Here is a 72,089-nt window from a genome sequence, read left to right as displayed (position 1 = left end):
TGAAAATTACGAGAAAAAAAATGTATGTTTACATGCAATTACTTGAAAATATTGTACTGGACTGCTCACTGGTAACCTTTCAGTCTAAATTACTTTAATTTTGGTCTATGCATAGTTATACAATGTCCATTGCCCTCTAGTGGGCTATATACCATTATTACATGGCATAACAATCAAACATGAACCATCCATACCTGGGTGGTGTTTCTATAACAGAGTTGATTCATCCCATTAGTACCATACCGTTGTTAATTTCTTTAAATTAGAACATTTCTTTTCATCAATGAAGCCAATTCACTCATAACCCTGAATAAGTATTTTAGTTCTATATTGCAAAAGCTGTTCCATGGCAGCTCTGTTCTAAGGTCTGTAGTGAAGGAAAGTAGTGAATAAGTGTGAAGAGACATATAGCCAGTGATGTCATCCAAGGCTGGGCTCCTCCCAGGCTGGTGTTGTTAGAGTAAACAGCTGTGGCCATTTAGCCAAGTCCAGCGACAACACCTGTTCAGGGCGGTTACAAGTCTAGTCTTGGTCTAGACAGGTGTGTCAACCAAACCTACACAGCTGTGTCTTAGCAGACAAGGTACAAGTGATTTCGGCAAGCGTTGTTATTTTTCTTTCAGTCTTGTCAAAATGTGTCAAGAAAACATAGATTGACTGGCCCACCTGAAAGAACATACTCACACATTATTTTGAGTTGTTATTGGTGAGTGTCTTTACGAGGCAAAAGGCATGACATTGTACAGTATGTCGACTTATTTTGAGGTAATGAGGTCAGTGTTGGAAAGTGTAAACATACAGCGAGTGGTGGGTAGATAGACACCATACTTGAGAAAGTGCAGTGCTGGTGGGAGGGCAATGAGTTGATCCACAATATGCTGTATGTACTATAAGGAGAACTTTGCAAATGGTGCACTGAGACTGGATCAACCTTCGAAAAGGCTTTCTCCCACTGTGAAGTGTTCTTTACTTACATAAGTCAGAGCGCCAAGAAACATCTGGAAATCAACTACTTCAAGATTGGGACGGTGCCAGTAGTTTGAGATGCAGCTGCTTCTCTGTGAACAGGCAGGCCCCACAAATAGCCCCAAACACATTGTTCTGTGCAATTCCCAACCCTTCAAAATCCAACCAAATCCAATCAAATAAATATACAACAGAGATGACAGAAAGAAGAATGTATCGATTTGTTATGTGGGACATGCCCACCATGCTGGAAATGTCATGTGCAAGAGATTTGTCTTTGTTTCTGGATGTCCTGATTTCAACTCAGGTTGGGGATTCTAAGGAATGTATTTTGAAGCCTGGCAGAGCAGAATAAAACTGTTTTACCATTGCAAAAACAAGCTCATGCGTGTGGCCATTCCAGTAATCAATCATTTGAGGGAAGAATACCAGAGCCTTTATTGTGACAGATCACACATGGTCATTACTGTACTGTATTAAAACATATTCATGATTAAGTTAAGATTTATATACCCTGTTAAGGGAATATCTACTTAATCAGTTTAATGGAAATTCTGACAGTAGTAAAGCTACAAATTCAATGCTTAATACAATCAGAGGAACAGAGGAGTGAAACAACGGGTTTAATGTTATTTTCAATGGCATCACACTGCCTATGTTATTGGCTAATTAATAAAGTTGTAGACATACAAAAAGCTACCATTTACTGTGCATTTGGAAAGTATTCAGACCTCGTTGACTTTTTCCACATTTTGTTACTGTCACAAAGCTTACTAATTCTGTGACTAGGGTGGGCATTCTAGTTTCTTTATTTCTATGTTTTCTATTTCTTTGTGTTTGGCCGGGTGTGGTTCTCAATCAGAGGCAGCTGTCTATCGTTGTCTCTGATTGAGAATCATACTTAGGCAGCTTTTTCCCCACCTGTGTTTTGTGGGTAGTTGTTTTCTGTTGTGTGTCTGCACCAGACAGAACTGTTTCGTTTTGTTCCATTTTGTTATTTTCTCTCAGTGTTCAATTTAATTAAATTATCATGAACACGTACCACGCTACACTTTGGTCCACTCCTTCTTCATGCAACGACGAGCGTTACAGTTACATTATAGCTTTATTCTAAAATGAATTAAATAGTTTTTCCCTCTCATCAATCTATACCAAATACCCCATAACGTCAAAGCAAAAATAGGTTTTTATAAAAAAAAAATATATATATATATATATATATATTACATTTACGTAAGTATTCAGACCATTTTCACAGTACTTTGTTGAAGCACCTTTGGCAGCGATTACAGCCTCAAGTCTTCTTGGGTATGACGCTACAAGGTTGGCACACCGTTATTTGGGGAGTTTCTCCCATTCTGCTCTGTTGATCCTCTCAAGCTCTGTCAGGTTAGATGGGGAGCGTCGCTGCACAGATATTTTCAGGTCTCTCCGGGGATGTTGGATCGGGTTCAAGTCCGGGCTCTGGCCGGGCCACTCAAGAACATTCAGAGATTTGTCCCGATTTGTCCCGAAGCTCTTGTTTTTAATGGTCTAAGAGTCCTTTAAGTGCCGTTTGGGAAACTCCAAGTGGGCTGTCATGTTCCTTTTACTGAGGATTGGCTTCTGTCTGGCCACTCTACCATAAAGGCCTGATTGGTGGAGTGCTACAGAGATGGTTGTCTCAGAGGATACAGAGGAACTCTTGAGCTCTGTCAGAATGACCATCAAGTTCTAGGTCACCTCCCTGACCAAGGCCCTTCTCCCCTGATTGCTCAGTTTGGCCTGGCGGCGAGCTCCAGGAAGAGTATTGGTGCTCCAAACTTCTTCCATTTAAGAATGATGGAAGCCACTGTGTTCTTGGGGACCTTCAATGATGCCACATTTTTTTGGTACCCTTCCCCAGATCTGTGTCTTGACACAATCCTGCTTTGGAGCTCTACAGTCAATTCCTTCATCCTCATGGCTTGGATTTTGCTCTGACATGCACTGTCAACTGTGGGACCTTATATAGACAGGTTTGTGCCTTTGCAAATCATCTCCAATCAATTAAATTTACCACAGGTGGATTTCAATCAAGTTGTAGAACATCTCAAGGCTGATCAATGGAAACAGGATGCACCTGAGCTCAAGTTCGAGTCTCATATCAAAGGGTCTGAATACTTATGTAAATAAGGTATTTCTGTTTTTTATTTTTTAAGACATTTCCAAAAAATGTGATAAAAGCTTTTTCCACTTTATCATTATTGGGTATTGTGTGTAGACTGAGAAGGATTTTATTTTCTTCTTCATTTAAGAATAAGTCTATGAAGTAATAAAATGTGGAAAAAGCGAAGGGGTCTGAATACCTGAATGCACTGTATAATGTCACCAAACAAAAGCCAGATAGGCCTACATGGACTCCAGTTCTGAGGGATTTTTTTTCTTTCAACATTTCAGTTGGTCTTTAAAGCTATTGTATGGACAAAGAAGTATAGAGAAAAGGAAAACAGGATAATAACCTGATAGGAAATGCCCATGAACCGTCTGTGCTTTTTCCACCTCTTATTACTATAAAGAATCTATACAGTATGTGGAGGATATGTCTTGCCTGTTCAGAGCCCATCAAACGGTGGCCACTAGGTGGCTAGAATGGATTAATTCACCCATAGGTCTTTCACGCAATTATCCATCTTGAATCATCACAATTGTGAATGAATGCATGAAGAAGACTTCAAAGGGCCTTTGGTGGAATAATACCATCAAATTAATGGGAATCCAACCTGTCACATTAAATGTTCCTCATACAGGGGGTTGATGGAGAACTGGAAGTAAGGATCCCTGAAATAAACTTAGAACATCTTTACTGACATAAAAGATAACTAGGTTTTGTATTACAGTAAATCTAGTTGATTATAGTTACTTCTTACTAACGTATCATGTTTAAAGTTACACTTTAAGTTATCACGCCTCTCCATAACCTACATCTCTAAGCTTGACTGACGTGGGCAACTCAAGCTATTACCTCAACTTGACCAAATAGGCTTTTACCCCCTCTGTGAACTGAAGGCAAGTTCATGCCTGATTTGATCATGATCATGACTTTGAGGGGGGATTCGGGCTAAGCGCATGTAGACACCCCACCCTAATCCACTAATTAGACCAGCCCTGGAGGAGCCTGGGTGCTATGGCCTTGAAGGACCAGGACCAGGGGTAGCTGGAGGGCCTGCTGGCTGCTGTGGGTGGCTGACATTCCCACAGTGTGGGCCAAGCTGGCTGGTGTTGGTGTTGGTGTGGTGGTTCCCACGTCTGTCACGTTGACAGCTTATGTGAAAAGGAGACTGGGGCCGCAAGGATCCCTCTCTTTGTCAGGAATCAGGTGGGGGGTTCTGTCTTTTGGATACAGGGGGTTGGAGTAATGACCTAGAGACAATTCTTAAGAATAACATGGAAAACAGATGCAAAATAAATGTCTCTAGCTTTTCTTCCATGTAATGAACATGGTATTTTTCAGTGATAAACTTACTGTTTTAATTTATAACAACAACTACAAATGGTGTGTTTCAGTGGTAAGAAACGCCCCCAGCACATCTCTGATTCAGAGGGGTGGGGTTAAATGCGAAAGACGCACTTCAGTTGAATGCATTCAGTTGTGCAACTGACAAGATAGTCCCTTTCCTTTCCCTTTCCCATATCACAATGATGTATTTACTTTTAGCTAGCGGGTTCATTGAGCAGCCTGAGTTTATGTCTATAGGGCCTGAGTGAATGAGTTCTGAGCTGAGGGAGATGGCCCCATAGCCCAGTTAATATAGGGAGCAGCGGGATGTGACCTCTGGTTACCCATAGTTCCTCTCTCTAATTACCAGTGCCGACAGCCTTCATTCACGGCTGCCACGTATAGAAGAACAGCCTCATCAAAGGCATCTTTGTCCATGACTGACACCCTGTTCTCAGAAGAGATGATTGAAGGTTCCTATGCCGCCTCTCCTGGAACTCGTTGTGCCCCTGTGACACTATAGCCGCAGGTCATACAAAGACAGAGAGAGATCCCTGCTAAACAGGATTAATTTAAGTGGCCTGATTCTTATCTCCACAGAGGAATAAAGCAGAGATTGTTCATAAAGTCCTGAGGAGTTGTACTGGGTTCCCTTTCCTTCATTTGTTTCTGTGTCTTTTGCCAAGTGTTGGCTACTGAGTCTGTGTAACGTTATCGCATACTGTTCAGAGGACACTAAGACTGAATTCAAATGGCTCCTACCCCGTTCTTCATTGACTTCTTTAGTGTGTGTGTGTGTGTGGTCATGAGTGTGGTGTGTGTGTTTGGGGGGGGGCGCTCTTTCCACCAACCACAGAGCCCTCACTTAAACTGGAAGAATTGAATAGGGAAAGTGGACATGGAAGGAAATGTGTGCCCAATTTTCAAATTTGTTCGAGACATCGGGAGCTTTCTACTCGGACAATCACCTTATTGTCTTGGAGGTGCTTGGTTTCCATGGTGCTCCGTCCCGCCAGAATCTTAATAACCCAAGGAGAAGTGTCTACTGCCAAGGCAATCTTTTTTTTCTCTTCTACAATTAAACAACCCAACCGTTTTGTCCTCCATTGAGAGATGAAAGCTACACTGTAAAAAATGATTTAGGTGGTTAGTAAATTATACTTGAAAATATAATTATTTTGACGTAAAAAAAATGTGTTGTGATCTTTACTTAAGAATATAATTAGTACTCTACTTCACTTGTTCAACCAATACAAAAATAAATAAACATAAGATGAATGCATAATCTAAACAAGCATTTGTGTGTAAAAACAACGACAAGGAAGATTGTGGTTAACTTGCTCAGTTTTCATAAGATTTTCTTTCAACTTAAAAATTTTAAGTTCTTCCAACAACTTGCCATGTGGCTCTGTTTTCAGAGGATTGTGGGTAATTGTGTTTGTTTTAACTTTGCAATATTTTTACTCAATGTTGTATACATGTTTGAAGAACGCCATGCACATTTGTTTATTAGAATCAAACAGTTTGTTACGCTATGAGTTGCAATGGATCATTATGAACGGATGTCAAAACTGTCGGGCAAATTGACGTTCAATGATGAGACCACCCATTCTTGACCGCTCGTAAGATCACGCCGCGACACTCTTGACAGGGTCAAATACATCAAGCAACAATGCTTGCAGCTTTACCTCCACAGTTAGTGCTAGTAGAGTGAGCACTGTGCTCAACAATTCCTTCTACAATTTATAAAATGTCAAGTGTAAAGCCAAAGACACAATCAATGATATTAATTAAACAGAAAGATTAAGTAGATCTAATATACAATAACATTTTGGGATGATTTGATCAAATTAAGTTGGATCTTAGCCATGTTTTCATACTGGACTTAATATGTTAGTGTTTGTGAAACACTAAAAGTTAAGTACAGTATACTTAAATACATAATGTTGGAAATACTCAAAAATCTGATGCAAATAGTTGCCTAATTTTGGAAAAGTGGAACTAGAACAACATTTATTACAGTCAATGAGTGGCACTATACCTGGAATTGATAGCCTTTACCTATCAGTTGTATTCACAGAAGTCAATCCATTGACGTGTTGGGCCGCTACATTCATCAGGTCGACCAACTAGATAATGATTGTTGTCATTTCATATGTGTACAATTTTTGTCAAATTGTGCTATGTAAAACAAATCTGTCATTTCTGTACGGTAGTTTCCATTATTAAATGTAACAGTATGATTAATAGAATTAGTAAGCTTTGATTAAGAACCTAATCATTATCTTGTCAAATGTCTTTGCAGCTATGTTGTGTATTAATATTACCTGTATATTATTTTATACTTTCTTTGTACTGTATTTGTCTAAAAGTCATCTGCATGTATTTATGACTTTCTACTGCAATGAAAATGAATTGGCCCAGGGTAACACAGCTACTCTACTCCAACGTTATGTTGCAATATACTTGAATTGTTGCTCATGCAGCACATCACATTGATAAACATCTAGACTTCCCTGTTCAGCATAATACATCATACGGACCTCCTCAAGAATCTAAAGTATTCACTCAAGTGTGACCGAGCAATATAACCCAGAATATTTTTAAAAAACTAGTTATTTGACTGAGAGTCATTTGCGAAATACCAATCTTTACAAGGTGGAATTTCTGAGAAGAATCCCTATCTGTACATGACCACAGACTACAATTCCACTACAGAGCTCCCCAGAATACATAATACTTAGCCTGCTGGAAAATTCCACTACATGATGCCAAAAGAATGTCCTGTGATAAGAGATGTCTTATTTTTGATGACAACTGAGAAAAAAATAACTGTTTATAATATAATTTGAAAGTCACGAACAATGACAAGCACAACCATTGAATATCAAAGTTTTCATTTGAAGAAATAGGCCTATCATTCATTCACAATTACACACCTCTCTACCGAGTTAACCCTAACACATTATAAATGTTATGGGCAAACATTCCAAGGCACCTGCTTTGAGTTTGGCCTTGGAACATTAGCCAATGGAGACAAGCAAAAAGTCTGTCAGAGAAAGAGAGAGAGTCCGACATGTTCAGAGTCAGACTCAGCATCCATCCAATATGGCACCATATTCCTTATACTGTATATATACTGTTGACCAGAACTCAGGCTCTATATAGGGAATAGCGTGCCATTTGGGAGGCAGCTTCAGTCAGTTCCGAGTCTGACGATGAACTTGGGCCAAGGTATCTCCTCGTCCTCGCATCCAGGCCTTACGTAACAGTGGAGTTGGGGGAGTATGTCAAGCTTTTTGCCAGAGGAGCATCTCTCCCCCTCTATAAGCTGATGAGAGGAGAGAGTGGAATGTGGACAGGCTGTTCCCTGTTGACAAGAGGGGGAAACAGGGAAAACATGGAGGATCAGAGCCACGGCATGGCATAATGAATTATTCAACAGCATCATTAATGGAGCTGTCACTGAAGACTGAAGGGAACCAGGGGATGGAGGGAAAGCATTCTCCTCTCTCTTTCTCTTTCTCTCTTCCTCTTTTTCTTTCTTTCTTTCTTTCTTTCTTTCTTTCTTTTTCTTTCTTTCTTTCTTTCTTTCTTTCTTTCTTTCTTTCTTTTTCTTTCTTTCTCTGTTTCCTGTCTCAATAGGGAACTCGTCGGAACCTTCAATAATCTCTTCTGAGAACAGGGTGTCAGTCAGGGACAAAGATTTTTCTCTTATCGTTTGAGTGTAAAAGACTCAAGATTGAATTTGTCAATACAGTGGCTGAGTAGACTTTTACTGCCCTCTGGTGTTTCCCCAAAGAACAATGACCAACTGGCATATCTGTACTGTATTATAAATAAACTTACTTGCATGTCACAATTTACAGCTGTCTATCACATCAATGCAGACCCAATCTATCTGATTTAAAGATTATATTGCCGAAATCAGAGGAGGCTGGTGGGGGGAGCTATAGGAGGATTGGCTCATTGTAATGGCTGGAATGGAATAGATTTTACAGTATCAAACAAATCAAACATTTGGAAACCACATGTTTGATTCTGTTCCATTTATTAAATTCCAGCCATTACAACGAGCCTGTCCTCCTATAGCTCATCACACCATCCTCCTCTGGCAGAAATCCACTTTGAGGAGCTGGACCTTTCCAGGTGTAATGTCCAAAGGCTTCCACTGGAGGTCAGATTAGACAATCTTCACACTTTAGTAGACACACCATACAACAATGTGACTCAAGAGACAAATGTTACACTTCTTTATTTGCGCACATAAGGTGAAAATATGATATGTATACAAATAATAAGAAGACCAAGTAATAAAACAATATTGGTTGCTATTGGCTGCTTCAGATTTCCTGTGCTTCTTGAGCGTGTAAAAAAAAAAAAAATGTGTACAGGAAGGAGAGGCTGGATTTGTGTTACTTTGGGTTTGCTTTAATACCCCAGAGCCCAGTAGAGTGTGAGTCAGCCAGTACTTATTCCTGGCAGGAATTCCACATCCCTTCCTGTTGCCTATTAGGTGTCGGGTGTTCAAGGAAGAGCCGTGCGCTAGGCCACCGGCTTATCTCTCTGGAAGCAATGAGTCACTGATAACGCCACACAACTGTCAACTAGCATAACATCATCCCAACACAGCAAGACCAGCTGAGCTAACACAGGCTCACCATAGCCATGTGATGGTACATAGTATTATCTCGTTATAGACAGACTGGTTAACAAGACTGTACAATATCTACCTATCACCCAGAGTGGTTTTTCCTGCTAAGGTCACATGGTCTTAAAAGACGCCAGGACCGAGCCATAGCCTATCATCACTTCACTGTAGTCCAACAGTGTAACAGACCCTCACACAGGTAACAGGTATCTAGGCTTACAGTAATTAAGTAATATGCTAATTGTGATGTAAAGCTTTAATGAAATACTTCATCTTCATTATTAGGACTTCTGAATCCATTCAGTGACAGAATGTCCACAATATGCTTTTTCACATCTCTATAAGAATATGTTCCAGTTTCCACCTACAGGGTGGAGGTGCCTCTATTCTGTGAATTATGGTAGCCATGTGATTGTGATTGTGAAGTGTGAGCTAATTGGTCCGTTTGAATTAATTTCTGTGACTATGGGCAAAGATTATATATTATATTGACAAGATAGCCAAGTCACTGCTCTAACAATGGAAATACATGTCCTCAACGATTGAAGACAGGCGGGATCAAGTGGGACCATTCTAGCCAATGAGAGGGCAGATGTGTGTATACGTGTGTGTGTGTGTGTGTGTGTGTGTGTGTGTGTGTGTGTGTGTGTGTGTGTGTGTGTGTGTGTGAACAACATGCACAACTAAGTCGTTTTTTTCTCAAAGTTGCCAGAATGCCACGTGCATCCACACACACACACAGATCAGGGCGGATCTCACTCACACAGATTTTGGGCAGAGTAATCCTCTCGCTTCGCCTCTTCCTCTCTGCTATAGGGAATGCACTTCCATCTATTTCCTTCCAGATGGTGGTACATGGTGGTTCATCTTCTAGCCAGACAGAGGTTAATACAGCGACAGAGCTGCTGATTTCCCACACCACACCTAGCAGTCAAACCAATGTTCATTCACAGTTGACAAATTCTTTAACCAGTCTCTATATTGTGCCAAAGTGTAAGTTTAACTTTTTAGTTGTTGGCTGTGTGGATTTGGAGACAGCCAGCAAGGTAGTTAAATGCTAAGTTTTATTTTTCACAACCAAATCTCTTTTTTTCATGTAAACATAGACAGGTGCAGACACCTTTTTTTGTGATTTCACTTATTTGGATTAACTTACCCCAAGTAGCGAATCACTTCCTCATCCTCATTGTGCAGTATGGGGGACCTGAAAAAAAGGCTCCAAAAACAACCTACTGAGAGCTTTGCCGTTTCAAAAAATATGTATTTTGGTGTCAGAGGAGGCTGGTGGGAAGCGTTATAGGAGTACATGCTCATTGTAATGGCTGAAAAGGAATACATGGAACAGAGTCAAACATGTGGTTTCCAAATGTTTGATTTGTTTGATACCGTAAAAATAATTAAATTCCAGCCATTTCAATGAGCCCGTCCTCCTATAGCTCCTCCCACCAGCCTCCTCTGACACCAAAATACATATTTTTCAAAACGGCAAAGCTCTCAGTATAGTGATGCAGGTCTTTAGATGTTGTAGGGCTACACATGAAATTGTGTAATTCTGAACTTCATCCACAACGTTATATTCCATTTTTGTGCAACTCAACTTGTTTCCCCTACGCAGCTATGCAGGCCTTGTGTCCATAGAGTATAGCATAGAACCGCCTGGAGTTTGATAAACGCCATTGGCACTTGGATTGGAACCGGTCCTGTTGTCAGATGAAAATAGAGCTCTTTGGCCACACAAGCGGTGGTGGGTTTGGTGTTGAAAAACAGAATCATATGCAGAAAAGTACTTTTCCTGTACTTTGATGTTATTAGCTTGTATTAATCCTGGAGGCCCTTGTTCAGGTCAACAGCATCATTGACTTTATCATGTACCAGGAAATTTTAGCCAAAAACCTAGTTGCCTCTGCCAGGAGGCTGACACTTGGACGCAAGTGGATCTTCCAGCAAGAAAATAATGCCAAGCACTAATCAAAATCAACAAAGAAATGGTTAATTGACCACACAATCCAAATTTTGCAATGGCCATCTCAGTCTCCAGACTTAAACCCCATTGAAAACGTGTGGTTTGAATTGAAGAGGGCAGTCCATACGCCGAGACCAAAGGATATCAAGGATCTGGAAAGATTCTGTATCGAGGAATGGTCTAAGATCCCTCCCAATGTGTTCTCCAATCTCATCAAACATTAGAAAAAAAGGCTGTCGTTATCCTTGTAAGGGGAGAGTGCTAGAGTATTGAAAACAGGGACGCAAATCTGAGCAATTGTATAAAATAATATAATTTACAATTTTTTGGGGTCGCATGCAATATAACTCATTATTTGTATAATTTTTTTATGATCATCTATATCGAGGGTGCCAATAATTATGGACCATGTGGAGGATATGCAACCTCCTGAATGTAGCGTGTTATGCTGATCATGCAGCTTGTGCAGACATCTACAATGGCGCCGCCGGAGATGGTCGCCTTGCTTCAGGTCCTTAGGAATCTATGCTGTTATTTGTTTATTTATTTATTATTTATTACATTGTTAGCCAATAAAATCTCAAGTGTTATTACATACAGCCCGGAAGAACTACTGGATATAAAAGCGACGTCACCTTACCAACATTACGACCAGGAAAACAACTTTCCTGAAGCGGATCCTTTGTTCGGACTTCCACCCTGGACAGAGGATCTTATCCCAGAGGCCGACCCAATACAACGCGGTCGCCGCAGGAGAGGCAGACGGAGCGGCCTACTGGTAAGGCTCAGAAGGCAGGCACACCATCCATCACTTCCAAGCATATTACTCGCCAATGTCCAATCTCTAGACAACAAGGTGGACGAAATTAGGGCACGAGTTGCCTTCCAGAGAGACATCAGAGATTGTAACATTCTCTGTTTCACGGAAACATGGCTTCATCAGAATATGTTGTCAGAGTCAGTACAGCGACCCAGTTTCTTCACGCATCGCGCCGACAGAAACAAACATCTCTCTGGTAAGAAGAAAGGTGAGGGTGTATGCCTTATGATTAACGACTCATGGTGTAATCATAACAACATACAGGAACTCAAGTCCTATTGTTTACCTGACCTAAAAAAATGTACAATCGAATGCCGACTGCATTATCTACCAAGAGAATTCTCTTTTATTATAGTCACAGCCATGTATACCAACCCCCCCCCCCCCCCCCAAGCAGACACCTCGACGGCCCTGGAAGAACTTCACTGGACTCTATGTAAACTGGAAACCATACATCCTGAGGCTGCATTTATTGTAGAAGGGGATTTTAACAAAGCTAATCTGAGAACAAGGCTTCCTAAATTCTATCAGCATATCGAATGTGCGACACAAGCTGGTAGCATTCTGGACCATTGCTACTCTAACTGACTATTAAAACCTTCCATAACCAGAAACAGTGGATTGATGGCAGCATTCGCGCAAAACTGAAAGCGCAAACCACCGCTTTTAATCATGGCAAGTGTAACGAGTGTGCTGAGAGTCGGGAAGCAAGTTCAGGGAGTGAGTGTTTTAATAAATAAAAGAAACAACACAAAACACAAACAACGCATCGACATGAAAACAAAGTCAATAACACCCGAGGAAAGAACCAAGGTGAGTGACAGATATAGGGAAGATAATCAAGGAGGTGATTGAGTCCAGGTGAGTGTCATGAGGCGCAGGTGCGCAAGATGATGGTGACAGGTATGCAGGATAATCAGCAGCCTGATGACCTAGAGGCCGGAGAGGGAGTATATGTGACAGCAAGGCGACTGGAAACATGACCGAATATAAACAGCGTAGCTATTCCCTCCGCAAGGCAATCAAACAAGCAAAGCGTAAGGATAGGGACAAAGTAGAGTCGCAATTCAACAACTCAAACATGAGACGTATGTGACAGGGTCTACAGTCAATCACAGATTACAAAAAGAAAACCAGCCCTGTCGCGGACATTGACGTCTTGCTCCCAGACAACTTAAACAACTTCTTTGCTCGCTTTGAGGACAATACAGTGCCCCTGACACGGCCCGCTACTAAAGCCTGTGGGCTCTCCTTCAACATGGCCAACATGAGTAAAACATTTCAACATGTTAACCCTCGCAAGGCTGCCGGCCCAGACGGCATCTCTAGCCACATCCTCAGAGCATGCGCAGACCAGCTGGCCGGTGTGTTTTCGGACATATTCAATCAATCCCTATCCCAGTCTGCTGTGCCCACATGCTTCAAGATGTCCACCACTGTTCCTGTTTCCAAGAAAGCTAATGTAACTAAACTAAATGACTATCGCCCCATAGCACTCACTTCTGTCATCATGAAGTGCTTTGAGAGACTAGTCAAGGATCTTATCACCTCCACCCTACCTGATACCCTAGACCCACTCCAATTTGCTTACATCACAATAGGTCCAAAGACGACGCAATCACCATCACACTGCACACTGCCCTAACCCATCTGGACAAGAGGAATAGCTATGTAAGAATGCTGTTCATTGACTACAACTCAGCATTCAACACCATAGTACCCTCCAAACTCGTCATAAAGCTTGAGACCCTAGGTCTCAACCCGCCATGTGTAACTGGGTCCTGGACTTTCTGGCAGGCTGCCCCCAGGTGGTGAAGGTAGGAAACAACATATACACCCCGCTGATCCTCAACACTGGGGCCCCACAAGGGTGCGTTCTCACCCCTCTCCTGCACTCCTTGCTCACCCATGACTGCGTGGCCATGCACACCTCCAACTCAATCATGAAGTTTGCAGACGACACTACAATGGTAGGCTTGATTACAAACAACGAAGAGACAGCCTACAGGGAGGAGGTGAGGACCCTCGGAGTGTGGTGTCAGGATAATAACCTCTCACTCAACGTCAACAAAACAAAAGGAGATAATCGTGGACTTCAGGAAACTGAAGAGGGTGCAGCCCCCCATCCACATCATTGGGACAGTAGTGGAGAAGGTGGAAAGTTTTAAGTTCTTCGGCATACACATCACAGACAAACTGAAATGGTCCACCCATACAGACAGCATGGTGAAGAAGGCACAACAGCGCCTCTTCAACCTCAGAAGGCTGAAAAAATGTGGCATGTCACCTAAACACTCACAAACTTTGTCTTTGTATCACCGTTTTGGTAAAGCAACTGCTCCGCCCACAACCGCAAGGCTCTGCAGAGGGTAGTGAGTTCTGCACATCGCGTCACCGGGGACAAACTACCTGCCCTCCAGGACACCTACAGCACCTGATGTCGCAGGAAGGCCAAAAAGATAATCAAGGACAACAACCACCGAGCCACTGCCTGTTCACCCTGCTATCATCCAGAAGGCGAGGTCAGTACAGGTGCATCAAAGCTGGGACCAAAAGACTGAAAAACAGCTTCTATCTCAAGACCATCAGACTGTTAAACAGCAATCACTAACATAAAGAGGCTGCTGCCAACATACAGACTCAAATCTCTGGACACTTAAATACATTTAATAAAGGTATTTAATAAAGGTATCACTAGTCACTAAATAACGCCATTTCAATAATGTCTACATATCCTACATTACTCATGTCATATATATATATACTGTACTCTATACCATCTACTGCATCTTGCCTATGCCGCACAGCCATCGCTCATCCATGTATTTGTATGTACATATTCTAATTAATCCCTTTACATTTGTGAAATTGTTAGATTACTTGTTAGATATTACTGCACTGTCGGAACTAGAAGCACAAGCATTTCGCTACACTTATATGAATTAACATCTGCCAACTATGTGTATGTGAACAGTAAAACTTGATTTGATTTGACATTGTTTCTCCTCTGACTTTCTAGGTGATACCATCCTGCAAGTACAGACAAACCTGTAACACTTGACTTAAAGCTGACAGATATAATGTATTATTATGACACTTTATAAAGGCTCAAACATGCTCAGAACAAACTAGGCTACTAAAGCATTACACCTGTTGCCTTTACTTAGTGCGACTGAAACTGTTTCGATATATAATTTCAAGCTTTTACATTGATAGATTGAGGGGACATTTGACAGTGTAAAAAAATACTTGGAGCCCAAATGGGCCTAAAGACTTATGAAAACATGTTTCAATGTAACAAAATAGAATGCCTTCCGATGAGTCTCTTAGATGCTTGTGCTCTCATCTAATCTGGACTGTAGATGCAAATAGTTTAGAAACGTCCTACTAATCATTTGCATGGAAAAAGGTCATTTGGAAAGCTCCGTACACTCTCCATCAGTGGAGTGTGTGAAGGACTCCATAAACGTTTCCAGAGGTGGAAAAGGCTTGTCTTTAGTAGGATTTTGATCATAGGTACATCTACACTTTCACTGGAATAGAGGACCGGCTTCGTCAGTCGTTGTAGTACCAGACCTGAAACTGCAGCATCATGGAAACCGGTAAGGCTAAATGCAACCATAACACTGATTCATAATCATTTATGAGATACTTCCATAGTATAAGGTTTTGTCAAAACTATCATCATCCATAAAAAGCGAATGCCATTGTCCTTAAAGGGGTGATAATGACATATTTAACTAGCATAACAATCTGATTTATGCCATTGTCATTTTCGGAAATTACTAGTATCCTTCAATATTAAAAAGTTTATGAATTCAATTACCTGTAAAGTTAACATTGTGCTTTGTAAAGTATTGGATTGGTGTACTGGATTGTATGTTTCATACTAAAACTGAAAGTATAGTACTGTAGAGTATTGCATTGGGAAATATGGTAACAGTTTGTCATTTGAACATACATATGATTGTTCATTAATTATATCTAAAGATGTCAATACTTAGCTGCGACTAGTGCAGAGCATAAAGGACATGATGATGCTGAATAGTATGCAGATATTGTTTTGGTATTGGGTGTCCGGTATCCAGCCCTCTTTTCAATTAATAAATCATTAGCTTGGATATCAAATATGGCAACACCTAGAAAACGATGTCATTATGATCTGATTCCAACATCATTTTCTGAATTTCAAAACTGTTTGGCCGTATGATGATCAACGTGGCTATAGTAAAATAGGAACGTATCTTACAACTCCATTCATAAAGCTTAGATCTTTTACATACTGTACTGTTTTTTTTGCATGTGATTTCTTTTGCACGTTAAAGTGCAAATATAGTCTATAGTATGCTCACTAGGAATATGTTCAGGGGGGGGGGGTTACCTACAGATCAGGCTGGAGACATATTTACTGTTGAGATTCATGGCGTATATAAGAATACATATTGATACTTTTGATACTTCTATCACTTGGCCTATTTCAACTACTTAAAATGTGTGGGGGGCTATCCAGTGTATGACAATACCATCACTGTTAGACAATGGTGCATGTTTGTACAACATTACTTTTTTGAACAGGAAATTTGCAATGACCAAACCCAAAGACAATTTCCATTCCATTTACACATGTATGCCAAAACGCAATTCAGCTATGCATAAAACTGTGAAAATTCAAATGAATACATGTTTGAAGGAATGAATGAGGACTGGCACTAAGCAGGAGCAGCAGAGTATCTGTAAAATACATAACCAGCAATATATTGTACTTGTTATATTTGTATTTTACTTTCAGTAGGTACAATTTGAAAATACTTACTTCAAGGTAATTTCTAAAATACTTACAATATAAGTGAGCAAAAACAGAATACAATAAGCGCATAGTATGTTTAATGTAGGCCTCCTGAAAATAATAGTTTTACATATACAGTTGAAGTCGGACGTTTACATACACATAGGTTGGAGTCATTAAAACTTGTTTTTCAACCACTCCACAAATGTCTTGTTAATCAACTATAGTTTTAGCAAGTCGGTTAGGAGATCTACTTTGTGCATGACACAAGTCATTCTTCCAACAATTGTTTACAGACAGATTATTTAACTTGTAATTCACTGTATCACAAGGACCTTGTGAAGATGCTGGAGGAAACAGGTACAAAAGTATCTATATCCACAGTAAAACGAGTCCTATATCGACATAACCTGAAAGGCCGCTCAGCAAGGAAGAAGCCACTGCTCCAAAACCGCCAATAAAAAGCCAGACTACGGTTTGCAACTGCACATGGGGACAAAGATCGTACTTTTTGGAGAAATGTCCTCTGGTCTGATGAAACAAAAATAGAACTGTTTGGCCATAATGACCATTGTTATGTTTGGAGGAAAAAGGGGGAGGCCTGCAAGCCGAAGAACACCATCCCAACCGTGAAGCACAGGGGTGGCAGCATCATGTCGTGGGGGTGCTTTGCTGCAGGAGGGACTGGTGCACTTCACAAAATAGATAGCATCATGAGGTTGGAAAATTATGTGGATATATTGAAGCAACATCTCAAGACATCAGTCAGGAAATTAAAGCTTGGTCACAAATGGGTCTTCCAAATGGACAATGACCCCAAGCATACTTCCAGAGTTGTGGCAAAATGGCTTAAGGACAGCAAAGTCAAGGTATTGGACTGGCCATCACAAAGCCCTGACCTCAATCTTATAGAACATTTGTGGGTAGAACTGAAAAAGCCTGTGTGGGTAAGGAGACCTACAAACCTGCCTCAGTTACACCAGCTCTGTCAAAAGGAATGGACCAAAATTCACCCAATTTATTGTGGGATGCTTGTGGAATGCTACCCGAAATGTTTGACCCAATGCTACCAAATACTAATTTAGTTTATGTAAGCTACTGATCCACTGGGAATGTGATGAAAGAAACAAAAGCTGAAATAAATAATTATCTCTACTATTATTCTGACATTTCACAGTCTTAAAATAAAGTGGTGATCCAAACTGACCTAAAACAGGGAATTGTTACTTGGATTAAATGTCAGGAATTGTGAAAAACTGAGTTTAAATGTATTTGCTAAGGTGTATGTAAACTTCCAATTTCAACTGTACTTCAAGAGGTTCATAGAATTTGTTCTAGCAATGCACTTGAAGCATACAAAATGTTAAACCTTTGTATCAATATAACTACAATTTTAGGCTATCCTTGTGTTAGGAGTGTATGGAGATCTTTTTAATGATCTCATAATTTGTAATAATCCCCGCAGAGTAATGAGTGTAGAATAATGTATTAAATTGTATTACTTCACACTCGAAATAATGAGTAAATTATATCTGTGTGTGTGTGTATGTGTGCAAAACATTTCTCTCTTTTTCTCCTCCAGAGTATTCTAAAAGGGCCTATCAAGGGGTTAGGGTCAAGCACACAGTGAAAGATTTACTGGCAGAGAAACGACAAAGACAAACAAATGGACCAAGATATAGTGTGAGTACTCAAAGTAAATCTTGTATGACTCGCTTTTGCATGATTTTTTTTATTTTGTATTATTTATTTATTTATTTTCATGACCATAATGCCAACCTATAAGTCCCTCGGTATTGTGCCTTTATTTTTCCACTTCTCAGCCATGAGTGAAAGATAAGCCTATGGGTAAATAACAGAACATAGGGTTAAGAGAGAAAAACAAAGCCAAGCAGACGCATGAGAACCCCACCATGAGCAGGACAACAATAATACACAATGGCTAATGGTCATGACCTCTAGAAGTTGTGAGGAGGATAGCTAACACAAACCCTTTTTTGGTCTGCCAGGTTGGTCTATGCAAAGTCAGATTCTCGCACACCTGCCAACCGATAATGTTCTCCATGCAGGCCACAGACAAGCCAGTCATTGTTTCCTCAGACATAGCACAATCGGCCTATGAGACATCTGCTTGAGCAAACAGGATAAGCTTTTCATCTCCCAAGCTACCTGTCAATGCCCTTTACAGGACTCCATTTGTTTTCTGTTACCATTGGCATGTCCACTCGCTAGACACTAACTACACTCTTCACGGAGAGAACCTGATGAGGCATAAACAAACTGTGAGGTAGATGCCATTAGTTTCAACATCGTAAACCATAAGACATGCTTTCACACTCTGTGACCAACCTCTCATGCCTGGACTGTATGGTACTTTTGAAACATCAATATCTATGCAGAAATAACAAACTGTTAAATTCATGTTGAATCTCCACAGACTACAATTTGTTTTGAATATCAAGAAACAACCTTTGTGACAGAACAAAACTAAATGTGATGTTGAATCGGAAGATTGGGTTATAAGTGATATTTCATTTGTGCCCAAAAAACACTGGTAAATTCATAATAATGTTATGCAAAAATGTCAGAGATTTGCCAAATGACTTCTCTTAGAGGTCAATGGGTCCAAAAAAACAGCAGCAAAGATCACAACACCAGGAAGTACTGCTCTTATTGCTTAATAATGATTTGAGTCACTATTTTCCTAAACAAAACTAGATTGATGTTGTCAACGCCAACACCGAAACCTCTACTTGAAAGCGAAAATGTAATAGACTTGGGTTCTGTCATACTTAATTAACAGTATTAAGGGAATACTATTAACTCAGAGTTACAGATATCATCTTGTGGATGGATTGGTAAGACCCCAGTTTTACCAAGCCATCAACAGTTTTTGACGCTAAATTAGATTGGATTATATTATACTCAATATCCAATGATACTGTGTGTTTATGTTTTATTCTAGTAGATTCTCTGTCTTCCTTTGTAAACATGGGAGGTGTGTACCCAGGTTCATGGGTTGAACAATACATACACATACAGATAACAGGGTGATGGGCCACACTATCTAAAGTTTGCCTAGACTTTCTCTGATGCTCTCTCTCTCTCTCTCTCATTCTAGTTTGCAGTCTTTTATCCTAGGGAGAAAGGCCATTGATAGACGTTGGCAAACTTTAGCCACAAAGTGATTCAATTCAAGTTGCAACATGGACCCATAGAAATCAAAGGGAAATATATTTGACAACAGTCATGCTGCCTCAATGACAGGACATAGACCCTCTTACATAATCTCAAGTAATAATGAATGTTAAAGAGATATAACCATATATACACTGCTCTATTCATTTGTGCATTATGAGACTTGTGACACAAGTAAAGACCTCTGACTTTCAGCATCAAGGAATGCTGAGAGAGAAATGGCATTAGCCAGCTCTTCCTTACTCAATTACAGTAGCCAATACTATATGCAGAACTGACTGAGGTTCGGACCTTATTAGGGCCAGCTGGCCATTCAGTGTGTCTTCACTGTTGTGTTATTGTGGAGGAAAGAGTACTTTTCAAGGGTCTGTTTTTGTTTTATTTGTAAACACTTGGGTATCCACACATACTTCATATAATGAATCAGAGTAAATAGTCATGTAGAACTAAAATATGTGCACACTAGTATGCTCCCAAATGCTCGGTCTTATATGGACAACATTTTGACTGGTAACTGGTTTTCCTTTAGGACAGCCTTTTCACCAAATACGTTCAGCATCCTTTTCACCAAATACGTTCAGCATCCTTTTCACCAAATATGTTCAGCATCCTTTTCACCAAATAGGTTCAGCATCCTTTTCACCAAATATGTTCAGCATCCTTTTCACCAAATACGTTCAGCATCCTTTTCACCAAATAGGTTCAGCATCCTTTTCACCAAATATGTTCAGCATCCTTTTCACCAAATACGTTCAGCATCCTTTTCACCAAATACGTTCAGCATCCTTTTCACCAAATATGTTCAGCATCCTTGTAGGGACCATCAACGTTTCTTTAGCAACTGTCATACAACACATTGCAGCCCAACATTCTTCACAGATCAGGTCTTCATGAAGACCTGTGGCTGGTGATGTTGGTTGGTAGTTGTGGTTCCGTTTCAAGGCATTAGCGACACCCCAACTGTATTTTTTGGTAGTGCATCAGCAGTTTTCCTCTTATGTGGTGTCCTGCAGCAAAATCTCGCTTAGAGCCCCCAAAATGCTGTTGTTAGGTAGTTGTTAGCCTCCCCATGCGGGATTATTGTGTCTCTCCATCAGGTGCTTTGCTGTGAACTGGACAACCATGACGCTTTAACAACACGATTTCCATACACAGCCTTCAGAGAAGCACTGAGGCATAGCCCTGGTCCACATAGGGAAGTCTTGGTATGGGAAAATTGCATTCAAATCCAACCCTCAAAATTTGCTTGCCTTCCAGCCAACACAGCTTAAATGCAAACAAAAGAGAGCTTGTCCTCCTTTTTAACCCTCGCTGTGTGTGTGTGTGTGTGTGTGTGTGTGTGTGTGTGTGTGTGTGTGTGTGTGTGTGTGTGTGTGTGTATGTGTGTGTGTGTGTGTGTGTGCCTCTCTCTTTTTTTTATCCCTGTAAGTGTACAGTATATCTCCCTTTCTAACCCACATACAAACATTTTTACTATACATTCTAATAAGCTTGCTATAAATGTAATGCAAAATGTGTCTTCAATAACCATAGACAGGATGGAGACTTGTCCTTCTATATTTGACTTCAGACTCCACGGCACCCAAGAGGATAATAAAGCCATTAAGAAGTGTATTAAACCCCATAATGAATCATTTAACTGACTTCTGCATTATAAGCTCTTCGTAATGCTATCATAAACGTGACACAATGCCTGCTATAAAAGTGCATGGCGGTTAATGTTTTTCAGTCTGTAATGATAATGATCATGACTTGATCTGTTTTTTTTATTTCACAGAATGTCACTGTATACATTGTTACTGTCCATGTTATGTGTTCACATCAAACATGAAAAAGGCCAGCACTCACTTGGGTCACACTTTTTTTTAGATAGTCCATCTGTAGCTGCTCTACACATTGTAATACTATCAACACACTATATACTGATAAGCAACTGTGTGCTAAGGTTGCAGTTAGGTTTAGGTGTAAGGTTTAGAATAAGGCTAAGGGTTAAGGTTATAGTTAGGGTAAGGGTTACCGTTAGGGTTAGGTTAAGGGTAAGGTTTAAAATTAGGGTCAGGGTAAGGGTTAGGGTTAGGGTTAGAGTTAGGTTAAGGGTAAGGGTTACGGTTAGGGTTGGGGTTAGGTTAAGGGTAAGGGTAAGGTTTAAAATAATGGTTAGGGTTAGGGTTAGGTTTAGGGTTAGGGTTAGGATAAGGGTTAGGTTTAGTAGATTTTAAAAAAAATGTTACTGATAGTCTGTACACTCTTAGAAAAAAGGGTTCCGAAAGTTTTTTTTTGCAGAGGGATAGGGTACTACCAAGAACAATTTTCATCTGAAGAATCCTTTTTGGAAGACAAGTGGTTCTTTATAAGGCAAAGGGTTGTACCTAGAACCTTTTTCATGCTAATAACCATTTAAAAGATAATGTTATTTGATGATTCTTTAGAAGGAAAGAATGATTTTTTTCCACATAGAACCATTCTGAATTATTTTTTCGTTCTTTAAAATAGTGACTGAGCGTTAATCTTTACCTCAATGTTTAAACTTGAACATCATTGTGATGTATTGGAGGAATGGGCCAAAATACCAGCAACAGTGTGTGAAAACCTTGTGAAGACTTACAGAAAATGTTTGACCTCTGTCATTGCCAACAAAGGGTATATAACAAAGTATTGAGATAAACTTTTGTTATTGACCAAATACTTATTTTCCACCATAATTTGAAATTCATTAAAAATCCTACAATGTGATTTTCTGGATTTTTTTTCTCATTTTGTCTGTCATATTTTAAGTGTACCTATGATGAAAATTACAGGCCTCTCTCATCTTTTTAAGTGGGAGAACTTGCACAATTGGTGGCTGACTAAATATACTTTTTTGCCCCACTGTATCTGGGGTACTGCAGATCCTCCAGAACCCTTCACACGGCTATCATTCTATAAGGAAATAAATGATGAAGTGCAACACGAGAGATCAGCGTTGCAGGCTCATTCATGTCTATCAGAGCAGAGAGGGAGAGATATCATAGAAAGTAAATCTCGTTCCAGTTCTGTGAGAGACACAGTCATGCGTTGGTCTCAAACATAGGTTACAATGTTGCGTAAACCATTAACCCTGGCCGGCCCAACCAGTAGGATAACTAACAAAGAATCAACTCGAGGTAGCTTTTATTCAAGTTTTTACATTGCAAAAAGTGCCATGAGAGGTGCCGGATCTGGCCAAATAGGTCCCAGAACAAAACAGTCTAAAAATTAGAGGTGCCGGATCCTGTTCCGGCAGGATCCAGCACAAATTAAGCACTGATTTGACTGAGTTACAGTTCATATAAGGAAATCAGTAAATTGAAATAAATAAATTAGGCCTTAATCTATGGATTTCACATGACTGGGAATACAGATATCAATCTGTTGGTCACAGATACCCTTAAGAAAAAGTAGGGGCATGGATAATTAAAACAATCACTATCTGGTGTGACCACCATTTGCCTCATGCAGCGTGATACATCTCCTTTGAGTTGATCAGGCTGTTGACTGTGGCCTGTGGAATGTTGTCCCACTCCTCTTCAATGGCTGTGTGAAGTTGCTGGATATTGGCGGGAACACGCTTTCGTACATGTCTATCCAGAGCATCCCAAACATGTTCAATGGGTGACATGTCTTGTGAGTATGCAGGACATGGAAGAACTGCGACATTTTCAGCTTCCAGGAATTGTGTACAGATCCTTGCGACCTGGGGCTGTGCATTATCATTCTGAAACATGAGGTGATGGTGGCGGATGAATGGCACGACAATGATCTCGTCATGGTATCTCTGTGTATTCTAATTGCCATCGATACAATTCAATTCTATTTGTTGTCCATAGGTTATGCCTGCCAATACCATAACCCCATGGGACATAATTCCAAATTCTCTAAAATGACGTTGGAGGCAGCTTATGGTAGAGAAATTAACATAATATCTTCTGGCAACAGCTCTGGTGGACTTCCTGTAGTCAGCATACCCATACATAGTCTATGAGGACAAACCAAAGAACCCTATATAGTTCTACTTAGCACATTTTTTCATAAGTGTAGGTAGTCTGGAGTGCATCTACAGATGAACTATCCATATAAATTGTTACCCTCACTTGGATGTGCGTAGCATTTCTTGAAGCTTTGTTTGAATTTTCTTTATATATCGGCTTGTGCCTTCCTCAGCGCGTGTGTGGTGGCATGTTATGTGTTACCAGAATCAGACCTGTTTTTATAATGCCATGGATCCAGGCTTTAATGTTTGTCTGTTCTTTCATTTATAGGGAGGAACATCCAGTCAATCGTCATTTGTCCAAATGCCAGGTGAGAAAAATATCTGGGTAAATTATGTAATTATTGATGAGTCCCACTGACCTATCAACTCTGCCAATAGTGTTTGAGGTAAGGGAAGGACAGTATTATAGACAAAAACTTTCAAATGTCACATTCAGTAGCAAAGTTCTGAAAAAGCAGAATAAAACTCAAGGCACAAGATTTTCAAATAGCCACCAGAGCTTTGAATGTGTACCCCACACTTATACTGTATGCTTTGTTCTGATAGCTACTGCCCACTGGAAATGTTTTCCTGTAGGTATAAGGCTTTATTACTTATTAGTTCTAAGCATTTATGAGCCTTCATAAGATTTATAATATGTTATGTCTCTCAATGTAGGACATGTTTTACTGGCTCAAAAATGTTGTTATTTAGTCAGGATATTATGAGATTATAAAATCACAATATAAGGGCGTCATATATATATTTAGGATAAATCTTACAATGTTTAAAAACACCATAATGCATTGTACCTGGGCGGCTGGTCGCCTAGATGGGGCGGCGGGTCGCCTAGATGGGCCGGAGGTTTGCCTAGATGGGCCGGAGGGTTGCCTAGATGGGGCGGCGGGTCGCCTAGATGGGCGGAGGTTTGCCTAGATGGGCCGGAGGGTCGCCTAGATGGGGCGGCGGGTCGCCTAGATGGGCCGGAGGTTTGCCTAGATGGGCCGGAGGGTCGCCTAGATGGGCCGGAGGTTTGCCTAAATGGGCTGGAGGGTCGCCTAGATGGGGCGGTGGGTTGCCTAGATGGGCCGGAGGTTTTCCTAGATGGGCCGGAGGGTTGCCTAGATGGGGCGGTGGGTCGCCTAGATGGGCCGGAGGTTTGCCTAGATGGGCCGGAGGGGCGCCTCGATGGGGCGGTGGGTCGCCTAGATGGGGCGGCGGGTCGCCTAGATGGGGCGGCGGGTCGACCTAGATGGGGCGGCGGGTCGCCTAGATGGGCCGGAGGTTTGCCTAGATGGGACCTGCTACATATGACAGCAGGTCGCCTAGCAGTTAGAGCGTTGGGACAATAACTGAAAGGTTGCTTGTTCTAATCCCCGACCTGGCAAGGTGAAAAAAATCTGATGTTCTGCCCTTGAGCAAGGCAGTTAACCCCCACAAGTGTTCCCCTGGGGCTGAACATTTTAATTAAGTCAGCCCCCAGCACCTCTCTGATACTGAGGGGTTGGGCTAAATGCAGAAGACACATTTCCATTGAATGCATTCAGTTGAGCAACTGAGTAGGTATCCTTCTACCTGCAGGCTGTAAGTAAAGTGTACAAACCATTCATATACACTACTTGTCAAAAGATTTAGAACACCTACTCATTCAAGGGTTTTTCTTTATTTTCACTATAATAGTGAAGAAATCAAAACTATGAAATACCACATATGGAATCATGTAGTAACCAAAAAAGTGTTAAACTATATTTTATATTTGAGATTCTTCAAATAGCCACCCTTTGCATTGATGACAGCTTTGCACACTGTTGTCATTCTCTCAACTAGCTTCATGAGGTAGTCACCTGGAATGCATTTAAATTAACAGGTGTGCCATGTTAAAAGTTAATTTGTGGAATTTATTTCCTTCTTAATGAGTCAATCAGTTGTGTTGTGACAAGGTAGTGGGGTATACAGAAGATAGCCCTATTTGGTAAAAGACCAAGTCCATATTATGGCAAGGACAGCTCAAATAAGCAAAGAGAAACAACAGTCCATTATTACTTTAAGAGATGAAGGTCAGTCAATAGGGAACATTTTAAGAACTTTGAAAGTTTCTTCAAGTGCAGTCGCAAAAACCATCAAGTGCTATGATGAAACTGGCTCTCATGAGGACCACCACAGGAATGGAAGACCCAGAGTTACCTCTGCTGCAGAGGATAAGTTCATTAGAATTACCAACCTCAGAAATTGCAGCCCAAATAAATTCTTCACAGAGTTCAAGTAACAGACACATCTCAACATCAACTGTTCAGTAGAGACTCTGTGAATCAGGCCTTCATGGTTGAATTGCTGCAGAGAAACCATTACCAAAGGACATCAATAAGAAGAAGAGACTTGCTTGGGCCAAGAAACACAAGCAATGGGCATTAGACCAGTGGAAATGTGTCCTTTGGTCTGGAGTCCAAATGTGAGATTTTTGGTTCCAGCTGCCGTGTCTTTGTGAGACGCAGAATAGGTGAACGGATGATCTCTGCATGTGTATTTCCCACCGCAAAGCATGGAGAAGGAGGTGTGACGGTGTGGGGGTGCTTTGCTGGTGACACTGTCTGTGATTTATTTAGAATTCAAGGCACACTTAACCAGCATGGCTACCACAGCATTCTGCAGCGATACACCATCCCATCTGGTTTGCACTTAGTCGGACTATCATCTGTTTTTCATCAGGACAATGACCCAACACACCTCCAGGCTGTGTAAGGGTTATTTGACCAAGAAGGAGAGTGATGGAGTGCTGCATCAGATGACCTGGCCTCCACAATCCCCCGACCTCAACCAAATTGAGATGGTTTGGTATGAGTCGAACCGCAAAATTAAGGAAAAGCAGCCAACAGGTGCTCAGCATATGTGGAAACTCCTTCAAGACTATTGGAAAAGCATTCCAGTTGAAGCTGGTTGAGAGAATGCCAAGAGTGTGCAAAGTTGTCATCAAGGGAAAGTGTGGCTATTTGAAGAATGTGTGCTATTTCATAGTTTTTATGTCTTCACTATTATTCTACAATGTAAGAAATAGTAAAAATAAAGAAAAACCCTTGAATGAGTAGGTCTTCTAAAAAATGCCACCGGCAGTGTATATATATTTTTCCATTTAGAATACACTTTTATCCAAAGCAACTTACAGTAGTGTGTGCATACATTTTGGGTGGTCCCAGCCCAAATCACACCCCACGATCCTGAAGTTGCAAGCTCCATGCTCTACCAACCGAGCCACACAGGACCACTTGTTACTAATGTTTTCTACCTGGTTCCCTTTACAACAGGGTCTCATATGATCCCTAGCTACTACAGCATGAGGCGACCCTTCATCTCTGACTCGGACTTCTCCCCTAAGCAGTTTTCAGCCGATGTCTACTCCTCATCCCTTGGGAGCAAGCCTCTGGGTTGTGATTCATCAGCCATGTCGGGATACTCCTCCTTCATAGACAGCTACTACCAGGAAACGTTTGGAGACTACCGCAGTGCAGCCTTCTCCACCGGAGGGAGCTCCATCTTCCCCAGCTCCGCCCTGTCCAGTCTGCTACCACCTTTATCCGGAGAGTCCCCTCACTTCCTCCTGGTAAGGCACTCTGTCAGTGGTTAGTGCTGGTAATAGAATGGGACTGTTGAGATATGGCTTCAAATTATGGGCCTTTTTCTTAAATATGGTTTCAATTCTAGTCCTGGACTAAGAAGTGAGTTCAAGGCTAGACTAAATGCAGGCAACTGGCCCTATGTGTATTTGTGTTTTATGTGATGTGAGATGGTGCAAAGCATGTTAATAGCGCTGGAGGCTGGAGCGCGTAGGGTACATCCAAATGAGCACATATTTCACACAAGCAAGAAGGAAAAAATAAATCAAATTCCACAAGTAAAAGTGTTTTCCTATGTTACTGATTGCGGTTCGAACCCAGATCTGTGAGCTACACAAGGCTTTGTTAGCCCACTGAGATAAAGCCTAGACATTAGCTCAGGGAGCCAACACGTCTTCAGCAAGGTTAATTTTATTTGATATTTAACTAGGCCAGTCAGTTAAGAAGAAATTTGTATTTACAATGACAACCTACACCGGCCAAACCCAGACGACGCTGGGCCAATTGTGCACCGCCTATGGGACTCCCAATCATGGCTGGTTGTGATACAGGGTGTCTGTAGTAATGCCTCTAGCACTGAGATGCAGTGCCTCAGACCACTGCGCCACTCGGGAGCCAATCATCACACTCGCGTGGTTCCAACCCAAATCCTTTACACATACATTTTAGGATATTCCGCAATCTGCAAAACCAACAAAAAATACACATTTTTCCATCATCTCTAACACATCTCTATCCTTCCCTCTGTCTGTTTCTCCTGCAGAGAGATTCATGGGAGCAGTCAGTGGCAGACCCAGTGACCCAGGGAGAGGGCTTGTGTGCAGACAGCCTGAACTCTGTTCCAGTCTCCCTGCCCAGCCCCGACCCTCCTGGGAGTCCCTCACAGTACCGCTGCTCCACCCGCAGCTCCTCCATGGCCTCGGCACAGCCCTATGCCCTTCACCCTCTGGAAGAAGTACACTATCACACTTCTTACCCTGCTGCCTCCACTTTCACATGTCCTTCCTATATGACTGTCTCCAACGACCTAGCCTCCAAGATGGCCCCTCTAGCTAATGAGGACTCTGACAGTACCCTCGCCACACATAGTGACACGCACACGTGGGTGAAAGAAGATGTCGGAAGCTCTTGGTCACCATATGAGATTCGGAGGTCTTATTAAATCCATTTGGAAACATCCTGTCCTTCACAGAAAACCAAAACAATGCTGATGCAAGCGATTCAGCTCCTTTTGATCCAAATATTTGACTTTGTAGACTTTGCTTATCACTTTATAGAAGTACAAAGTGAAACTTGTACTTATTTGACCCTCCTAAGTCCCCTGGTGACATAGCCGGGTGCACACTGGTTGCATCAACGTTATTTACACAGCATTTCAATGAAATTACCTTGAGCCAACATGGAATAGACATTGAATTGACATTTATGATTCAGTGGTTAGACCTAGAATGACTTTGCCTGTGTTCAAATGTTTAAAATAGATGTGCTTCTATATAGTCATTATATTAGAAAAACATCATTTTTATTTATATACTGCCATGGCAACAATTACGATGAACATGTGACAACGATCTTTATTTTTGCTAAAGGTTGTTTTACTTTAACGTTCCTCTTTACTTAATATCATCTTGTTGTCTGAATTAAACAAAATCAGAGTTTGTCAAACTGTATCTGCTTCATGACGCTTTGGTAATGAATATGTGCGTTTTTTAAAATCTTTCGTATCTTTTAGGATTTTGTTGCAAAACATTCATTAGTAGTAATAGGCAGAGGTGACAACTAAATGAAAAGACAGAGGTAAAGACAGTTTCAAGTTATTCGACGGATATTCGCGCTTTGAAACCACTTGAGCCACAGACTCCAAATACGTGTCATGATGTTGGAAAAATTGCACACAACATTCCACAGGTCTTATTTTCACGGTCTAGACATTAATTTGCTTTCCAAATCTAATAAACATGTGGAAATGTGAGCAGCGTCATGTATTCCTAGTTGAATTAGTTAGGGAGCATGAACAAAATACAAACTTTTTTTACATTCATATTTCAATAGCTCCTTGGTCATGTGACATACTTATTTCAAACAAGGTTCAGAATGTCCACTGACTCTTCTTCTATATTGCACACCCTTTAGTTTGTCAATTTCCATCTCACAAGATTTTACATGAATTTTTAAAAATGTAAAGTTTCAATAGCTCCTAGATCATGTGACCTAGTGACTTCAAACAAGGTTCAGAATGTCCACTGAGTGGGCCTACATATTGCACACCCTTTAGTTTGTCCATATTTATCTCACATGGTTTTCCATTAATTTTTCAAAATGTAGAATTTCAATAGCTCCTTGGTCATGTGACCTAATGACTTCAAACAAGGTTCCGAATGTCCACTGACTACTCTTCTATATTGCACACCCTTTAGTTTGTCCATTTTCACCTCACATGGTTTTCCATGAATTTTTCAAAATGTAGAATTTCAATAGCTCCTTGGTCATGCGACCTAGTGACTTCAAACAAGGATGTCCACTCAGGAGGCCTACACATTGCACACTCTGATGTTTGTCTACTTTCATCTCATGCTATTAGACTTAAATCTGTAAGCTTTGCAGGCCTTCATTTTACATGGGTGTTTAAAAAAAACTTTTAAGTCAACTTTATGTTCCATCCTCGCAATAACTATCTTTCACATGGACACTGAAAATGGCTGTATGTGGTATGGATCAAGGACAGGAGAGGTGTTCATACAGAGGTGCTTAAAGGAAGGCGCACAGGTCGGCCTCGTGAAAAACAGTGTTTCATATGCTCTTTTTAATCACATTAATAGGCAGTGATTTGTCAGTCACAGTGAGTTGATAACGTGAAAGAATCCTTTTTATAGCATCACTTTCATATACTGTACATTAAGACAAATCCTTCTGCGTTGAGTATTAGAACGCAGTTTACATAACCTGATAATGACTTGATATTTGAGTGCATTCACAACAAGCCACCTGCAGACAACTTACAAAATGCATTATTGCATTTGAGGGTTTGTTTTTCTGATTCAAATAGTTATTTGATGCATGGCCTACTATTTCTAACTGGGAAAATAAATTCCTACGTATTTTGTGAGTAAAATCATTTTCCCAAAATTGACTTAGGTACATTTTTGTGAAGAGGTATGAAGGTTGTGATATGGGTCATTTAATAGAAAAATCATTTAAGGGCTCAATACATTTCTATATTGCTTCCCCAGTTTCTGCATGAACCATCAGGCCAAGTGCTTTTGGTTGACCCTGCTGGACAGAAAGAGAAGGAGGAATCGGAACACGCTGCATTCAAATTCAGGTCTTAGTTATTCCATTATACTGGATCTAATACATATTAGCATTTTACATGCATTCATAAGTGTAATACTTTTTTATGACATACTGTGAAAAACTCTCTTGGCTGCTGGCTCTGTCACTTTCAGACAGAGAGAGCAGACTTTAACCACAGAGGTTCTCTATAAAGAGAGAGTAATCCAAAAGGCACAGACACACCCCTTGACTTTCAATTGGCACCATTGACCTGTATGTATTCTCTCTTGCTTGGCTCTGTGGTGCACAGTCTGGCAGTCTGACTAAAGTGCCAGAGGTATATGTATTCTCTCCTGATTGGCTCTGTGGTGCACAGTCTGGCAGTCTGACTAAAGTGCCAGAGGTATATGTATTCTCTCCTGATTGGCTCTGTGGTGCACAGTCTGGCAGTCTGACTAAAGTGCCAGAGGTATATGTATTCTCTCCTGATTGGCTCTGTGGTGCACAGCCTGGCAGTCTGACTAAAGTGCCAGAGGTATATGTATTCTCTCCTGATTGGCTCTGTGGTGCACAGTCTGGCAGTCTGACTAAAGTGCCAGAGGTATATGTATTCTCTCCTGATTGGCTCTGTGGTGCACAGTCTGGCAGTCTGACTAAAGTGCCAGAGGTATGAGGAGAGACATCCTCCTGTATTTATGGAAACAAATATTTCCTAACACTTTGGATCCTATTCTTGGACAGTTAGAAGACACAATGCATCAATGCAAAATAAATGTTATTACTAATTACTGTCCATGAGTAACCTCAACCTTGTGGATCTGTGGGTGTTTGGGCCAACAAAGTGCCAAATCAATTCTACCACTGACTAGTCTCTCATGCCCCTATGAACGGGGACACAGAGCAATAGTTTTACATTTAAACCAGACCTTTTTTACTGGAGTACACTAACCCCTAATCAGGGCTCTTTTCTTACATTTACATTTACATTTAAGTCATTTAGCAGACGCTCTTATCCAGAGCGACTTACAAATTGGTGCGTTCACCTTAAGACATCCAGTGGAACAGCCACTTTACAATAGTGCATCTAAATCTTTTAAGGGGGTGAGAAGGATTACTTTATCCTATCCTAGGTATTCCTGAAAGAGGTGGGGTTTCAGGTGTCTCCGGAAGGTGGTGATTGACTCCGCTGTCCTGGCGTCGTGAGGGAGTTTGTTCCACCATTGGGGGGCCAGAGCAGCGAACCGTTTTGACTGGGCTGCGCGGGAACTGTACTTCCTCAGTGGTAGGGAGGCGAGCAGGCCAGAGGTGGATGAACGCAGTGCCCTTGTTTGGGTGTAGGGCCTGATCAGAGCCTGGAGGTACTGAGGTGCCGTTCCCCTCACAGCTCCGTAGGCAAGCACCATGGTCTTGTAGCGGATGCGAGCTTCAACTGGAAGCCAGTGGAGAGAGCGGAGGAGCGGGGTGACGTGAGAGAACTTGGGAAGGTTGAACACCAGACGGGCTGCGGCGTTCTGGATGAGTTGTAGGGGTTTAATGGCACAGGCAGGGAGCCCAGCCAACAGCGAGTTGCAGTAATCCAGACGGGAGATGACAAGTGCCTGGATTAGGACCTGCGCTGCTTCCTGTGTGAGGCAGGGTCGTACTCTGCGGATGTTGTAGAGCATGAACCTACAAGAACGGGCCACCGCCTTGATGTTAGTTGAGAACGACAGGGTGTTGTCCAGGATCACGCCAAGGTTCTTAGCGCTCTGGGAGGAGGACACAATGGAGTTGTCAACCGTGATGGCGAGATCATGGAAAGGGCAGTCCTTCCCCGGGAGGAAGAGCAGCTCCGTCTTGCCGAGGTTCAGCTTGAGGTGGTGATCCGTCATCCACACTGATATGTCTGCCAGACATGCAGAGATGCGATTCGCCACCTGGTCATCAGAAGGGGGAAAGGAGAAGATTAATTGTGTGTCGTCTGCATAGCAATGATAGGAGAGACCATGTGAGGTTATGACAGAGCCAAGTGACTTGGTGTATAGCGAGAATAGGAGAGGGCCTAGAACAGAGCCCTGGGGACACCAGTGGTGAGAGCGCGTGGTGAGGAGACAGATTCTCGCCACGCCACCTGGTAGGAGCGACCTGTCAGGTAGGACGCAATCCAAGCGTGGGCCGCGCCGGAGATGCCCAACTCGGAGAGGGTGGAGAGGAAGATCTGATGGTTCACAGTATCGAAGGCAGCGGATAGGTCTAGAAGGATGAGAGCAGAGGAGAGAGAGTTAGCTTTAGCAGTGCGGAGGGCCTCCGTGATACAGAGAAGAGCAGTCTCAGTTGAATGACTAGTCTTGAAACCTGACTGATTTGGATCAAGAAGGTCATTCTGAGAGAGATAGCGGGAGAGCTGGCCAAGGACGGCACGTTCAAGAGTTTTGGAGAGAAAAGAAAGAAGGGATACTGGTCTGTAGTTGTTGACATCGGAGGGATCGAGTGTAGGTTTTTTCAGAAGGGGTGCAACTCTCGCTCTCTTGAAAACAGAAGGGACGTAGCCAGCGGTCAGGGATGAGTTGATGAGCGAGGTGAGGTAAGGGAGAAGGTCTCCGGAAATGGTCTGGAGAAGAGAGGAGGGAATAGGGTCAAGCGGGCAGGTTGTTGGGCGGCCGGCCGTCACAAGACGCGAGATTTCATCTGGAGAGAGAGGGGAGAAAGAGGTCAGAGCACAGGGTAGGGCAGTGTGAGCAGAACCAGCGGTGTCGTTTGACTTAGCAAACGAGGATCGGATGTCGTCGACCTTCTTTTCAAAATGGTTGACGAAGTCATCTGCAGAGAGGGAGGAGGGGGAGGGGGAGGAGGATTCAGGAGGGAGGAGAAGGTGGCAAAGAGCTTCCTAGGGTTAGAGGCAGATGCTTGGACTTTAGAGTGGTAGAAAGTGGCTTTAGCAGCAGAGACAGAAGAGGAAAATGTAGAGAGGAGGGAGTGAAAGGATGCCAGGTCCGCAGGGAGGCGAGTTTTCCTCCATTTCCGCTCGGCTGCCCGGAGCCCTGTTCTGTGAGCTCGCAATGAGTCGTCGAGCCACGGAGCAGGAGGGGAGGACCGAGCCGGCCTGGAGGATAGGGGACATAGAGAATCAAGGGATGCAGAAAGGGAGGAGAGGAGGGTTGAGGAGGCAGAATCAGGAGATAGGTTGGAGAAGGTTTGAGCAGAGGGAAGAGATGATAGGATGGAAGAGGAGAGAGTAGCGGGGGAGAGAGAGCGAAGATTGGGACGGCGCGATACCATCGATACCATCATTCTTGACACACAGTAGCAGTTTCCAGATAACAAAAATCTACAAAAAGTAGATTGTTGCAAGGGTGTATTACATCCTGTGCTGGCGCCATTGTCATATCCATTCTGGATTCTGAGTGGTAAAATCATAGCTGAAAAATGCCTTTATGTATGTGTATACATTTTTCCCCCAAGACAGAACTGCCAAAGGGGGTGGAGTTGCAATCTACTGCAGAGTGTCACGCCTTGGTCTTAGTATTTTGTGTTTTCTTTAATTATTTGTACAGGCCAGGGTGTGACATGGGTTTATTGTATTGTCGTATTGGGGTTTTGTAGGCATTGGGGATTGTGGCTGAGTAGGGGTGTATAGCATAGGCTTGGCTGCCTGAGGCGGTTCTCAATCAGAGTCAGGTGATTCTCGTTGTCTCTGATTGGGAACCATATTTAGGTAGCCTGGGTTTCACTGTGTGTTTGTGGGTGATTGTTCCTGTCTTTGTGTTAGTTAGCACCAGACAGGCTGTATAGGTTTTCACGTTCCGTTTGTTGTTTTGTATATTTATTTAGTTCATTTTTTATTAAAGAATATGAGTAACCACCACGCCGCATTTTGGTCCGCTCCTCTTTCAACAGACGAACGCCATTACAGAATCACCCACCACACCCGGACCGAGTGGCGTGGTAACAGGCAACAGCGAAAGGAGGAACGGACATGGGAGGTTGAATTGTTCGGAGAAGGACCCTGGGATCAGCCTGGAGAATATCGCCGCCCCAAAGAAGAACTGGAGGCGGCGAGAGCTGAGAGGCGCTAGAATGAGGAGAAGCAACAGCGGCAGCAGGATCAACAATATCGGGACTACACTACTTGGGAGGATATAGACAGGTGGGCGGTCGACCCAGAGAGAGTGCCGGAACCCGCCTGGGATTCGCTGGAGCAGTGCGAAGAGGGCTATAGGAGAATGGAGCCGAAGAGAAAAACACGGCGGCGCAGAAGAAAGCCCGAGAGTCAGCCCCAAAAATGTATTGGGGGGGGGGCTCAGGGAGAGTGTGGCAGTGTCAGGAGTCAGACCTGAGCCAACTCTCCCTGTTTATCGTGAGGAGCCAAGGAGGAGACCAGAACCAGAGCCGGTGTTAGAGGTGAGTAGAGCAGAGACTGTGAAGGAGTTAATGGGGAGAGTGGAGGAGAGAGTAATGAGGGAGTTGCTAGTTTGGTGCTTTAGGTACGATATTCGTCCGACGGAGCGAGTCGGGGATTTGATGGCACCTGGGTCAGCGCTCCATACTCGTCCTGGGGTGCGTGTTAGTCGGCTGGTGAAAATTGTGCCAGCCTCACGCACTAGGCCTCCTGTGTACCTACCTAGCCTTGCACATCCTGTGCCAGCCCTGCTCTCAGGCTCTCCAGTACACCTTCACGGTCCGGTCCATCCTGTACCACCTTCACACACCAGTCCTCCGGTGGCAGCTCCCCGCACCAGGCTTCCTGTGCGTGTCCTCGGTCCAGTACCACCAGTTCCAGCACCACGCACCAGGCCTTCAGTGCGTTCCGCCTGTTTAGCGCAGCCAGAGCCTTTCTCCTCTCCTGCGCTGCCGGAGCCTCCCGCCTGTTCAGCGCTGCCAGAGCCTTTCTCCTCCCCTGCGCTGCTGGAGTCTCCCGCCTGTTCAGCGCAGCCAGAGCCTTCCTTCTCTACAGCGCTGCTGGAGTCTCCCGCCTGTTTAGCGCAGCCAGAGCCTTTCTCCTCTCCTGCGCTGCCGGAGCCTCCCGCCTGTTCAGCGCAGCCAGAGCCTTTCTCCTCTCCTGCGCTGCCGGAGCCTCCCGCCTGTTCAGCGCAGCCAGAGCCTTTCTCCTCTACATCGCTGCCGGAGCCTCCCGCCTGTTCAGCGCAGCCAGAGCCTTCCTCCTCTACAGCGCTGCCGGAGCCTCCCGCCTGTTCAGCGCAGCCAGAGCCTTCCTCCTCTACAGCGCTGCCGGAGTCTCCCGCCTGTTCAGCGCAGCCAGAGCCTTCCTCCTCTACAGCGCTGCCGGAGTCTCCTGCCTGTTCAGCGCAGCCTGAGCTGCCAGCCTACATGGAGCAGCCAGAGCTGCCAGCCTACATGGAGCAGCCAGAGCTGTCAGCCTGCAAGGAGCAGCCAGAGCTGTCAGCCTGCATGGAGCAGCCAGAGCTGTCAGCCTGCATGGAGCAGCCAGAGCTGTCAGCCTGCATGGAGCAGCCAGAGCTGTCAGCCTGCATGGAGCAGCCAGAGCTGCCAGGTTGCAGGGAGCAGCCAGAGCTGCCAGTCTGCATAGATCTGCCAGTCAACCAGACTCTTCCAGATCTGCCAGTCAACCAGACTCTTCCAGATCCGCCAGCCAGCCAGGATCTGCCGGAGCCAACTACCTGCCTGAGCTTCCTCTCAGTGGTGAGCTTCCTCTCAGTGGTGAGCTTCCTCTCAGTGCTGGGCTTCCCCTTAGTGCTGGGCTTCCCCTTAGTGCTGGGCTTCCCCTTAGTGCTGGGCTTCCCCTTAGAGTTGAGCTTCCCCTCAGTGTTGAGCTTCCCCTCAGTGTTGAGCTTCCCCTCAGTGTTGAGCTTCCCCTCAGTGTTGAGCTTCCCCTTAGTCCCGAGCTTCCCCTCAGTCCCGAGCTGCCCCTCAGTCCCGAGCTGCCCCTCAGTCCCGAGCTGCCCCTCAGTCACGAGCTGCCCCTCAGTCCAGTGGGGTTCTGGGTGAGGACTATTAGGCCATGGTCGGCGGCGAGGGTGGATTATCCCAGGACGCGAGGGGGAGGAACTATGACATTTATGGAGTGGGGTCCACGTCCCGAGCCGAAGCCGCCACCATGGACAGACGCCCACCCGGACCCTCCCTATGGTTTTGATGTGCGTCCGGGAGTCCGCACCTTAGGGGGGGGGTTCTGTCACGCCTTGGTCTTAGTATTTTGTGTTTGCTTTAATTATTTGTACAGGCCAGGGTGTGACATGGGTTTATTGTATTGTCGTATTGGGGTTTTTGTAGGCATTGGGGATTGTGGCTGAGTAGGGGTGTATAGCATAGGCTTGGCTGCCTGAGGCGGTTCTCAATCAGAGTCAGGTGATTCTCATTGTCTCTGATTGGGAACCATATTTAGGTAGCCTGGGTTTCACTGTGTGTTTGTGGGTGATTGTTCCTGTCTTTGTGTTAGTTAGCACCTGACAGGCTGTATAGGTTTTCACGTTCCGTTTGTTGTTTTGTATATTTATTTAGTTATTTCATGTATCGTTCATTTTTTATTAAAGAACATGAGTAACCACCACGCCACATTTTGGTCCGCTCCTCTTTCAACAGACAAACGCCGTTACACAGAGACAGCCTGCAAAGTTATGTCATGCTATCCAGGTCTGTGCCCAAACAGTTAGAGCTTCTACTTTTAAAAATTCACCTTTCCAGAAATAAGTCTCTCACTGTTGCCGCTTGTTACAGATCCCCCTCAGCCCAAGCTCCGCCCTGGACACCATATGTGATTTAATTGCCCCCCATTTATCTTTAGAGTTTGTAATGTTAGGTGACCTAACCTCGGACATGCTTAACACCTCGGCCGTCATACAATCTAAGCTAGATGCCCTCAATCTCACCCAAATTATGATGGAACCTATCAGGTACAACCCCAAATCCGTAAACTCGGGCACCCTCGTAGATATCATCCTGACCAACCTGTCCTCTAAATACACCTCTGCTGTCTTCAACCAGGATCTCAGCGATCACTGCCTCATTGCCTGCGTCAGTAATGGGTCTGCGGTCAAACGACCACCCCTCATCACAGTCAAATGCTCCCTAAAACACTTCCGTGAGCAGGCCTTTCTAATCGTCCTGGCCCGGTTATCCTGGAAGGATAATGACCTCATTCCGACAGAGGATGCCTGGTTATTCTTTAAAAGTGCCTTCCTCACCATCTTAAATAAGCATGCCCGATTCAAAAAATGTAGAACCAGGAACAGATATAGCCCTTGGTTCCCTCCAGACCTGACTGCCCTTGACCAGCACAAAAACATCCAGTGGTGTACTGCATTAGCATCGAATAGCCCCCGCGATATGCAACTTTTCAGGGAAGTTAGGAACCAAGTTAGGAACCATAGGCAGTTAGGAAAGCTAAGGCTAGCTTTTTCAAACAGAAATGTACATCCAGTAGCACAAACTCCAAAAAGTTCTGGGACACTGTAAAGTCCATGGAAAATAAGAGCACCTCCTCCCAGCTGCCCACTGCACTGAGGCTAGGAAACACTGCCACCATCGATAAATCTACGATTATCGAGAATTTTAAGAAGCATTTTTCTAAGGCTGGGCTTGGTTTCCACCTGGCTAACCCTACCCCGGTCAACAGCTCTGCACCCCCACAGCAACTTGCCCAAACCTCCCCCGTTTCTCCTTCACCCAAATCCAGATAGCTGATGTTCTGAAAGAGCTGCAAAATCTGGACCCATACAAATCAGCTGGGCTAGACAATCTGTACCCTCTCTTTCTAAAATTATCTGCCGAAGTTGTTGCAACCTCTATTACTAGCCTGTTCAACCTCTCTTTCGTATCGTCTGAGATCCCCAGAGATTGGAAAGCTGCCGCGGTCATCCCCCTCTTCAAAGGAGGAGGCACTCTAGACCCAAACTGTTACAGACCTATATCTATCCTACCCTGCCTTTCTAAGGTCTTGAAAGCCAAGTTAACAAACAGATCACCGACCATTTCAAATCCCACCGTACCTTCTCCACTATGCAATCTGGTTTCCAAGCTTGTCATGCATGCACCTCAGCCACGCTCAAGGTCTTAAACGATATCATAATAGCCATCGACAAAAGACAACACTGTGCAGCCGTATCCATCAACCTGGCCAAGGTTTTTGACTCTGTCAATCACATCATTCTTATCAGCAGACTGAACAGCCTTGATGTCAGCTGGTCCTTTTGTAGCAGGGCTGAAATGCAGTGGAAATGTTTTTTGGGGAATCAGTTCATTTTCATTGCAAAAAGGGATTTTGCAATTAATTGCAATCTGATCACTCATCATAACATTCTGGAGTATATGCAAATTGCCATCATACAAACTGAGGCAGCAGACTTTGTGAAAATTAATATTTGTGTCATTCTCAAGACTTTTGCCACGACTGTACATTTATTCACTCTGTAATAGGGTTGGATCCTATATGCTACTTTTATTGTCCTGTAAATGGTTCAGTGCCTATAATTTAGGCTGTGTGTAGAATGAGGCATAAAGGAAATGACCTCTACTAATAAATTACTACTAGATTATAGTGATAAGGAAAACAGCATACAAATTTGGCTTGTGTATTAATTTGCCTATAACTAACTAATCATAATCCCATTATTTTTACATAAAAAAGAGAATACTTCAAAATGAGAAGATCCTGCCATGGAAAAGACAACTGGGCGGATATAAAGTGTAGAGGGGAAATAACTCACACCATGCAGCAGGACACCATCAGCTGTGGGGTCTTTATAATGCAGGTTTGATAGCTATATTTTAAATAATGAATGGTTAGCTGCTATGTGACAATTAGGTAAAAAACTCTATTTGATTTTTTTGGTGTAGATGGCCAAGGAAGTTGCACAGAACTTCCCCAACATCCCCTCCCAAATTGATATGGAACCTTCAAAAAAACATGGAGCAACTGAGAAAAGAAATGACTGAGGATATACTAAACATGTCTGGTAATGACATTTAATTCAAAGTAAATGTAAATTCTTTATGTAGTAGTGTGGGACAGCCGTATGTTCAGTTCATGCCTATGATTTCAGAGTTCAACAAAGCCAACAACTGCTTGTGTGCGACTGATAAAGAACCTGGATGTGGCCCAAAGACTGACTGGGTTAGTAACTTTATTTAACATGTTTATAATCTTTTGACAACAGTGATGGCATGTAAGACAACTTATGATATAACACAATGGATGGCTAATTCGTCATTCATCAAACTGCATTGATATTTGATATTATTTATAACGTGTTAGGCTTTGTTTTGTTTTAGATTGAATGTTTTGCATGCCAACGGTGGTTCCATGTGCTGTAACTAGGAATGAAGACAACAGAGTTCAACAGAGTAAAGAACACAAACTGGAAGTGCAGTCGGTTGTTGTTGAAAATGTATGCTATACCCCACCCACACTGAAGAGGCTCTGACATGTACATCAACCAGGGATAAAGAGAAAGTTAACACTGTGAAATGTTTCATACTTAATTGAAGTTAAGTTTCTGTTGACATGTTGGAAAAGATTAAAGGTCTACAATTTGTTTAATTTGTCAATGTTATATTTTTATTGATTGATTTAGTGGCCACCATTACTGTGGTTACATGTTCAGTATATGTATTGACCAGCCTACCTCACCAGCTCACTCTCCATCCCTGCTTTGGACAATTAATAGCATGACTCTCGTACTTTGCCCTTTTCCTTTATGGTTGATATTAACGAAAATAGATATCATCTGTCTCTCTCCTATTGTGTACCACTGTTAAACACTGTGAGAAAAAAACAGGGAAAATAAGTACTTAGAACTACCAATTATTATAGATAAATATTAAAGAAAAGGGTAAACACAACATTGGACTGAACCCCCTAATTGTCAAACTAATAATAATGTACAACAATATAGAAGATACATGACTAGAGGTTATGCAATATGGGTGTATATCCACTGTATGCTTCTTAGGTGTGTAATTGACATGACCAAGGAGCTAATGCAAATTTGAAACTATGAAAAATGTATGTTACACCGCGTGATTTTACAGTACACAAACGAGAGTGTGCAATATAGAAGGGTAGTCAGCGGACATTAGGTCACATGACCAAGGAGCTATTGAAATTCTACATTTGGACAACTTTGTGTAAAACCATGTCAGATAAAAATGGACAAACTAAAGGGTGTGCAATATAGAAGGGCAGTCAGTGGACATTCTGAACCTTGTTTGAAGTCACCAGGTCACATGACCAAGGAGCTATTGACATTCTAATATTTGAAAAATTCATGTAAAACCATGTGAGATAAAAATGGACACACTAAAGGGTGTGCAATGTGTGTCTGTGGCATCGGGTTAGCTACAACCAGTTTTGAAAGCGTTTGGAGTAATGGTTAAAGAGCTATTGAAATGTGAAAAATGTCATTTGTCACTATGTTGATGGTCCCTAACTGCTGTTGATGGACGTAAGGAAAACTACAGGAGAATATCCGTCGAATATCCAACCTAAAACTGTCTTTACCTCGGTATGAAAAGTCTTGAATATAATGAAAGACAATCAGAGATGACCATGCACAGAATACTTCAAGAAGTGAATGGGAATCTCCACCTGAATATTTTACTTTCAAAGACAATGCAGTGATCTGAATTGGTCAATGGGTGCAAGTGATTTACCATACTCCATTTCCCTGATTAATCAATGCTTCCTATGTTTGGCGTTTCATTTATACATTGCAAGAAATAAAAAACATACATAATGTATAGGGCAGTAGAATTCTTTATTATAAATCCATTATAATAAAAGACACTGCAATAAATGCATGAAAATGAAACATATTTTTTTTGCTAAAATGACACATGAAAAAAACATGCCTTTTCCGTTTGTTGAGTTATACTTTGTTCTGTTATCACCACATCGAATTAAGACTTAGGGAGAACCTACTAACGTATATCCTACACTAGATGGCGCGGTTCTTTCGTGTTACCTCGTCTCTTACGATAGCGTAATTCATGGGGGGGATTGCAACGGCAGCAATAAATTAATTTTAAAAAGCCAAACGTTAGATATTCTATGAGAGCACTAGCATAATATTCTTGGTAGTTAGGATAATGGACCTAGGTCCTACTTTATTGAAGGTCAGAAGTTTGTCAATACAACTACCCAGTGGAGATGATGGGATTTAGGCCTACATAATAGGGATCATTGTATAGGCCCCTACCAGTACAAATCAGGAAAGGCCATAGATTGTATTGGGCAGATAGTGTGTGCATTTTCTCAATATATGAGTGAGGATAATGATAGATCGATACCCCAAAAATGAAATCTAAGCTATTTGAATTAAAACTAGGTTCGAGTTCATTGTTTGATATGTTTGTAAATTGTTATTCAAATGTAATGTAGGCTCACAATGGAAGAACATTTATAGGAAATGGTTTTCTCTAAAGCAATGTGCTGTTTTCTCATATCATATGTATTAAGTTGTAAACTCTTATAAAATTAAACTGGTATGGACAGTAACCCTATTCAAATAAGTCTATCAATTGAAATGACTTTGTCCACATCTAAGTAGTTCTAGCCTACACAAGTAGACTAATCGGGGAGTCTTGTCATTGAATTGAAAATATATCAGACGTTTGTAAACCGAATTTTTGCATTGTAATACATTTGTAGATAGTATTCTCGATTCATATATAGGAGACCTGGGATGTCAAATCAGGTTTGACATGTGAATGGCTGAAACGTTCAGTCTTTATATTATATCATTCATGTAACTACACTAAAAAATGCTAAAAGAAATATAACACAATTGGTAAGACGTGGGTGATGTGAGTTCCGGTGATGGGGAGCATGCAATTGCTGAGGGAGCAATGGAGTCAGTGATGGCAGAAATGGCTGCTACCATATGCCACGCCCACAACCTAGACATGTCATAGTTTATTGTTTAAAATAAGACTAAAAATGTAATGGTCATAACGTGTTGATGTGCTCATCCATCCTGAAATACATATGATCTGCGATGTTTAATTGTTGGTCATGTTTACATAGAACATCTAACCGTTACTTTCCTGTAGTGCCTCATTATGAAGAGGGACTGATGTGCAGATTGGCAAAAGATGGATAAAATGTTCAAAATGTCAATTTCTTTTTGGTTTGGGTATAAACTATTATTCAATTATATTAAATGAAATGTTATTTTAAGTGCATATGTATTGATTTATACTGAAAAATCTGTATTTTTGAGTAGCCTTTGAATATTCAAATTGAAAGTAACGCGCAATCAAATCATTGTCAAATCATTGAGTTCTAGGGGTTTTAAAAAGTAGGCATGGAGAGAAAATTTCACAAACTAATATATCCCTAGCTATATTAGGGTATTATTGTATGCTCTGAGACAGTTTTAAGACTTGTGTGTTGAGAATTTATGTGACTTTTATGAATATTTCGATATAGCCCATATAACTCAGCCAGAAAAGGACATTGTGGAATCTCATAACTGCTCTTCTTCCAGGAGTACTTCTTAATTTGTACAACATGTCTGGTAAGTTTAGCATTCTTTTTTCATCGGATCATGGTTCTTCTCTTTTACGTTCCTCCTGAAAGAAAGAAAGAAAGAAATATAAATGTTAGAACAAAACGATTGGAAATAATTGACATTGCACAACATGCTGTTTCACTTATATGGGAACTGCGAGGTTCTGATGAAAACCTTAGAGATAAAGTATGTAACTCGTGTTTTAACTAAAGAATAATGTAAACTAATTTTCAACAATGGCCTCGTGTGGATTAATGCCTATTACCTGCATGATGTATGCTATTTTCTATTGCAATAGTTGGCAATTTAATTGAACAACGTTTTTAAAATAGTATTTAGCTTATTTCTTAAACATCACTACTTTTGGCCATTTCGTCCACGTTAGGGCGTAAGGTTAACTTAACTCAAACGCGGTTTTATTTGCATTATTCTTGTCGATTCAACTGTAATTGTAGTCATTCTAATCACACTTTAATATGTAAATGTACAAATGGTCATTTTAAGCAGTAATCAGTGGGATGTGTCTTTTGGGTAGCTTTACTATTTGCCACATTTAAGACAAATCATGATCTGACATTTCAGAATATGAATATTTAAAAGGATGGGTTTGACAGCCAAGCACACCTCTTTAGATTCTGCCAGCAGCTGCTATTATCGAATCACCTTTACCGCCAACTTTCCACTCCTGAGACAGTCTCTGACTGCCTTAATGAGTTCTACCATTGTGTGGCGTCGTTTCTGTAAGGACTTTAGTCATTGAAGAAGAACGTTATACCCCCTTATAGTTAGAAGTGAAGCCATGACATACAATCGAAGGCGTACATATATGAGTACCGTTCATTTTAGCATAAAAATCTAAACGCTCGGCTACTGCACTAAAACATTGAACATGTGTTTAGAGTGGGTATAGGCAACGGCTCTAACCTATCTGCCTAGTTCCCGATCATTTACAGTAGGCTATGTTTTGATAGCATCAAATTAGTATTCAATTTCATTTCAAATACAGTCCTGCTTCAATGGATGCATTTTTACAGAAAACGAAATGGTTTTACTGCATAATTGTCAGGTGTGGGGGTTCGATAGGCTAACCAGAATGATCATCAAAACCAAAACAACCTTTATTTTATCGTCGGGTAGGCTAAAGCTCATATTGTTATCCCATGGCCTACCAATGATATGTTGGCTAAGTGCGGAGCGTAAAAGTAACTTACTTTTATAATCGGACGAATTTCTCAAGCGAAGTCTTCCATTTTCACCTTATTTTCACCGGATTTGTGGAGTCCTTTTGGGTCTTTGTTATTGACTCTTACCAGACTGTTGTTTGCCCGCTTTACCTGTAGCCTAACTTTATTTCCCTACTTTCACGGAATATGCCGCTATCATCCCCCTTTCATGGATCGCAACGCTTAACCTGTGTTTTAGGCCTATGTATAGAATAAAAAGAAACATATTAGCTAAATAAAATCGAAACGTTACATTTACAATGTCATTTTTGCACAGCTTTCCTTTGTGCTTGAAATGAGTGTGAAGGCAAGCCCACTGTATTGACTGTGAAATTCGAAACCCTGTCTCTGTCGTGCGAGGTTCTCGCAGAGGCAGGCTACAGAGGATATAGACCTATGTAGGACAATATTAGGACACTTTCGCATGGGCAACTTTGATACAATAAACTCGGCAACATTTGAGCGTTTGTTCATACTATATTGCATAATTCGTTTGAAATTCACAAATAATTATAGATGTAATACATTGCGTTAAACACCCTGATCAAAACAATCTTATAGTAATATTGAAGTGTGTTTTTAATAATATTCCAATGTTTTAAATGATTAAATAGGCCTAATTAAATTGTTGCGTGAAAGTATGCAGCAGGCAGTGAAAGTGCTCAGGAGTGGCAGGGTTAGGACCATTCAAGTTTGTTTACAGTAAACATCGACACCATGTTTTTCTCTTTTGACAGATAAGCCAAAGGTGTACCAGGGTGTGCGGGTGAAGACAACAGTTAAACAGTTGCTGCAACAGAAAAGAGCTCTCCAGACATCAACTAAAACGGTTAGAATGGTAACCCCCCCCTCCACACACACACACACACACACACACACACACACACACACACACACACACACACACACACACACACACACACACACACACACACACACACACACACACACACACACACACTCACACACACAGTCTCAGTATAATTGGAGGTGTTGCTCTCTCCATGAAATCCCCATTGCAATCACTTCCTCAATTGCCGCAACAGCCACCAACCTTACCCCGAACACGAAGTTGCACGTCTCATTAATGATTGACCACCAGGTCTACTCTCTAGTAGCCTATCAATGAACGTTTAGCAGTAACAGTGGGATATTTGTTCATGTAGGGACAGTTCCAGTTGTTTTATGTGATATTTTATAGCAAATGTAGATTCAAAAATCAGAAAATATGTTCTTATGTCCACATGGCAATTGGCAGAACATATGGCAAAGATGGCAAAGATGACGCTAATTATTGGAGCCACTCCCTTAATTCTTTCTCTGTCTCTCAATGTTAAATTTAAGGGCTTTATTGGCATGGGAAACATATGTTTACATCGCCAAAGCAAGCGAAATAGATCTCCCTCTCTCTCTCTCTCTCTCTCTTTCTCTCTCTCTCTTTCTCTCTCTCCCTCTCTCTCACACACACACACACACACACACACACACACACACACACACACACACACACACACACACACACACACACACACACACACACACACACACACACACACACACAACCCTCCGAAATGAAGAATAAAAGATAAAAAATAAACAAATGCCATTATTGTGCTATACAGTGGGTGGTAGGCTACTTGTTATTTGAAGGTAACAAGTAGCTTTCAAGGCGATGAAAAATAACCGAATCGAACTGTTGCAAATGAATGGGGACTTGTGTTTTTTCTCTCTCTGTGTCTCTCTTTCTTACTTATTTTCCTAAATGAATAGAAATCCCAGAGCTTGGTGAGTCAGGATGTGTGCGTCTCCTCCTCCTTGTCAGGTAAGATCAAATATGTCCAAATAAATCAACATTTCGATACAGCGTTCCATTGTCTGACATTATCTTGATCCCAAAATCGTTGTACGACAAAAGCATCACCATGGATGGTCCAGAATCAATGTTCTATAGTAAAAATGGTTTTATCTTGACTGTATCCAAACCTGCTAACGAACATAAATGTAGCCTACAGTAAAGTACAGTAAATGCCATTTGAAATGTCCAGTGGGGGCGTTGCAGTAAATCATAATAAAAAAAACAAGCTTTGATCCAAAAGACAGAAGGCAATGCATTATGCATCATACATGCAAATAGCAGAATAGCTGTAAAATCACAAAAGCCTGTTATAAAATATATTCGGAGTCTGAATTGCGCATCAGATTCGGTCAGGTAAAATATCTAGATTGACACTTACATGGAGAATCAACGACCACAGCAGAATAGTTGGAATATATATCTTTGTATACAGTTGACACTGACCCACATTCCTAAAGTGCAGTGTACTGGGACCTTTTTATAAACTTGCATTCAAATGTGTTTTTTAGCTGTTGGCTGGTGGTGCTGTGACATCACTTCTGGAGTCTTCACTTATTTACATGTCTCCCTGCATGTGTTTATGTATGTATCCTCTTACTGATCCTTCTCGTTCATTCCTATAGGCCATTACTTTGATTATTTCCCTGAAGAGATGAATTCCAACTGCATCTTTCAGCCGCGGGACATTCCAGAGAGCAACGTCCAGATGGACAGCTTCGATAATCAACAATTGATAAGCATGATGATCCCCAACGAGACCTACAGCAGTGGTATTCTGCATCCCGCTACCTCAACAAAACTTTGGCGCCAGGAAAATCACTCCCCGAATATGGGCTATTACGGCCATGGCATGGTATGCTTTATTCAAATTCAGTTGCGCAATCTCCTCTCTTTGCAATTACGCACGGTCATATGAAATATTTGACAAAGCTCAGGCTGTTTGTTCATTCAGAGATTTGGCTTGGAGTAGGAAATGGTTTCGTTATACTGTACTAGAATAGTAATGCACATCTCCTCTGGCTTGTTTTTCAGGCTCCCAGCTCACCGTCAGGTTCCCTGAATATGCCAAGTCCGGTCGATTACAATAGTTATTCGCCACAGGAGTCTTACTCTTCGTCGTGTTACAACTCTCCGACGAGGCTGGACTTGAGTTATGGGTTTGTTCCAGACCACTACCACTACCAGAACTGCAACCTCCAGGAGAGCGTCTCCACTCCAGAATACGCACCGTATGGCACATCAGACTATGTATACGCCTCGCCTGCGGAGGACAGCTACTTCAGGCGTGATTTGTCAAATTCAGAGCTGTGCTACCTTTGAAAATGTATTCGGTCTTTGTTGTCTGTGTAAATACAGTATAATTTGCAGTCAAAACAATGTCTGTAACTCGAAGTCAAACGTTGACACTTGTGGCATTTGTTTTGAGATGTAGGCCTGCTTTACATTTCAGAGTGTTTGCGGTCGAAGTTTCCTCCGAGTTTCTGTTTTTGATATGATTGGAATAATGGTTTTAGAATTCCCGAGTTTGGATAAATGTTGGATATGTGTGGGCTTAGTGCTATCTTCTTAGTTATTGACTTGGATATTTAAGCAATAAGGCACGGACGGGGGGGTTATGGTCAACATACCACGGCCAAGGGCTGCTCTAACCTCGATGCAATGATGTCATCCAGTATATTTTTTCAGCATATTTTTTCTTATGGATGCATTCATTTTGTAAATTCTTTGAAAAGCCTACCCAAAGGAAATTAGCAGCATCATCCCCTTCAACTCACTATTTAGTTTCCCTGTGCAGATGCACACTGAAGCTTAGTTAGAAACATTAACTTTAATAGACCAATCATGTTCAAGTTATTTAATCATATTTACTGCTAAGACACAAATAAAAATCTAATAAACCAAGACAAATTACAATAGACGGGCGATAATGATCTAGAATTTGTTTTATAGTGCTTGTCATTACAAAAAAATAATCTCAAAACCCACTGACAAACGAAGAAAAACAAAACAATAAGGTTAACATTGACTGCTCTGGATGTGGAAAAAGTATCTTCCATTAAGGCAGTTGCAAGTGCACGTCGCATCAGGTCACATCTAACTCAAGAGACGCCTGTCTCCACTCTACCCTCCGTACACATCATCTTCTGCCTCGGGATCCAAGTCTCCTCCGAGGCCGAGATAAAGTGGGGTTGAGCAGGGATAGAAGTAGGCCTGCCTGTCCAAAATGATCATATTGTTACATCTCACCAAAAATACGCACCAATAAAAGATAACTACCTGGATAAGGATTTCATGTTTTTATGACACACAACAGCTCAAAGGGGGTTTGATAATCGCGCACGAGTTGTGTGTAATAGAAAGCATAATCCAGTGCCTGCCAAATGCGCGCGCAAATCAGAATGTATTCATGTACACTTGTTACAGCTGCTTATAACTATGACTATTTTTACCCCAGTAGTTTACTGTCACTCTCCTGTCTTCTATTCTAAACATTATGTTCGATAGCAGCAGTCATAATTATTGTAGCATAAACCCACATCCAAAAGTATAACCTTCTCATGTATGCAGGCTGCAAGCATAGTGCAGCACATACCTGCTGTGATCCTTGACCTCTTATGATGTCCAACTCATTAACCAAGTTTTCTGGGATAGTGATCTTGTGAAGGGTTCTGGGGTAAGATGCTTCTTTTTGGATTTCTAAATCCTCAGTAGAGCACCTTTTTCTCTTTTTATACAATCGGAGCTGAAGCATGTGTCTGGGTCTGCTCTCATTCATCAGAATGGAGTTAATAATGAGGATTATGGAAGAGAGGAAGCCAAGGGCTGCAGGTAGCGCTAGTGTTTGTCGTGTCATCAGAAGATCCTCAGAAGAACCTATGAGGTATTATGCTGAAGGCAAAGAAGGGGAGGAGGGATGCAATTGCATACATGGCACACAAGGAGAGTACAATAGTTGAAAGAGGGGCCTTCAAGTATGGTCTTTTCTCTTGACCTCTAGTTGATGTTGAACATACCAAATTAAAGAAATCTTTAGGGCCTACATTATGAGCTACTATTAAATGTTGGGCCCAGATTTCATCACTGCTTGCATCTGCAGACATGGGTTAAAATAGTATTTGTTTATTTTTTCAGATAAGTTAGATGTGCCTGATTAAGCTTGCTTGGCACAATTGAACCAATGGAATAGTCCCAAAATTACAAATGTGCCGCCCATCTCACACTCAAGTGAGGCTCAATCAAACACTCAAAGTACAGTATATGAAAAAAACACATACTATTTGAACCCTGGGCCCCATTTGATATTTAAAACTCTTACTGGCAGCTCATAGGTTCCTGGGTTTCTATTCCAGCCAATTGGAAAAGTTAGCTGTGGTGTTCAATGGCCTAAATTAGTTGTCTTATAACTTGATTGACAAATGTGACAAGGTGGTTTGGTACTGTTTTGGGTTCTACCATTGGTGGGAGTGGAGGCAAGGCAGGGTTTTGGGTAAAAATAAAGGATATTAATTGTATGAAAAGGTATCTAAACAAGAAAACTGTGTAGCTTTTCAAAAACAAAGCAGGCATTGTACCTAATATAGAACCTTAACCTCATCGCCTATCACATTCAGCTCATCTAATTGTCTCAAGCCCTGAAGTGAGTGTTCCCCCTTCATAACCCTTTATAAGGCCTATGAATGCTCCACAAATCATTCATAAACCACTGAAAGTGGTCACACTAACATAAAAGGGATAGTTCAGTCAAATTACACATTTACTTATTGAATTCCTTACCTTAATCATACTTAGAAATTTGTCTGTCTTGTCTCTCAGTCTTTTCTATTTAGTTAGGTCTCGATGGGCTGGAGGAACATCATGCATTAGAATAACATTGTGGATATTGAGCTCTTGGGGATAAAGAACTACCCACCATTTTATATAATCAGTTATGCTGTGTTATGCACCTGATTAACATTTATTTTTTTATTATTTTGCAACCTTGCCTCCTTCTTACAGCTCCCTTTCTAGACATCTTTCATTCTGAGCATAATATTTACTTGCAACATAAAGACACAATGAAAAGGACAAGGAAACAATTACCAAGTACCACACCATTTGTTCCATACAATTTCTCAACTTAAATGTAAAAAATAATATTTAAAAAATAAAGGGTTTAATGCTGTCCAGATGAACTGACAGTCAGCACTCACTCAGTGCTGAAAAGGAATGTGTCAAAGTCAAATTAATGCTAGGGTGTGTTCAGGGTTCCAAAGTCCCCCTACTCTCATGCCAAGTGCCTGTTTAACAATCCTCTGTGGAAATCCCCTGATAAACCTTGTCAAATCCAATCAAATCAAATGGTATTGGTCACATACACATATTTAGCAGATGTTATTGCAGGTGTAGTGAAATGCTTGTCCACCCTAGATCAATTTGCACTTTCACCTGCTAAGACTCATGAGCCACCCACAATATGACAGAACACTGCTATTGAGCCTTTATTTTTAATGTAATTTATCTATTAACCATGCCAATCGTACAGTATGGTTAGGCTATTGTTTAACACTGTTGGCTAAAGAGATTATTTACTCTCTGGAAGTGCTGTTTGTACATAGAGTCTGTGTCATCATAGCCGAAACTTCATTCAAAATGTATGTGTTACAAATCATCCTAAACTACATTTATTGAGCTACACATACACCTTCGGAAGATTTGAGTGTGACATTTAAAACATAACTTAACTGTGACAGTATACCCCGGAGCTGATAATTTGACAGTAATTGCCCTTGCAGTAGCTGTAATTTCAAACAGCTGCAATAATTGATTAGTGAATGTGGGAAAATAAGTTGCAAACCCTTGTGTCTTAACAAAGTGATCGGTGAGTGGGATGTGATTGTGATGAATGAGTAATATTCCTCCTGGGGCACCATTGAAAGATTGAAAAGAAAGTGAACAACAGCTCACTGTTTGCTACGTTCGATCGTTATTAGTGAATCTCATTCCAACATGAGTGCACCGAATATGAATCCCTGAAGTACCACTTACATATCAAAAAGCTATATTACTTCATAGAAAATAACTTGTGGTATTTGAGGATCAAACATACTCCAGTATGTGTACATATGTGTATATTTGAAAGTCACAGGCACTGATTCATACTCATTCACAGCGTTTTCTTATTTGTCTTTGGGTTGGAATGTTTGCTGACTTGGCACAATGTCACTTCAAAGGATTGTGTTGATGTTTCCTATCAAGTCCTTACTTGTGTGTAAGGAAGGCGAGCCCGATAAAAGTATTTCACAAGGTTTGATATCGGCACAAGATGTAAAGCACGCTCCTTCTGTTCGAACCATAAGGCCTTTTAATACTGACCAACCAGAGGAACACATTCATTTATTGCTGTGATAACACCATCACGACTGGGGTAGGTGGCATGTAGCTTTGCCGTTAAGAGTCCTGGAGCCGACTAGGTGAAAAATCTGTTGATGGACCCTTGAGCAAGGCACTTAACCCTAATTGCACTGGATAAGGAGAGATCCATTCCTGACAAAAAGAGAGACAGTATGTCTACAGATTTTATTTTAATATGTAGATTTCTTTTCTATAATTACATGTACCACATTTATAGACAGTTTTTTTTATTTCCAGTGTTTGCCAAAGCAACATTATTATGAATTTTATATTAGCAGTTCTGTTTTTGAAAACAGAAAAAAATGGTTAACTACCTCTAAAAAAAACGAGGGTCAGTCTATCTGCACATAATAAAATATGTGATTCAATACACATGGTGTGTTGATTCTCAGCTCGTGGGTCTTGTTCCACATTTATCTGCCGGCCCAGTTGGTCAGCAAACTGGCTCAATCTAGTTGTGATCATCTGCATGCGGGATTGTTAGGAAAAGAGCATGCAGAGCAATGTCCTCTGAAAATTCAAGATCCTCAAGCACTAAGAAGGGAGTCCACTGGATGTGGCCCTCTAGGTCAGTCTTTTACAATGTTCCTAATGAATCAGTCAGTAGCAACCATGAAAAGAATGGGTGAGAGAATGCATCCTTGGGGTATGCCACAGATGATGGAGAACCAGTCTTTTAAAGGTTGTTAACAAGGATGGCAAATTCAACTTCCCTCTAGAGGCAGCTAACAAGTCATTTGTTTGTGGGGGATGCCATGAGAGGACTTTCCAAATGCTGTTTCTGAGCACACTGTCGAAAGCATTTCTGAACTAGATCAAGTTGAGGTATAAAGTGGCTTTCCATTCCAGGCATCGTTGTATGATGTCGCGTATCGTGAATGTGTGGTCCATGCAGCCACTCCCTTTTTTGTGTGAAAAAAAAACCAAGCCAGAGAGGAGTGTGACTATTCCTAAATGAACTCCCATATGTTTTCAAACAGATCTATCTGTGCATTTCGATTCAAATTTCAGGGGTTGTTCTTGACCATCTCAGCATTGATAGTGTCAATGCCTTGCCTTTTGACCAGTCCTTAGGAATTGACAAGTCATCATTGTAATTAAGAATGTATTCTTAATTGATTTACGGCTATAAATAAAGGTGAAAGAAAAAAATACATATAAAAAAGGGATGATTAACCCTAGATACATTCCTAGATGTTTTCAAACAGGTCTGTTCCGAACAGTGTTTGTTCCTTTTGGGAAATGTGTGGGTTAGCAAGGCCATACATGTTTGTCCCAACAAATTGGCCTGACTAGCACGCCTGTGCTCTACCTTTCAGAAATTGTGCCCTCTAGCACCAGGAAGCCAGAGCAGGGAGGGAAGAGAGGTGCTGCACCATACACGCCACAATGACACCTGCAATTCTAATTCTGTGTCGAGAGCTCCCCTACACGTTGGGGCTGCACACTTCAAACTCTTTTACTATTGTTATTGCATTGTGTAAAAAAATCTAGATTTTCCTACACTCTCTTGTTTTTGTTCCAGACCTACTACCCAGTTCTATTTAGTCCTTATAGACCTTTTAAGCTTCAGGCCAATAACATGCTTGGTCTTGGGAAGAGAGTATCTGACCTCCAGAAAAAAGGTGTCATAGTGCCACAAATCTTCACTACTTTGTCCAATAATTTTTATTTGGCTTGTCCCTTCTCCTCTAAACAGGCTGATTTATTGTTGAGACATTTTTATTTTGGCCTGGTCCAAATTTCCTAATGTAATGTATAATTTACTCCTGGGTTTTAGGGAATGCGGTGTGGTACTTTTTTGGTCCTGTTTTTTTGGTCTTGGGTTTTTCTCATCTTAAGTCTGATCTTTACAATGATGAGATGTTTGTCACTGTATGTGTCCCCCTGTATTTTTATGGTTTCAGTAGAGGTCTTTTCCATTTGCCATTAGACCTAATTACCCGCAGTACATATAAGTCCCAGTCTAAATGTGTCCTGATATTTTACTCTTTGAAGACAAGGGATGATTGAGGGCAACTTTTTCATTCCCAGTGTTGCAAGAGGGCAAGTCTGAGCATGAACTCTGCTCATAGCTATTGTATTACCAATACACTGTGTTGATGTAGCATTTTTTTCACACAGAATTTCTCCCAGTAGATGAAAACTCAGATTTGTCTGAACCTGTCTGAATGCATCTCAAAGCAAAGGTTGATTGCTTGTGCATTTGTACCTCATATACAGTCAGGTCCGTCATTATTGGCACCCTTGATAAAGCTGAGCAAAAAAATGCTGTATAAAATATATAATACACGTTCTTAGCTATATTGTATGCAAAACAAATAGGGAAATGTTATTATTTTATACTAATACAATTGCTGAGAGAAAGAGATTTTGTTTAAAAAGTCATTTTAAAAAACTCAAAAAGATACAGGTCAAAATGATTGGCTCCCGTGTTTTCAATACTCTAGCACCCTCCCCTTATGAGGTTAATGACACTAAAACCTTTTTCTAAAATGTTTACTTCTGACTTAATGAAATGTTCGTATTGATGCTTGAAGAATATAACTTCTAAATGCCTTCTGAGCTTAGTTAAACCGTCATACCCTATCAGAACCCCAAATATAAACTTGTTTCAATCCAATGTTGGTCAACAAAGTAAATGTGAACAAACACTATATAGCCTCAAAATATGGTTAAAACTATAATTTTTATGTACTGGATGGTCAGTCCTTACATCCATAGCTCTGTCTACGAATTTGAGAGTGGTCACATTTCCCCAGCCCTATCCTTCAGCTTTTTACCAAAACTGGGGTGAGGAAGGAGGTCGCTTTGTTATTGTCTCAACTGCTGATTGTCGCTTTAACAAGGGCCCCAGGACCAGTGGAAGCAAAATAGCTCCATAACATCAAAGATCCACCAGCATATTTTACCATAGGTATGAGGTACTTTTCTGCATATGCTTCCATTTTTCAACTCCAAACCCATCACTGGTGTGTTTGAAAAAAGGCTATATTTTCACGGCATCTGACCTTAGCGCTGGTTTAAGTTTGATAAACAGAATTGGCACTTGGATTGGAATCGGTGCTATGATCTGATGACATGAAAAAAGAGCTTTCACCACGCACACCAATGGTGTGTTTGGCGTTGAAAAACAGAAGCATATGAAGAAAAGGACCCAAGGGGGAGGGTGCTAGAGTATTGGAAACAGGGGTGCCAATCATTTTCACGATTTTTTTGCATTATTTGTTAAACCATTCTCGTTCTCTGAGCAATTGTATAAATATAAAATAATAACAAAAATATATATAATATGACCTCTTCAATCCAGGTCAAAGAAGTTGTAAATCAACAGACTTGTTGATGCAATTAACTATTTTTTTAGGCCCAAATAAGTTGCAGAATGCATCAATCACTTAAATGATGCACAACGCACCCTGCAAAGTGTATGCTTTACACCTGTATAAAATTGTCATTTATTACTCCACAACTATAAACTCATTCATTTCAAGCATATGAAATCCAATGCATAGAATTACGTTGCTACACCGGAGACTTTGCATTATAGAATTATTACTTCCAAGATCACTTGGGGAGAAAGAATTACTCCTGAAAAAGATAGCTTTCCTGCAGTCAATGACCAAAGCTCCCTCTGGCCTCATAGGTGGAATGTTATTAATATGTGTTGTAATTTATAATGAATAAAGATTATTTCCAAATATCCGGTGTTTCTATGTCAAACATTTTAAAAATATATATATTTCAGTCTTCTGTGCTGTATATAAAGTGTAATATTGGAATGCAAACTCAAAATGTAATATATTTCAACTCTATATCTGACATGGTACAGGTGTTTTATTTTATTTTAATTAAGTTCATATGTAAGGTTCTGTATTTATTTTCTTAGTCAACCTTGTGTTCTGTTTCTTTGTGTTCTTGAACGTAGCCCTGTCTTTCATCTTTGTTCATTGATTTCACCTGTGTTAGTTACTCACCTGGTCTCATCAGCTCCTTATTTAGTTCAGTTCATTCTGTTTGTGCCTTTGTGAGGTATTGTTCGTTTAGACTCTACTAAGTCTTTTCCCAGCTCATTTGTGAGAACCAGTTATAGCCTTCAGTCCTAGTTTTGATTCACCTGCCTGTCTACTTGTGTATGACCATTGAGTGCCTGTGACCACGATTCCTGCCTTCTGTGAAGGTAAAATAAACACCTGCAGCGATCAGCGTGTGAATCTAGACCTTTTTCTCTCTGAGTATTCATTACACCATAAGCATGTGTGTGAGGTGTATACTTTTGTTTCAAAGTAGATTTGTTTAAGACTACCAAGAATCACTCTGTGTGACCCTGGTTTAGCCAACTGCAGTAAAAGGTTATTAAACAAGGTTTTACAGCAAGTTGAATGTTATAGTAAAACCACAAAATGTGACTCTGTAGGCTGGCTATGTACGATGGCAAACCAGCCTATAGAAGCATCTGGCATGTGCTGGAATACAAACACTAACTGAAGGAGAAGATGAATTTACCTGATATCAGGCCAATAGCAATCTCACCCATGGCACCTCACCCATGGCACCTTGGCAGAGATTAGATTTGGGTTTTCCCCCCCATCTCTCAAAGCTATGAGATAAGAAAAATACCTGTTTATGCATACAGTACCATTTACCAGAACCACAATTATATGGTCTAGCTTCTGAGTTCATAAAAATACAATTATTCCCAGCAGTGCTTAATTTACAGAAACATTATTTATTTTTTATTTATTTTTGAAAGTGAATCACCATTGAGACCAATATATATTTTATAAGTGAACCCTGCAAATACACAAGTTATAAAATATGTCAAATAAAATACAAAATATTATAAATATTTTTTTATTATTTTTGAAAGTGAATCACCATTGAGACCAATATACAGTATATTTTATAAGTGAACTCTGCAAATACACGAGTTATTAAATATGCAAAATAAAATACAAAATATTATAAATATTCAAGAAAAACAATCACATTCCTCAGCAAGGAGGTACCTAAACAACATTTTGAACTGCCCGAGAGGCACCAGAACCTGCAGTTGTAGGGAACTCTGGTTGTTCAATATATGGGGTGAAAATAAACTAAAAAAGCAGATTTACCTAACTCTGAGGAGACCGAAGGGGTTTCCAGAATGTTCCATCCCTGAGACCGGGTATGGTAACTCATACTCGCAAGGTTATTCATTATCTTCAGATGAAAAATGTTTCATTTTTAACCCTACCTGTCATCATAGAACCCTTTTGTTTTAAAGTGCTACTCAAAACCAATATCACAGGAATTAAATGTGAAGGATTTCACACAATGCCTAACTAATCCTTGTCTCCTGAAACCTGTTAGATCATGGAGAGTGCCCACCAGAGCGCTGCCTTTCCGTGATGCTTCTTGGCAGCCATAGCACATGTCCCGCCCTCAGTCTCAGGGCAGCTGTGCAGGCATGTTGGAGCATCTCTTTAGCCAGAATGAAGGTGCTGTATTCTTAAAATGATACAGGAGATACACTGGCTGCATTAGTTGAGAGCCATGATAAGAATCACATACTTCAGAGCTAATGACATAGTGCATTTGAAAAGTACACAGGTCTTTTGCCTTTTCCACATTTGGTTACGTTACAGCCTTATTATAAAATGTATTAAATAAAAAAAATCCTCATCAATCTACATACAATACCCCAAAATGACGAAGCGAAAAAAAGTTTTTTTGATTTTTTTTTGCAAATGTATTAACAGTAAAAAACAGAAATACCTTATTTACATACAGTTGAAGTCTGAAATGTACATACACTTAGGTTGTGTCAGAGTATGTGCTACTGGTGTTGAAGTCAGGTGCAGGAGAGCAGAGAATTGTGATCAGGCGCACACTTTATTCGGCAGAAACAAACAACAGACGGACGCAACAGTGTCCAATAAACCTCCAGCCAAAGGCAAAAGTGCAAAGCGCGACAAAGTCACAAATAAGCAAAAATGTTTAACAATTAAAAATACTCCTGGTTGAAACATAGTACCTGGGGAAAAACCAGCTAGGCGCGTCAATACAAAACACGTAACAAAACAATCCCACACAAAGACATGGGGGGGCAGAGGAATATATATATGCAGTTGATTAGGGAATGTAAACCAGGTGTGCAGGGAGCAAGACAAAACAAATGGAACAATGAAGAATGGAGCGGCGATGGCTAGAAGGCCGGTGACGTCGACCGCCGAACGCCGTCCAAACAAGGAGGGGAGCCGACCTCGGCGGAAGTTGTGACAGGTTGGAATAATTAAAACTTGTTTTTCAACCACTCCACAAATTTCTTGTAAACAAACTATAGTTTTGTCTACTTTGTGCATGACAAAAGTAATTTTTCCAACAATTGTTTACAGACAGATTATTTCACTTATAATTCACTGTATCACAATTCCAGTGGGTCAGAAGTTTGCATACACTAAATTGACTGTGCCTTTAAACAGCTTGGAAAATTTCAGAAATTTATGTCAAGGCTTCAGAAGCTTCTGATAGGCTAATTGACATACAGTAATTTGAGTCAATTGGAGGTGTACCTGTCGATGTATTTCGAGGCCTACCTTCAAACTCAGTGCCTCTTTGCTTGACATCATCGGAAAATTCAAAAGAAATCAGCCAAGACCTCAGAACAAAAATTTGTAGACCTCCACAAGTCTGGTTAATCCTTGGGAGCAATTTACAAACGACTGAAGGTACCAGGTTCATCTGTACAAACAATAGTATGCAAGTGTAAACACCGTGGGACCACACAACCATCATACCGCTCAGGAGGGAGACGCGCTCTGTCTCCTAGAGATGAACGTACTTTGGTGCCAAAAGTGCAAATCATTCTGAGAACAACAGCAAAATACCTTGTGAAGATGCTGGAGGAAACAGGTACAAAAGTATCTATATCCACAGTAAAACGAGTCCTGTATCGACATAACCTGAAAGGCCGCTCAGCAAGGAAGAAGCCACTGCTTCAAAACCGCCATAAAAAGCCAGATTACGGTTTGCAACTGCACATGGGGACAAAGATCGTACTTTTTGGAGAAATGTCCTCTGGTCTGATGAAACACAAATAGAACTGTTTGGCCATAATGACCATTGTTATGTTTGGAAGAAAAAGGGGGATGCTTGCAAGCTGAAGAACACCATCCAATCGTGAAGCACGGGGGTGGCAGCATCATGTTGGGTGCTTTGCTGCAGGAGGGACTGGTGCAATTCACAAAATAGATGGCATCATGAAGATGGAAAATTATGTGGATATATTGATGCAAAATCTCAAGACATTTGTCAGGAAGTTAAAGCTTGGTCACCCATGGGTCTTCCAAATGGACAATGACCCCAAGCATACTTCCAAAGTTGTGGCAAAGTAGCTTAAGGACAACAAAGTCAAGGTATTGGAGTGGCCATCACAAAGCCCTGACCTCAATCCTATAGAACATTTGTGGGCAGAACTGAAAAAGCGTGTGCGAGCAAAGAGGCCTACAAAATTCACCCAACTTATTGTGGGAAGCTTGTGGAAGGCTACCTGAAATGTTTGACCCAAGTTAAACAACTTAAAGACAACGCTACCAAATACTAATTGAGTGTATGTAAACTTCTGTATTTGGCTAAGGTGTCAGTAAACTTCTGACTTCAAAAGTATTCATCCCCTTTAGTATGAGACTCAAAATTGAGATCAATTGCATCCTGTTTCCGTTTATCATCCTTGAGATGTTTTCACAACTTGATTGATGTCCACCTTTGGTAAATTAAATTGACATGATTTGAAAAGGTACACATCTGTCTATATAATGTCCCACAGTTGACAGTGCATGTCAGAGCAAAAACCAAGCCGTGAGGTCTAAGGAATTGTCTGTAGAGCTCCGAGACAGGATTGTGTCGAGGCACAGATTTGGGGAATAGTACCAAACCTTTTATACAGCATTGAAGGTCCCCAAGAACACAGTGGCCTCCATCATTCTTAAATGGATGAAGTTTGGAACCACCAAGACTCTTCCCAGAGCTGGCCGCCCGGCCAAACTGAGCAATCGGGGGAGAAGGGCCTTGGTCAGGGAGGTGACCAAGAACCGGATGGTCACTGACAGAGCTCCAGATTTCCTCTGTGGAGATGGGACAACCTTCAAGAAGGACAACCATCTCTGCACAGCACTCCACCAATCAGGCCTTTATGGTAGAGTGGCTAGACAGAAGCCCCTCCTCAGTAAAAGGCTCATGGCAAAATTACTGAGGATAATAGCGGACTACATTTCCATTCCTATTTGCCATATCTTCAATTTAAGCATACCAGAAAGTGTGTGCCCTCAAGTCAAAAGTTATTCCGCGACCTAAGAATAGTAATGGCCCCTTTACTGGCTCAAATAGCCAACCAATCAGCCTGTTACAAACCCTTAGTAACGATTGGGAAAGAATTGTGTTTGACCAGATACAATGCTATTTTACAGTAAACAAATTGACAACAGACTTTCAGCATGTTTATAGGGAAGGACATTCAACAAGCACAGCACTTACACAAATGACTGATGATTGGCTGAGAGATCACAGAGGGTGTTCTTTAATGGAAGCCTCTCCAACATAATCCAGATAGAATCAGGAATTCCCCAGGGCAGCTGTCATTTTCATTTAATCTTTACTAACGACATGCCACTGGCTTTGAGTAAAGCCAGTGTGTCTTTGTATGCGGATGACTCAACACTATACAAGTCAGCTACTACAGCTTCTGGAATGACTGATACACTTAACAAAGAGCTGCAGTTAGTTTCAGAATGGGTGGCAAGGAATAAATTAGTCCTAAATATTTTAAAAACTGAAGGCATTGTATTTGGGACAAATCATTCACTATATATTCACTAATATATTCACTAAATATTGTAATAAATCATGTGGAAATTGAGCAAGTTGAGGTGACTAAACTGCTTGGAGTAACCCTGGATTGTAAATTGTCATGGTCAAAACATATTGATGCAACAGTAACTAAGATGGGGAGAAGTCTGTCCATAATAAAGTGCTACTCTACCTCCTTAACAACACTATCAACAAGGCAGGTCCTACAGGCCCTAGTTTTGTCGCACCGGGACCATTGTTCCGTCGTGTGGTCAGGTGCAACAAATAGGGACTTAATAATATGCATGTCAATCTCTCCTGGCTCAAAGTAGAGTAGAGATTGAATTCATCACTACTTGTATTTGTGAGATGTATTGACATGTTGAAAGCACAGAGCGGTCTGTTTAAACGACTAGCACACAGCTCAGTCACCCTTGCATACTCCACAAGACATGTCACCCGAGGTCTCTTCACAGTCCCCAAGTCCAGATCAGACTATGGGAGGCACACAGTACTAAATAGAGCCATGCAACTCTATTCATGCAACTATATTCCACATCAGGTAACTGATGCAAGCAGTAGAATTATATTTAAACAACAGATAAGAACAGCAGGGACTGTGAAGCAACACAAACATAGGCTCAGACACATGCATACACACACATGATAACATATGCACTAGACACACATACACATGGATTTTGTGTTGTAGATATGTGGTAGTGGAGTATGGGCCTGAGGGTGTTGTGTGTTGTGAATTCTGTGATGAATGTATGGTAATGTTTTTAAAATTGTATAACTGCCTTGATTTTGCCAGACCCCTGGAAGAGTAGTTGCTGCCTTGCCAGTAGCTAATGGGGATCCATAATAAACACAAATACATATACAGCTCATTTGGGGTTTGCCAAAAGGCCCCTAAAGAACTCAGACCATGAGAAACAGTGGCAGGGACTGGGAGAGTAGTCATGATTCAGGCAAAGTACAGAGAAATCCCTGACGGAAACTTGCTCCCAATCTAATATCTCTAGAGTGACCTGAAAATAGCTGTGCAGCGACGCTACCCATCCAACCTGACAGAGCTTGAGAGGATCTGCAGAGAAGAATGAGAGAAAGTCCACAAATACAGGTGTTTCAAACTTGTAGCATCATATCCAAGAAGATTCGAGGCTGTAATTGTTGCCAAAGGTGCTTCAACAAAGTATTGAATAAAGGTTCTGAACACTTATGTAAACGTCAATTATTTTTTGCAAAATGTTCGGTGTTATTGTTGTGTAGATTGATGAGGGGAAAAATAATTGAATCAATTTTAGAATAAGACTGTAACGTAACTAAATGTGGAAAATGTCAAGAGGTCTGAATACTTTCCGAATGCACTGTATCATCTCAACATAGCTGTCGTCTTTCTTCTTAAGTACTATCAAGCAATGCAAACACAAACAGAAAGAGGCTACAAGGTAGGTCAGGACCTTCATCCTAAGGGCATTAATACATGTTATAACAGGAATAAAAGGTTAAAGGCCTGATGGAGGACGTTGTCATTGGTGATAGATTTTCAAGAGGTGCCAGAAAATATAGATATATTTGAGAGATAAGACTGTGGTTCCCTTGATGATTTATTTGGAGTTTAAAACACTTTTATTATGCCACACTGTTAGCTGTGTTTCATGTCATACTTCATTTTCTGTTTAATCTTCAACTGAAAATCAGAATGTTCTGTAATAGTTGTGTTTAGGACATATCGTATGAGGCCTTAGAACTGTCAGTTCTGTCCACTATGAAACGTATTAGTATGCTATTGAAGTCTTAAATTGAGTAATGGCATTCAAATGAATTTACAAGTGAACTTTCATTAAAAACATACAGAAAGAGTAGAGGTTTGACAATTATTGACAGAATATGTTTGACATAATACATTTTGAAGCCCCACACGGTCTTCAGGATCTCTAAATACCGTAATGTAACATACTGTAACGTAACATTCCTTCAAACACAAACCAATAAACTGAAAGAACACAAGAGCAGTCTTGCTGGACCTCAGACCTGTAGTAGTTGGTTTTCTTCAGGTGGGTGTGGCAGGTGTGCTTCAGAGCCCCTTCTCTGACGGTTTCCCCTGGGGCCTGGGGGATGGTGGACATAAAAACCCCATAGGGGAGCCACAGATGGGACAGACAGATAAACAGAGAACCAAGGCCTTTCCCACTCTTGGACCATAGTTAGCTGACAGCCATAACTTCTGACTTCTGATTTCAAAAGATAATGACAAGAGAGTGCAAGGCTACAGGCAAGAAGATGTTTTCATGTTTTATGTCAAATACTCTTCGAAGCAGACCCTGGATAAATATCAATATGGGTTCATTTAACAATTGAATGACGTCTCAGAGTAACTACTTTTAAAACAACTGTATTCGATTATGGTTGTCAGAAAGGAGGTATTTCTTTAACAAATAAACATCTTACAAGTCATTTAAATTGATGCGGGACAAATCTGTCTTTCAGTTACAGCATCTATAATACATGACAGCAGTTATTTTTCAGCAAAACTCTTGTAAAGTAAATAATAGAACTAGTCAAACTACAACACTGTTCCTTTTACGTCATAAAAAAAGCAATTCACAGTACTTCAATGTACATTACAACATAAAGGAAAGAATAACTACAAGCACCATGTACCTGAATTATGAGCAATAGAAATACAAGGGTTACCGACATAATACATTCATTTATAACCCATAGATAAAACATTCATAAGCATTCTGTAAACATTTCAAAAATGATTATGACTGGCTCATACACTAATATATCTTAGACACTGGGGATGAAGTTTGAGGAACTGTTCACATATGTGTATTTGTCATCCTGATCCTGGTCCTCCAGAAGTTTCTCCAGAGGGTTGGGCTCTTCAGCCACAGCAGGACTCTGCTCCAGGGGCTGGGGGTCCTGCTGGGGCATGGTGGGGGTCACTGTCATGGACATGGGAAGCAACTGAGACCCAGCCAGAGTGGCAGGGTGAAAGGCAAACTGCACGCCCGATGTAGGGATGGTGGTTAGCGGCTGGGTCCACGGGATATAAGTCAATACTGAGTCCTGGAGGTCCACTTGTGTGAGGGCTGTGGACGTAGGTGCTAGGGTCTGCACTGACAACAGGGGATGTGTTTGTAGTCAAACCCCAGCTGTGTTACAACTATTTTGTACAGGTGAAGGTGTATATTACTATGCTCTGTGGATATGATGGAATTTTTACAGAGTTTATGCTTTAAACCTCTTAAAGATCATACCCTTTTTTTCAATTTTTGCCTAAAATGACATACCCAAATCTAACTTCTCAATCAGGGACAGCTGTCTATGGTTGTCTCTGATTGGGAATCATACTTGGGTAGCCCTTTTCCCCTCCTTTCAGTGTGGGTAGTTGACTTTGTTAGAGGCATTATAGCCGAAGTTAAGCTTCACGGTCGTTTCCTTGTTTTGTTGGCAACATTTCTATAAATAAAAGGAAAATGTACGCTTACCACGCTGCACCTTGGTCCGCTTCTTACGACGCCCATGACAAACTGCCCATACATAGCTCAGGACCTGAAGCAAGGATATGCATATTCTTGATACCATTTGAAAGGAAACACTTTGAAGGTTGTGGAAATGTGAAATTAATGTAGGAGAATATAACACATTAGATCTAGTAAAAGATAATACAAACAAAAAAACATACTGCTCATTCTGTGCATGATTTCCTGCAAGACAGGAATGTCAGTGTTCTGCCATGGCCAGCGAAGAGCCCAGATCTCATAGCGTCTCATAGCAAGAACTGGCAAATCTGGTGCAGTCCATGAGGAGGAGATGCGCTGCAGTACCTAATGCAGCTGGTGGCCACACCAGATACTGACTGTTACTTTTGATTTTGACCCCCGCCTTTTGTTCAAGGACACATTATTCAATTTCTGTTAGTCACATGTCTGTGGAACTTGTTCCGTTTATGTCTCAGTTGTTGAATCTTGTTATGTTCATACAATGTTTACACATGTTAAGTTTGCTGAAAATGAACGCAGTTGACAGTGAGAGGACGTTTCTTTTTTTGCTGATGTCCGGGCGGGGTGGGTGTGGAGCCAGAGACAGCAGTGCGGTCATTCCTACATTTGAACATATACATTTATTTGATCAAACAAAACTATGCTACATTTTATCTCTGGGACCCTCAGCATGACAAATCAGAGCAAGATTACCGAATGTAAGTACATTATTTACCTTCAGAGGTGAATGTATCAAACCAGTTGATGTGATAAAAATGTTTTGTTGTTGTGCACTCTCCTCAAACAATAGCATGGCATTTTTCACTGTAATAGCTACTGTTAATTAGAACTGCAGTTAGATTAACAAGAATTTAACCTCTTGATTCTAGCCATCCCGGATCCGGGATCGTGAATACAGCCTCAAGCTCATTACCATAACGCAACGTTAACTATTCATGAAAATCGCAAATGAAATGAAATAAATATGCTAGCTCTCAAGCTTAGCCTTTTGTTAACAACACTGTCATCTCAGATTTTCAAAATATGCTTTTCAACCATAGAAAAACAAGCATTTGTGTAACAGTATTGATAGCTAGCGTAGCATTTAGCGTTAGCATTCAGCGGGCAACATTTTCACAAAAACAAGAAAAGCATTCAAATAAAATCATTTACCTTTGAAGAACTTCAGATGTTTTCAATGAGGAGACTCTCAGTTAGATAGCAAATGTGAGTGAGTGATTATAATCCTTTTAAATGCCAACATCATTTCAACAGTAGCTACAAATCCACTGGCTTATATAGGCATGATCCCTGTGTGTAGAACAATGTATTCACTTGCATTACTTCACAGTTGAATAATAAGTAAATTATATCCATTTATGTGTGTGTGTGTGTGTGTGTGTGTGCGTGCATGCGTGTGTGTGTGTGTGTGAAGTATGTGGGAATTTGGAGCAAACAGTGGAATGGCAGAAAGGATCTGGAACAGGAGACCATTAAATTGAATCCAGGCATGTAAATTCACTTGGCAGGCTGGAGCACTTAATTGTATACTGTATATTGTTGTTGCAAGAGGTGTTTCATATATTATATGGTGTATTCATCTATTACTTCATTTTGCATTTCTCTTTTTTTTTTAAAGACAAATACCACACATTTAGTAAAATAAATTGAACTCAGTCTAACTTCTTCTACTGATCAGCTGAACCCTTCCCGGAACCTCTGAGAACCTCTCTTTTTAGAGAGTCCCTCTGAGAACCTCTGAGATTCAAGTAACACAGTCCATTTAGTTGGGTGGCCCTCGATCTTTCTATCGCATCAGGGTCTGTTGGTTGGAGTGTAGTGTTGAGAATGCCGTACTCTGTGTGCCTTGTGAGTTTTCAGGTAATTAATAGGTTGAGAGGTTGGTAAGAGGGCTCATTGGCATGGCTGAGCTGAGCTGATTTGCATAGGCCCTGTGCCCAGCCTTGCAGCCAGGTAGTAACTGTCATGGAAAAACACCTGCATTATATAAGGAGAAAATCCCCTTTTCTACCCTGCTGTAGGAATCTGATCTGATCTTCTCCAGGCTCCTTTCAGTTGACGTTGTGCATGTCCAGCCGAACGAAAGGCCATCTCTCTCGGTTTTTAGGGCATGTTGTAAAGATAAGAAGAAATGCTGAAGATTCTGTTTGACGCTTCAGGATGACAGGTTGACACTTATCTAAAATGTTTCCAATTGCATTCCTGTGGCTTGGCCTCTGTTCTCTTTTGTCTCCTGCTCTGTCTTGTTCAATCCTCTATTATAGAATGACAGGCTCACAAGCCCTGTCATTTTGAATTCCGTAAAGAGAGTGTGGAAGACGTGAAACAATTATTACTATCTATCAACAATGACAAACCACCGGGGTATGACAACTTGGATGGAAAATTATTTAGGTTAATTAATAGCGGATGATATTGCCACTCCCATTTGCCATATCTTCAATTTAAGCCTACTAGAAAGTGTGTTCCCTCAGGCACGGAGGGAACACACTTTATTTTTAAATAATTTTGCTACCTAAGAATAGTACAAAAAAACAGAACTGGCTCAAATAGCCGACCAATCATCCTGTTACAATCTCTTAGCAAACTTTTGGGGAAAAAAATGGTGTTTGGCTAGATTTTACATTACATTTAAGTCATTTAGCAGACGCTCTTATCCAGAGCGACTTACAAATTGGTGCGTTCACCTTAAGACATCCAGTGGAACAGCCACTTTACAATAGTGCATCTAAATCTTTTAAGGGGGGTGAGAAGGATTACTTTATCCTATCCTAGGTATTCCTGAAAGAGGTGGGGTTTCAGGTGTCTCCGGAAGGTGGTGATTGACTCCGCTGTCCTGGCATCGTGAGGGAGTTTGTTCCACCATTGGGGGGCCAGAGCAGCGAACAGTTTTGACTGGGCTGCGCGGGAACTGTACTTCCTCAGTGGTAGGGAGGCGAGCAGGCCAGAGGTGGATGAACGCAGTGCCCTTGTTTGGGTGTAGGGCCTGATCAGAGCCTGGAGGTACTGAGGTGCCGTTCCCCTCACAGCTCCGTAGGCAAGCACCATGGTCTTGTAGCGGATGCGAGCTTCAACTGGAAGCCAGTGGAGAGAGCGGAGGAGCGGGGTGACGTGAGAGAAGGTTGAACACCAGACGGGCTGCGGCGTTCTGGATGAGTTGTAGGGGTTTAATGGCACAGGCAGGGAGCCCAGCCAACAGCGAGTTGCAGTAATCCAGACGGGAGATGACAAGTGCCTGGATTAGGACCTGCGCTGCTTCCTGTGTGAGGCAGGGTCGTACTCTGCGGATGTTGTAGAGCATGAACCTACAAGAACGGGCCACCGCCTTGATGTTAGTTGAGAACGACAGGGTGTTGTCCAGGATCACGCCAAGGTTCTTAGCGCTCTGGGAGGAGGACACAATGGAGTTGTCAACCGTGATGGCGAGATCATGGAATGGGCAGTCCTTCCCCGGGAGGAAGAGCAGCTCCGTCTTGCCGAGGTTCAGCTTGAGGTGGTGATCCGTCATCCACACTGATATGTCTGCCAGACATGCAGAGATGCGATTCGCCACCTGGTCATCAGAAGGGGGAAAGGAGAAGATTAATTGTGTGTCGTCTGCATAGCAATGAGAGACCATGTGAGGTTATGACAGAGCCAAGTGACTTGGTGTATAGCGAGAATAGGAGAGGGCCTAGAACAGAGCCCTGGGGGACGCCAGTGGTGAGAGCGCGTGGTGAGGAGACAGATTCTCGCCACGCCACCTGGTAGGAGCGACCTGTCAGGTAGGACGCAATCCAAGCGTGGGCCGCGCCGGAGATGCCCAACTCGGAGAGGGTGGAGAGGAGGATCTGATGGTTCACAGTATCGAAGGCAGCCGATAGGTCTAGAAGGATGAGAGCAGAGGAGAGAGAGTTAGCTTTAGCAGTGCGGAGGGCCTCCGTGATACAGAGAAGAGCAGTCTCAGTTGAATGACTAGTCTTGAAACCTGACTGATTTGGATCAAGAAGGTCATTCTGAGAGAGATAGCGGGAGAGCTGGCCAAGGACGGCACGTTCAAGAGTTTTGGAGAGAAAAGAAAGAAGGGATACTGGTCTGTAGTTGTTGACATCGGAGGGATCGAGTGTAGGTTTTTTCAGAAGGGGTGCAACTCTCGCTCTCTTGAAGACAGAAGGGACGTAGCCAGCGGTCAGGGATGAGTTGATGAGCGAGGTGAGGTAAGGGAGAAGGTCTCCGGAAATGGTCTGGAGAAGAGAGGAGGGAATAGGGTCAAGCGGGCAGGTTGTTGGGCGGCCGGCCGTCACAAGACGCGAGATACAACGCTACTTTACAGTTAACAAATTGACAACAGACTTTCAGCACGCTTATAGGGAAGGACATTTAACAAGCACAGCACTTACACAAATGACCGATGATTAGCTGAGAGTAACTGATGAAAAAAAGATTGTGGGGGCTGTTTTATTAGACTTCAGTGCTGTTTTTGACGTAATCGATCATAGTCTGCTGCTGGAAAAACGTATGTGTTATGGCTTTACACACCCAGCTATATTTTGGATAAAGAGTTACCTGTCCAACAGAACACAGAGGGTGTTCTTTAATGGAAGCCTCTCCAACATAATCCAGGTAGAATCAGGAATTCCCCAGGGAAGCTGTCTAGGCCCCTTACTTTTTTCAACTTTACTAACGACATGCCACTCAGTAAAGCCAGTGTGTCTTTGTATGCGGGTGACTCAACAATATACACATCAGCTACTACAGCTAGTGAAATGACAGCAACACTTAACAAACACTTAGTTTCAAAATTGGTGGCAAGGAATAAGTTAGTCCTAAATACTGTATAAAAAAAACTAAAAGCATTGTATTGGGGGCAAATCCTTCACTAAACCCTAAACCTCAACAAAATCTTGTGGTGAATAATGTGGAAATTGAGCAAGTTGAGGTGACTAAACTGCTTGGAGTAACCCTAGATTGTAAATTGTCATGGTCAAAACATTGATACAACAGTGGCTAAGATGGGGAGAAGTTTGTCAATAATAAAGCATTGCTCTGCCTTCTTAACAGCACTATCAACAAGGCAGGTCCTGCAGGCCCTAGTTTGGTCGCACCTGGACAAGATGGCGCCGATAGAGATGGCAGCTTCGCTTCGAGTCCTTAGGAAACTGTGCAGTATTTTGTTTTTTATGTATTATTTATTACATTGTTAGCCCAGAACACCTTAAGTGATATTACACACACCCGGGAAGAACTATTGGATATCAGAGAGACATCAACTTACCAGCACAACCAGTGCTACGACCAGGAATAAGACATTCCCAAAGCAGATCCTTTGTCTGCACCTCCCAGGGCATTTGAACTGATTTAGCTTTCCAAAGAGATATCCAGGATTGTAACATACTCTGTTTCATGGAAACATGGCTAGCTGGGGATATGCTGTCAGAGTCCATACAGCCAACGGGATTTTCAGTGCATCGCACCGACAGGAATAAACATCTCTCTGGTAAGAAGAAGGGCAAGGGTGTATGTTCCATGATTAACGACTCATAGTGTAATTGTAACAACATACAAGAACTCAAGTCCTTTTGTTCATCTGACGTAAAATTCCTCACTGTCAAACGCCGACCATATTATCTCCAAAGAGAACTCTCCTCAGTTATCGTCACAGCCGTGTATATCCCACTGCAAGTGGATACCAAGACGGCCATCAAGGAACTTCATTGGACTTTATGAAAACTGTAAATCATACAGTTGAAGACGGAGGTTTACATACACCTTAGACAAATACATTTAAACTCAGTTTTTCACAATTCCTGACATTTAAACCTAGTAAAAAGTATCTTTCTTAGGTCAGTTTGGATCACCACTTTATTTTAAGAATGTGAGATGTCAGAATAATACTAGCCAGAATGATTTATTTCAGCTTTTATTGTTTTCATCACATTCCCAGTGGGTCAGAAGTTTACATACACTCAATTAGTATTTGGTAGCATTGTCTTTAAGTTGTTTAACTTGGGTCAAACATTTCAGCTAGCCTTCCACAAGCTTCCCACACAAAGTTGGGTGAATTTTGGCCCATTCCTCCTGACAGACCTGGTTTAACTGAGTCAGGTTTGTAGGCCTTCTTGCTCGCACACACGTTTTCAGTTCTGCCCACACATTTTCTGTAGGATGGAGGTCAGGGCTTTGTGATGGCCACTCCAATACCTTGACTTTCTTGTCCTTAAGCTACTCACAACTTTTGAAGTATGCTTGTCCATTTGGAAGGCCCATTTGCGAACAAGCTTTAACTTCTTGACTAATATCTTGAGATGTTGCTTCAATATGTCCACATACTTTTTTCTTTCTCATGATGCCATCTATTTTGTGAAGTGCACCAGTCCCTCCTGCAGCAAAGCACCCCAACAACATGATACTGCCACCCCCGTGCTTCATTCACGTTTGGGATGGTGTTCTTCGGCTTGCAGGCCCCTTTTTCCTCCAAACATAACGATGGTCATTATGGCCAAACAGTTCTATTTTTGTTTCATCAGACCAGAGGACATTTCTCCAAATAGTACAATTTTTGTCCCCATGTGCAGTTGCAAACCGTAGTCTGGCTTTTTTATGGCGGTTTTGGAGCAGTGGCTTCTTCCTTGCTGAGCGGCCTTTCAGGTTACATCGATACAGGACTCGTTTTACTGTGGATATAAATACTTTTGTACCCATTTCCTCCAGCATCTTCACAAGGTCCTTTGTTGTTGTTCTGGGATTGATTTGCACTTTTCGTACCAAGGTTCTTTCATCTCTAGGAGACAGAATGCTTCTCCTTCCTGAGCGGTATGATGGCTTCGTGGTCCCATGGTGTTTATATTTGCATTTGATTGTTTGTACAGATGAACGTGGTTACTTCAGGTGTTTGGAAATTTCTCCCAAGGATGAACCAGACATGTGGAGGTCTGCACATTTTTGTTCTGAGTTCTTGGCTGATTTCTTTTGAATTTTCCGATGATGTCAAGCAAAGAGGCACTGAGTTTGAAGGTAGGCCTTGAAATACATCCACAGGTACACCTCCAATTGACAAATAATCTGTCTGTAAACAATTGTTGGAAAAATTACTTCTGTCATGCACAAAGTAGATATCCTAACCGACTTGCCAAAACTATAGTTTGTTAACAAGAAAATTGTGGAGTGATTGAAAAATGAGTTTTAATGACTCCAACCTAAGTGCATGTAAACTTCCAACTTCAACTGTATATCCTGAGGCTGAATTTATTGTAGCTGGGGATTTTAACAAAGCTATTCTGAGAACAAATTCTATCAGCATCTCGATTGTTGTACACGAGTGGGTAACACACTCAACCATTGCTACTCTAACTTCCGCGATTTATACAAGGCCCTCCCCCGACCTCCTTTTGGAAAATCTGACCATGACTCCATCTTGTTGCTTCCCTCCTATAGGCAGAAACTAAAACAGGAAGCGCACGTGCTTAGGTCTATCCAACGCTGGTCTGACCAATCAGATTCCACGCTTCAAGATTGCTTCGAACACATATACTGGGATATGTTCCGGGTAGCCTCAGATAATAACATTGACGTATACACTGACTCGGTGAGCAAGTTTATAAGGAAGTGTATAGGATTAATGGCAGCATTTGCGCAAAGCTGAAAACACTTATCACGGAATTTAATCATGGCAAGGCGACTGGAAATATGATTGAATATAAACAGTGTAGTTATTCTCTCCGTATGGCAATCAAACAAGCTAAGTATCAGTATAGAGACAAAGTGGAGTCGCAATTCAATGGTTCAAACATGAGACATATGTGGCAGGGTCTACAGATAATCACAGATTACAAAAAGAAAAGCAGCCCCTTCATGGACATCGAAGTCTTGCTTCCAGACAAATTAAACAACTTCTTTGCGTGCTTTGAGGACAATACAGTGCCACTGATGCGGCCCACTACCAAAGACTGTGGGCTATCCTTCTCTGTGGCCGACGTGAGTAAAACATTTAAACGCGTTAACCCCCGCAAGGCAGCTGGCTGGTGTGTTTACGGACATATTCAATCAATCCCTACCGCAGTCTGCTGTCCCCACATGCTTCAAGATGGCCACCATTGTTCCTGTTCCCAAAAATGCTAAGG

At 41.6% G+C, this 72,089-nt stretch overlaps 2 protein-coding genes and 2 long non-coding RNA genes across 4 annotated transcripts; 2 read left to right on the top strand and 2 right to left on the bottom strand.

Moving 5' to 3' along the window:
- Window positions 1-14,882: 14,882 nt before the first annotated feature.
- LOC115136878 (POU class 2 homeobox associating-factor 2-like) lies at window positions 14,883-29,409 on the top strand. Its single transcript, XM_029672760.2, has 5 exons — window positions 14,883-15,459; window positions 18,226-18,326; window positions 24,119-24,158; window positions 27,129-27,424; window positions 28,201-29,409. The coding sequence occupies exons 1-5, from the start codon at window positions 15,450-15,452 to the stop codon at window positions 28,597-28,599; spliced, it is 846 nt and encodes a 281-aa protein (XP_029528620.1). The 5' UTR covers window positions 14,883-15,449; the 3' UTR covers window positions 28,600-29,409.
- Window positions 29,410-41,403: 11,994 nt separating this feature from the next.
- Window positions 41,404-46,914, bottom strand: LOC115136887 (uncharacterized). Its single transcript, XR_010465063.1, has 2 exons — window positions 44,389-46,914; window positions 41,404-43,238 (listed from the first exon to the last, which is right to left on the bottom strand). It is a non-coding gene; the product is annotated as an uncharacterized LOC115136887 (long non-coding RNA).
- LOC115136879 (POU class 2 homeobox associating factor 3-like) lies at window positions 43,024-47,806 on the top strand. Its single transcript, XM_029672761.2, has 5 exons — window positions 43,024-43,183; window positions 45,138-45,229; window positions 46,171-46,222; window positions 46,879-47,108; window positions 47,288-47,806. Exons 1-5 carry the CDS (start codon window positions 43,177-43,179, stop codon window positions 47,573-47,575), a joined length of 669 nt encoding a protein of 222 aa, XP_029528621.1. The 5' UTR covers window positions 43,024-43,176; the 3' UTR covers window positions 47,576-47,806.
- Window positions 47,807-48,095: 289 nt separating this feature from the next.
- LOC115136890 (uncharacterized) lies at window positions 48,096-49,694 on the bottom strand. Its single transcript, XR_003864721.2, has 2 exons — window positions 48,849-49,694; window positions 48,096-48,470 (listed from the first exon to the last, which is right to left on the bottom strand). It is a non-coding gene; the product is annotated as an uncharacterized LOC115136890 (long non-coding RNA).
- Window positions 49,695-72,089: the final 22,395 nt, after the last annotated feature.

The sequence above is a fragment of the Oncorhynchus nerka genome, linkage group LG11 (assembly GCF_034236695.1).
Source record: "Oncorhynchus nerka isolate Pitt River linkage group LG11, Oner_Uvic_2.0, whole genome shotgun sequence".
Classification (NCBI taxonomy): Eukaryota; Metazoa; Chordata; class Actinopteri; order Salmoniformes; family Salmonidae; genus Oncorhynchus; species Oncorhynchus nerka.
Note: the sequence above shows the minus strand (reverse complement) of the source record. Positions and strands in the feature narration are given on the sequence as shown.

Bases quoted from the DNA above. Each gene is read 5' to 3' on its own strand.
- LOC115136879 (XM_029672761.2), top strand. The intron at 45,230-46,170 runs GTTAGAATGGTA...CTAAATGAATAG, and splicing joins TCCAGACATCAACTAAAACG to AAATCCCAGAGCTTGGTGAG. The intron at 47,109-47,287 runs GTATGCTTTATT...CTTGTTTTTCAG, and splicing joins GCTATTACGGCCATGGCATG to GCTCCCAGCTCACCGTCAGG.
- LOC115136878 (XM_029672760.2), top strand. The intron at 18,327-24,118 runs GTGAGTACTCAA...TTTCATTTATAG, and splicing joins CAAATGGACCAAGATATAGT to GGAGGAACATCCAGTCAATC. The intron at 24,159-27,128 runs GTGAGAAAAATA...CCTTTACAACAG, and splicing joins GTCATTTGTCCAAATGCCAG to GGTCTCATATGATCCCTAGC.